The sequence below is a fragment of the Gossypium hirsutum genome, chromosome D01 (assembly GCF_007990345.1).
Source record: "Gossypium hirsutum isolate 1008001.06 chromosome D01, Gossypium_hirsutum_v2.1, whole genome shotgun sequence".
Lineage (NCBI taxonomy): Eukaryota > Viridiplantae > Streptophyta > Magnoliopsida > Malvales > Malvaceae > Gossypium > Gossypium hirsutum.
Window position 1 is genome coordinate 52,625,887 of NC_053437.1, and position 72,089 is coordinate 52,697,975.

Sequence of the window (72,089 nt, forward strand, 5' to 3'; positions counted from 1 at the left end):
ATGGAAAGTGAGGGAGGAATAATACAGGGTGTTTCCATAAGATTAGGGTGATGAAAGGTGGTGGTTTAGAAGAGGGGAAAATCATGTGGTTGCATGTGCATTGAGTTGGAGAACATGCCCAAAGCAACAAGCAAACACCTCTTTAGGTATACACTTGGCTATTTCTTATTCATTCATCCCATTCCCTTGGAGACCTTCCATGAAATTATGCATTTGTCCCCACCATTTTTAGCTGTCATTAAACTATTTGAGCTTATCCTTATTGCCCATTTAAAAGCTCTCATTCCTGCTGGTTCTGTTGTACAAGGGATCCTTTTGCATTGGCAACAAAAGGGCTTCAAAGGAATCATGGGAATTTCTCCACTTCCCCTCCTTTCATTAGATTGCAATGACCAAATGTCTGAGTCCAAGAGAAGGTTGAAAGTTAAGAAGCAGAGAGTCTGGGGGAAAACTGTAAAGCGCCATTGGAGGTGCAGAAGAAGGTCCAGAAGCATGTTGATGAAGAGAATACCAGAAGGTTGTACAAGGACTTTGAACCCTTTCCAAAAGAAGGTTAAAACCCTGAAGAAGCTGATTCCCAACAAGGAATCCATGGGTTTAGGTGGTCTTTTCAGGGACACAGCTGAATATATTATGTGTTTGCAAATGAGAGTTAAAGTGATGCAGATTATGGTCAAAGTTTTGACAGGTTCTAATGAGTGAATATAGATGATATTCATTTGTAAAGATTGATATTCATATTCTTTTTTCTCTTTTCTATGTTGTTTCATAGCCATAAGAGTTTGTTTCATTATAAATCTAGGTATATGGCTTTATGTTGTTAAGATTTAATTGTAACTTTGATCATTCTATGCGAAAATGAAGCTTGGATCGGATTGAGTATGTTTTAGACATATATGTTATAATTAAATGTAAATGATAGTAATTTCACAATATTGTTTTTCAAGACCAATCATATAAATTACTGACATCCCACCCTAATATAATGGTTGACACACCTTCCATTTGTTCTAAACTATTCTGCATAGAGATCAAGGGAGTCTATAGGATGACATTGGAAAAAGGATTCAATAAATTATCCTTCATAATATATATACAGAGAGAGAATGAAAAGCCTTGATATAACCACCATATAATAAAATACTTGGTGTAATGCTCTAAATTTTTGGTACAATAAAATGTATTGCTCCGAGATCCGATACAACAAAACTTGTGAAAAAGATCTAAATGGAAGTTTAATAAGTGAAGTCCTAAAAAATTGTTTTGACTTGTAAAAAATCAATTTTGAGAGAATAACTGTAAATAAGAGATTTTGGCATAAAAGAGTCAAATTATAAATTTTAAAATGGTGAAAGAATAAAATGTAATTTGATTAAATTGAGGAAATACGAGTCAATAATGATTGTTGAAGATAAGGATGATTTAGAGGTTAATTTATTGAAATATGTTGAAAAAAAACACAATTGAGAAAGTATACTAAAAATTTTATAATTTACCACTTTACATTATTTTTGGAGAGAGAAAGGAAAACGCGTCTTACAGTGCATGTTTTCACTGCCATATAAGTGAAAACGCACCCTGTAAGACGTGTTTTCACTTTGGAAAAAAAAATTCTTTTCCTTTTTTGTGCAGTTGGAAATTAAAAGTTTCGAGATTTATTTTTGTCCATATTTGAGATAGACATAGTTATAGTTTTAAGGACTGTTTGAATTTACAGTGGTGCCATGGAGTTGGGTGACCTACAAATTTCATCTGTCATTTGAGTATGGTGCCATCACCCAGGAAGCTAGATCACGTTGCAACTCAAGATCTTAGTTGACAGTGATTGTACAGTCTGGGGTTGAAGTGTAATTAAGACTTTAAGTTTACAAAGGTTATGTTGTCAAAGGATGGAGCATAAATAGGGCCCCATTGGCAGTAGTCATGCGGCACGACAACCAATTTTTTCTCGTTAGAGGAGGATGTTTTATAAAAACCAAATAGATGTGCGAAGAAGAAAAATGTAGTGGCCTTTTAGTATAATCCAGTATTTCGTTTTATCCATGTCCACCAAAGGCGATGACCCCGTTATTAAAACCTGTGACATAATTGGGGTGTAATAGGTTTTACTAACAGGGTCACTGCCTTTGGTGGACATAAGCAACATTAATTACTTGATTATACTAGAAGACCCCTACGTTTTTCTTCCTTGCACTTTCCTATGGGTTTCATAAAGTATGCTCCTCCGATGAGGAGAAACTAGTTGTCGTGCTCGCGTAATCACCGTCAACTAGGGCCCTAGTTATGCTCCATCCTTTGACAACATAACCTTTGTAACCTTGAAGCCCTAGTTACACTTCAACCCTAGATGGTATAATCACCACCAACTTGGACCTCGAGTTGTAAAGTGATCTTGATTTTTAAAGTGATGGTGCCATACTCATACAGAAGGTGAAATTGGTAGGTTTCCGAGCTCTATGACATTATTGTGAACCAAAATACAACTTAAAACGATGATTATGTCCCCCTCAAAGTGAGAGAGAAATAAATCTTTAAAATAAAAAATTTCAAAATGCAAGAAAAAAGAAAAATAATAATTTAGGATACTGAATTAGGAGGATGGGAATGTGCATTTATATAGGGGATGAAGCAGGGTAACAAGGAAATATTTTATCCCGGGAATCCCGGGTTGCAGGGGCTTAAAGGTAGAAGCAATCGAGTTGGCTGGAAGGTTGAAATGGCTAGAGAGAAAATGCTCCCTACAAGAGGTGTTTTCATCTGACATGTCAATGAAAAAACTTCGTACAATAAGCGTTTTCTTGCCATATGTAAATTGAAAATGCGTTCTTCAAGAAATGCTTTCACTGCCGTGTCAGATAAAAATTCCTCCTATAAGGAGCATTTTCTCTTTAGTCATTTCAACCTCCCAACCGACTCGATTGCTTTTGCCTCTGAGCCCCTACAACCCAAGATAAAAAAATTTCCCTTTTCCCCGCCCCATACCTCTGCGAGGGAGCGTTTTCTCCCACACAAAAAGAGCTTTATATAAAGAACTCAATATAGGCCTTTGATTTTTCATACCGACCTTTGAAGTAGATTGTTGATCTGAAGGATACTTGGCACTAGGAGTAATTGTCATTGTCATGAAAACTTGAATTCCATTCCTATGCTATTGTTAAAGAAAAGGTAATTCGTTAAATTATGTGTAGGTCTAGGGTGTTAGGTGATAAGTACTATATATTTTCTTTTTACTATTTTCTCAGTTTTAAACATGTGGAACAGACTATTTGGTTGAAGATGAGAAGACAAGTCAAAGCTCTTATCCATTACAATGGTCAAATTTGTGAGACTAAAATTGGCCTTATTTTTTTATCAGCATAATTTGAAGATCTGACATTCAACCGAACCATAACGTTAAAATAGCTTCGGACAAGGATTAGGCACAAAGTGGGGATTCAGAGAAGAATTTTGAGCCTCAAATGTAGATATTTTTCGTCATTGAAACCCGCTGGATATGCCATTTTTCATATCAATAGGGATAACGATCTGGAGCAGGTGATCAAATCTCATTACTCTAGTGGGAATGTTGTACTAGAGTTGTATGCCAACTTCGTTGAGGAGGATGAAGGTGGCCCGAGCTCAATTACACTATGTCCACCAAATTTCAAACTAGATCAAGAAGCTGAAAGTCCCACCATACAGTTGTGCGATGGATTCACATTATTGTTGCAAAGCTCATTCCAAAACCTGCCGGAATCATCATCAATGGTGAGGCATTCATCGATTTCGCCCCTCGATTACTAGAGTAGGGGACAATCAGGGGTATTTTGTCACCAAGCCTATGACACACTCGTACAACATTCTGTCAATGCCTTTGATTTTAACTTTCACACGTCGATGTTCAACACCAGTAACACTTAGACGGGATAGGACTAATCAAGAAGTTGTGGTGAGCCCAGATTCTAAAAAATGGCTTGAGGCCATGAGATCTAATATGGATTCCATGTCAGAAAACCAAGTATGAATCTTGGTTGACCTACCTGAAAGGGTTAAACCCATAGGGTGTAAGTGGGTTTTCAAAAAGAAAATTGATATAAATGGTAACGTACAAACATACAAAAGGTGATTAATCGCTAAAGGTTTTCGATGAGTTCATGGTGTCAACTATGATGAAACCTTTTCTCCTATTGCTATGTTTAAATCCATTCAGATTTTACTTGAAATAGTTGCATTTCATGATTATGAAATTTGACAGATGGACGTCAAAATAACTTTCCTTAATGGGAAACTGGAAGAGGATGTGTACATGACACAACCTGAAGGTTTTGTCAATCCAAAAGATTCTGGAAAGATATGCAAGCTACAAAGATCCATTTATGGATTGAAGCAAGCTTCTCAAAGTTGGAATCTTCGTTTTAATGATGCGATCAAAGAGTTTAGTTTTATCACAAATAAATATGAGCCTTGTGTTTACAAGAAATTTAGTGGAAGCACTATTGTATTCTTGGTACTGTTTGTACATTACATAATTATCATTAGAAATGACATACCTACCCTACAGTCTGTTAAAACTTGGTTAGGAAGTTGTTTTTCTGTGAAGGACTTGGGCGATGCTACATACATATTAGGAGTCAAAATCTATAGAGATAGATTAAGATGACTCCTAGGTCTAAACCAAAGTACATACATAGATAAAGTACTAAAAAGGTTCAACATGGAAGAATCTAAGAGAGGATTCTTATCTATGAGACATGATATTTCATTCTCAATGAAAATGTATCCTTCAACTCCACAAGAGAGAGAACGTATCAGTAAGATTACATATGCTTCGGCTATTAGGTCTATCATGTATGCCATACTATGTACTCGTCTAGATGTATCATATGCTTTAAGCATGACTAGTTGGTACCAAGTAAATCCTAGTGAAGGTTATTACGTTGCAGTTAAAAATATCCTTAAGTACTTAAGAAGGACTAATGATACATTCCTTATAAATGGAGGTGAGGAAGAGCTAAGTGCAAAAGGTTACACTGATGCTAGGTTCCAAATCGACAAGGATGATTCACGATAGCAATCGAGTTTTGTGTTTTGCTTTAATGTTGCTGCTATGAGCTGAAAAATTTCAAAGCAAGATAAAGTAGTTGATTCTACAATTGAGGCCGAGTACAATGCAGCTAGTGAGGATACAAAAGATGTTGTTTCGATCTAGAAGTTCATATCATAACTAGGGGTTGTGCCTAGCATATCAAATGCTATAGAACTTTACTATGGCAACAATAAATCATTGATCCAAACATATACTTAGGCGTTTTCATCTCTTTCAAGAAATCATTGATCAAGGAGATGTGGAAACATGCAGAGTACCAATAGATGACAACATCAATGATCCACTGACGAAACCTCTGACATAATAGAAGCATGATCATCACACTAAGCCACTTGGTATTAGATATATGATTGATTGGTCTTAGTACTAGTGGGAGATTGTTAGAATATGCCCAAAGACCATACATGAGATCATTGTAATCACATAATTGTTTTACCTTGTTTGTTAATATAAATCATTGTCATTGTTATTTCAGTTTCTTTTTTTGTGTGTATAAATAAACTGGTTAATAATAAAGTCTTGAGAATAATATGATTATTCTTAAAAGGTCATTAGTTGTCTTGTGTGAAATGATATGTGAATTGTGCAAGTATACACGTTGGATCAAGTAATAAAGTGATGAGTAAGATCATTCCCACGAGGATTGGATTAAGGCACAAAAGTGGTCAAGTTATTACAATAAAACGCAATTAATGCTATGGTAAAGCTATGGTAAGTATGCAGTGGCAAGTAAAGGAATAGTGATATATGCAATATGTGGAATTAATGAATACTTGGAAATGCTATGACAAAACAAGAGTAGAAATATAATGGAAATTATGAGAATTACTGCGAGAATATTATGTAAATGAAGAAATAAATAATTAATAATGATGTGGCAAAGAATAAAGGATATACGATGTTGATTGAGAAGGTCGGTATTACTAAGAATCTACCCTTACTGCCAATAATGCCTCAGCAGAATCATACTCAATTTACTGCTCAGAAGAGTTCTAAAATGATTTGCTTCTTTCGTGAGCAAAAACCTCAAGTTACCTTGCCCGTGTCTATAGGCCTTAATATGGTACCCTGCATTGTTTTCCTTCTGTATGAACGCTGCTTTATGTCTAAATTCTACTGCAAGTATCGGTCGTGTACTTGCTCATATCATTCAATATCGATCCAACTAATCCAACCTTTTCAAAATTAGATTTAATTTATGGGCATGTCGAATAGTCATCTATGCCTAAAGATTGCACGCATACAATTTAGAAATGAAAACAATTAAATGAAATAGTAAATTGATTCGGATCTATGCTTCAACCATTAAAGAAAATAAAAGGTTCATCATGTAATCTTAACTCGATGAGATTTAGCTCATGGGTTGGCACATGAAATTCAAAACCAAAATAACATCCAACATCATTTTCACCATTCAATTCACAGAAGAAAAAAGTAAGAAATATGGAAGACTTCGGGAAGACAGCTTTTGTGTGTCCAGTTCACACTCTAGCAACACAGTGTCCTGCAGTGGCTGAGAGGGACTGCTTTTGTCTTCCTCTTTCTATCTCTACTTAGCCCCTACCCTTTATTTTTGCCTAAGGCTTTCCACTCTTGTTCGTCCTTTAGGGTTTCCTCCTTTGGGTTTTTATAAGCTTTTTCCCTAGGGTAAATCCAACAACCCAAGTTTATCTTTTCACTTTTATAAAATTCTTTTTTCAACATTCCAAAATTATCTTCTTTTTAAATTATTTTTTCTAGGATAAAAACCAATAGCCCAAGATTATCTTCTCCTCTTTTTAGGTAAAATTTTCTGGTACAAGTACAGTTGGGCTGAAACTAGTATGCGTTGAGTGTTGACTCGGTCTTCCAAGAATTGCCACAATATACGAGCTGACAAAATGTCCAACCTTTTGCCCTGGCAAACCTTCACTCCTTTATTTCTCATTCCTCAACCTGCACCTGTAAAACCGCCAAACACAGCCCCACCACAAGCAATTAAAAGTAACATATAATAACATTTAAGCACAATCCAATCTTCTTAATGTAATGCAATGAAAATTGCGAATGGAATGTCCTAAAATGCAACTAAATTTACTTAAGTACAAACAATTAGCTAGGTCTAAAGGCATGAAATATAACTCTTTTCAAGAGTTATCATTAGTCAAGTATTATTGTGGGCTTGGACAATGATAATCCATTAAGACTAATATGTAGTCGATTGAGGATAAAGTGTTGTCATTGATATAAGGATGTCAAAATCGATATATGAGTATCTGTTAAAGAACAACTTACTAGACTGACTCGCTATGAGTATGTTTCTTGGATTCTTATGTAATAGCCACAACATTACTCATAGTGATAACTATGTATATGATTCTCAGACTTGAGATCATCATTATCCCAATATCGTGAGTCGTATATTTTGACACAGTCAAACATCTACCACAACAGGTTATACTATAAAGACTAATGTTGGGTATGTCACAATCTATGTAGTGGGATATGATTGATCAAGATAGGATTTGTCCCTTCTACATAATGGGAGCAATATCTTAGGCCTTTTGATGGAATGAGACTAGAATTGCATGGTCATACTCGAATAAGTTGATATGAGATATCACACTTATTTGTTTATTGTAGTCTACTCAAAATATCAAGAAATCTGAGATTGGACTATACAAGTGTGACTATTCCATGACTTGTGTCCAATCTAGATATTAAGGATAAAATGATATAATATAGAAAAAAAATTATCACAAAAAGGTTATGTTGAATCATGACTTCTTGTAACTTGGGTAGCAATGATGCATTGCTAGATGTCACTCATTGCTTGTAATATTAGAAACGTTCTAGTATTACTACTAACGTTACAAGAGCCTACAAGGTCACACCCTATAGTTGAAGCGAATAGAATCCAAATACATTTGGTATTCTATTCAGCTGTCACATGAATTAAATTAATTATTGAATTAATTTAATTTGATAGTTAAATATTAAACATATTATATGTACAAACTTGTTGTATACAAATAGATAACATATATAAAATTAATATATGAATTTGATTCATACAAAATATTAATTGTATATAGTTTACCAAAATTATTAATTTAAACTGTTATGGTAATTTCGGTCAACATATAAAATGACATGGAAATTGATATTCTTTTGGAAAGAATTGTAATACCCCTAACTCGTATTCGTCGCCAAAATAGGGTTACAAAATATTACCAGAATTTACAAATCAAGTAAACAGATATTTCACCTCATACAATATTCATAACAAAAAAAATCATAAAGTCCCTTATATGAACCCTCGAGGTCTAAAATACACATTCGAAACAAATCAGAACTAAATTGGGTACTCAAAAAAATTTTCGCAAAATTTCAAAAAATTTCCAAGGTGCAACGAACACACGCCCGTGTGGTCAGGCCGTGTGGCTCACACGGCCCAGAGACATGTCCGTGTCTTAGGCCGTGTAGGCATTCGAAATAGAGGCACATGGCCTTGTCCAGCCCGTGTCCATACCTGTGCAACTCTCTAACTTGGGTCACACAGCCAAGTCACACGCCCGTGTGTAAGGGTCACACGACCAAGTCACACGTCCGTGTGCCATGACACACGGCTGAGACACACGCCCGTGTGTCTACCCGTATGGACAAAATAAGGCCATTTCTAAGCCTTATTTCTCACCCAAACTTGTCTTCTACCTGCATTAACACTTAAACACATTTCGAATCCAATATAAAACATTTGAATCAAGCCAAAACCAAGTCTTATGCTTATCATATCATCTTATATAATCAAGTATCTATGTTTAACAATTTGATCACTTACATATATATATTCATATCTATACCAACTATACCAACTTAAGCCATGTTACAATTTGCCTATTGATTAACCATCAATCAATTATAGCAAAACACATATCAACCATGATAAGGCCATATACTTATATATATCAAAATGTATCAAATATAAGCCATTGAAATGGCTAATCACAACAAAATATTTACATTCCATCAATGACAAAATTAACCTATACATGCCATTATAACAAAGTTGATTTAATAAATATACCGAAAAGGGAGATTGATAATGTGATGTGGCTCCGACCAACTTCCAACCTTAACGAGCTTTCGGGTTACTATAAAACAGAAGAAATAAAATAAAGTAACCATTTAATGCTTAGTAAGTTCGTATAACAAGAAATTAACTTACCATTTAATTCACATTTAAGGTAAGCTAACTAAACATGCTCAAACCAATTTGGCCAATTGCCTAAACACATATCCTCATCAAGCATTTTAGTCATGTAATTCATATGAATATCAAGAAATATATATGAGCTCATCAATAATAAATTTTCATATACTTATACCTTTCACATCAAGTATTCATGAAACATGTACAAATCATATCATTGTATTTCAAGTATATACTCATAAAAATTCATCTCAGATTCATATTATTCCATGTCAACACTTTTCCTGTAGAATCATTTAAAATATAGATGGATACACAGGTAGCACACTCAAAGTATACAAAACTGTAATCTGTCAATTCATATTCGGGAGTGCTCATTAGAGCACATAATCGAGAAGCTCTCACTAGAGCCATATAACGGGAAGCTCATATGAGCCATGTATGGGAAGCTTATCTGGGCTGTATAACAGGAAGCTCATAAGAGCCATATTTAGGAAGCTCATGCGAGCCAATAACGGGTAGCTCCGAAGAGCCATTAATCAGGAAGCTCTGAATAGCCATATATAGAGAATTTCAAGCGAGCCATATCGGGAAACTCCGGAGAGCCATTAATCAGGAAGCTTACAAAGAGCCTTTAATCGGGAAGCTCTGAAGAGCCAGATATCGGGATGCTTATAAGAGCTGCAGTGTGTCCACAACACATGTAGGATCACAATCGATCGGGATGCTCCAAAGATCTATTAACGAGAAGCTCGCAAGAACCATATAATGGGTAGCTTGAGAGGGCTAATAATGGGATGCTCTTTCGAGCTGTGGTGTGTCTGCAACATATGCAGGGTCGCAACATATCCAATCGAATTTCATTTGTTCAAACAAGACTTAATACTAGTTAGGCATTGTCGGATATGTGAATGATTTTCATATATGACATTTATACAATTCACATATACAAATTTCAATACAAACATATAAATATACACAATTTAGTTACACGAACTTACCTCGATAAGTGTTCGTGTATTTGTAATCTACTAATCCGACACTTTTTCTTTTCCTCAATCCAATTTCGTATTTGGTCTATCTGGATTTATATGAATGAATTTAACATCAATTTAAGTTCATTTCAATTCAATTCACATATTTGGAAAAATTACCATTTTACCCCTATTCTTTTGATTAATTACAATTTCATCCCTAGGCTCGGAAAATGAAATTCATGCAATTTAATCCTTATTCCAAGCCTAGAAGATTTTTACATATAACATCAACAACCCATGTATTTCATAAAAATCAAAATTTTTCCATGAATTTTACATCTTTTCAATTTAGTCCCAAAATCATGATTTCATCAAAATTCCCTTTACAAAAGTTGTTTATCTATCAACAACCTTTTAATTTCTACCATAAAACTTCACAATTCAACTATATTCATCCATGTCAAAACCCTATAACTTTGATAACTTTACAAATTAATCCCCGAGATAATTAGATTAAGCTATTTCGATCTTAGAAACATAAAAATCATAAAAAACGGGACTTGAATACTCACCTAATTGAGCAATATAAGCTTGTATACTCTTCAAGCTTCAAACTAGGGTTTCCATTTATTTTTATTTGGGAAAGATGATGGAAAAGATGATATTTTGTTATTTAATCATTTATCATCTTTTATTATTTCCACTTTCCAATTTAGTCCTTTTCTTTATCAAATTTTCCATTGATGAGTAATCATAATTATCTACTAAATCTTCTTAATGATCTATTTTCCATATATGGACCTCAATTTTTGAATTCCATAGCTATTTGATACTTTTAGCTACTAGAACTCAACTTTTGCATTTCATGCATTTGGTCCTTTTTATCAATTAAACATGTAATCGGTAAATTTTTTCTTAATGAAATTTTTATACGATATTCCTATCATATGGTAGACCATAAAATAATTTTAAAATAAATTTTATTCTAAGGGTTTGTGGTCCCAAAACCACTATTTCGATTTCACTAAAAACGGTCTGTTACAATAATATAATATTTTATCTGACTTTCCATTTGCTTCTCTAAAAATAAGGGAATAATCCTCTTTTTCTTTTCTGATGTGTGATATCAAAGAAAAATAAAAGGAATATGAATCCTTGATTGTGTGAGTGTTACCAAGAAAAAAAATCAAATGGTCTAGTAGCCTTTTTTAAAAATTCTCTCTGAAAAAAGTTCAAGAGAGTTTTGTCATTCGTTCTTTGACTGAGTAGATTACGTAGAGGGCGAAACGTTATTGCTGTGGCTTGGGATTAACATAGTTCAAAGGGATCCTATCAACAACATTTTTCCTCGCTTTTTCAATTTCAAAAAGGTATATTTTTACCCTTGTTTTAACCCAGTTCATTTTTTTTAAAAAAAAGATTTTTTAAAGGGAAAAGTTTACTAAAATTATTAAAAAAAGTTGTAAAAAAACCCATTAATCTAAAATTGTCTAAGGAAGAGGAGGTATTGAAATTACCACTTGTATGCTGAAATCTTAATATTGTTGAAAACATAGGAGTCAATTCTGTACTATTACCACTTGCATTGGTCGGAATGTCTCATTTCGGTAGTAAACCAGAACACCAAAGTTCAAATTCTATTCCACTATAAATTTAAGTAGGAACTAATCATACAAGTAGATTTCGTCCATACTATTTGAAGTAAGATGTGCAAGATGAAATAGATAAAAAAAGTTTTTATTGTAAATAATTCATAAGTGTCCACTCTGATAACCCTAAACAATTATGTGGATGACCTTTCAATTCCTAACACACATGAAATTTTATGGTGTTTTAATTTTCTTATTTATGCATTTGTAACCTATGGTGGTTGAAATCCTATAAATAGAGGGTATGTATAAACTCATGGCCCCAAAGTTAAAAGAAAATATTACCATCCCATCTTTTGTCTTATATTCTCTCATATTTTTTTCTTTCTATTCTCTTATATTTGTTTTTACTACAATCTATCTCTTAGTTTTATTACACGTTATTAGCATGAGCTTACTCTATAGTTTCAATGTTCCATTGGATGACAAGTATTCTAGATTTGCAACATTCTTTTTGAAACAACAATCCTAACGTTTGTGATTTTATATATTTACTTGAAAGTTTTTCAAATTTCAATTTTCTTAGTAGAAAAGGTTGAATAAGATATTGTTAGATGTTTAAAAATAATGCTCATTTTTTTTTTCATTTTTAAGTACGAATTTATGTTTTAAATATCTTGTGATATGTTGATTTATGATCTAAGCTTTTTTTTAATAAGAGTAAAGTACCAACAAATTGTATATCTTTGCTTAAATATGTATATCTTCCATAATATATGTCATTGATATGATTAAAAATAAGAATAGTCATGTTTTTTATTTGGTAACTTTTACCAAACATGCTATGTTACCTATCAGATTATTTCTAATCAAGTCGCACATGATTAACAAGTATGAAAGAATTTGACTATGCATTTGTAATATTTCATATTTTAATCATTGTTGTTTTATAATAGTTTGGATAATGTTAAATCTTGGTGAACTCATATTTGAGACCTTTGTTATCTTTATCTCAAGGAAAAATGATTTATAATGGGAATTAGATGCCAAATGCTAAAGGTTTAGGAAATATGAATTTAGCAAATTAAGAGGCATCTAATCAACACAAGGTAAAAGAAATTATTGTCATCTGTCATCATTTACATGGCACATTAAAAGCAGAATTTCTAAATTTGAAAGATGCTCTTGAACTGTGGTATTCTTTGAAGAATGATTTGACCATAAAAAAATGATAATAATCCCTAAAGCCTTATATGATTGGAACATCTAATGTGTTCCTACAGCGACAATAACGTGAAAAAGATCTTAACAAGTATTCCAAACTGATCTTGTGTCTTCTAGTGGTTGAGCAAAATAATGGGCTATTGATGGAAACCATGGAACTTGCCCCACTGGTTCTTCCCTATCCCCTTAAGTGAATGTAGTAAAAAATAATAATTATAAAAATTGAAATATAAAGGTCATAGGCACGACCATAATTGTGACCATAATTGTGGACGTGGTTAAGGACGTACTAATAATAGCGGTACTTCTAACTACCATAAGAAAATAATGAAGGATAAAACAAGGGTGGTCAAAATAATCCTTCAAAGTTTTTTAAAAATTTATGTTACCAAGTGGTTTGAAGAGGCTTGGTCACATACCTGTCGTACGTCTAAGCATTTAGTAAAACTTTGTCAAGCATTCATTAAAAAGAAGGGAAAGAATATTGAAACTAATTTTGCAATCCAAAATGATGAAATGAAAGTTAATTTCTAAAAAAAAAGATGAATATTTTCACTATGATGCTAACCATGCCTACAATGATGATGGTTTTAATAGCCTTAATGATATAACTTACCTAAATGTGTTAAAAACAATTGTTATTACCTCAAATTTTTGTTATTATTATTTTTATGTATTAAACATGTTTTTATGAAATAATATTTTTATATATTCTCTTATGATTATTTGCAATAGTTATTAAGATGTGTTTTTTGTAACACCCTCACTCGACACGATCTTCGGATTTAGGTGCGGACGTTACTACTGAATCAACTATTCCTCATACTAAGACCTCACTACGTTTAAACATTTTTTATTATCTATTTATAAAACTTACAACTAAGTTTAAATCTCTACACAAAGTTTATTGTCCTAACTATAGACTCTAAGGAATCTAAATAATTACAACATAAATGCCTTATTGGCGAAGTTACTAAAGATGACCATTATTCTATGTGGATGACATTTTCCTTTGAAGCCCTTTGACTTATCACGATTTGGCTTGGTTCCTTATCGAGTCTCTCCTCCCATATCTCCTACATTCACAGAACAACCCTTGTAAGTTTAAACGAACTTAGTGAGTTTCTATATTACACAAACATACCCCACCTTGTCGGGGTTTTAGTAATTGATTATAATAAATTCAATAAACTCCTTGTTCACTGAGAACATTTCTCTTAAGTTGTCCTGGAAAACCACCTTCTTCGTCGTTGATTCATTCTAACCACTTTTCTAAATGCCTCGTCATTCACACGGATTCTATCCTTTATTTATCTAATTTCTTATTTCCACTTATCTCTATCATGGGTTCCTTCTTCCTACCATTTTGTTGTATTAAGGTGACCCTCTAACTTACCCTCTTAAAGGCTCTTGGGGAGTACTCTCTATCTATTTAGTCCGTGGTGGACTCTTTTCTTATGTTAATTCCGTATGCCTTGCTTATGTTCATTCGTTAGTAAGGCTAACAAGATCTCACACCATTTCGACGGACCCAATTCTGTTTGGTCTAAATAATGGTTGGATTATTTCTTGATAATTCGCTTAAATCATATTTCCAAACCTTAAGCGTAACACAAACTTCTTCTATAGACCAATATGGCATACCATACTCAATCACTGATGCTGAGTGATCATTTGGTCCCGAAAATTATTTTTCTTACAGTATTTTTACCTGACTAGCCTTTTTGCCTGACACTACCTCACTAATTCCCTCCTTAAGAGGAATAGTCTTGACAGACACTTTTGTCATCCCGTGAATCTTCCTTTGTTAATGGGTTCTAACCACCCCTCCCTTCCTATATGATATACCACTAGTCTATATGGTTTCCCTAAGCGCCCTCAACGTTCCTTAATGGCAAATCCTTATCCATGATCCTTAGTTAAACCATTTCTTGTTCGCCTGAACATTAGGCACCACTGGTATGCCAACTTCCATGACTACTTCCTAATTAACATCCTTATGCTCTGGTGGTTTACACGACTATTACTCTTGCAGTCTTTTCTCCTTTTCATTATATTCCAATTTATTGGCGGATTCCTTCGACCTCTTGCTCAACTGTTGTAAATCCATACTTCCATTTTCCATCCAACCCCTTTTTCCTTGTTTGTGGGTTGTCCCATGATTACTTATTGTCTAAGCAGACCATCTTGTTCTGCCATAGTTGAGCCATGGTCTTACATTATATGATTACACACTAGTCATCCTGACAAACTCCATTGGTTTCCCTAGTCGTACTATGGTCTTACCTCTCATTCCTTGTATTTACCGTCCCATCAGACTACCTCATTTTCAACATCCTTTCGGACTAGCCCGTGTTTAACATCCTATCAGACTAACCCGTGTTTAACGTCTCATTGAGCTATCCCGTGTTTAATGTCCTGTGAGACTACTTTTGATGTCACAGCGTCTTTCAGCTATGGTCTTACTGTTTCTAACGTCAGTTTATCTTTTGATGCAATAACGTCTTTCAGCTATGGTTTTACACAATATCGTCCGTGTTTATTGTCCTGGCGGACTATCTGTAATGCCATAGTGTCTTTCAACCATGGTTTTACTCATTTTTTCGTCAACTCCTTACTTGATGTCATAGCATCTCTTAGCCATGGTCTTACTCAATATAACCCAGTGTTTTCTATCCTGGAGGAATGTCAAATGATGCCATGGCGTCTTTTAACTATGGTCTCAGTCCTATTTACTATGATGCCATGGCATCTTTCAGCCATGGTCTTACTCATTTTCATCATGATGCTATAACGTCTTTTAGCTATGATCTTACTCATTTTAGGAGTATAGCCTCTGATCAATTCCATGGCCTCGTCATGATCTTTACTCTTCCTATTTTATTCCATTCATTCTCGCATTTTACCATCATATACCTTAATGTTCAAACACTACAGTGTTCCTTCCGGAATGCTCGGAGCTTCACACATCACAGTTTCCAGTTAGTAAAACTGTATGGCGGTATTTAACAGAATCATCCCATACTCCCATTCCTAACTTCTTCTATTCCCTTTCATGATTTCCCTGATCATGCATATTAAACTAAAATCGTGGATACCCTTAAATTCATAAAAGCTTGCATCATACTTTTACAGTTCTAGGGTTGAGTATAGAACCTCATCTGATGCCCTTTCGCCTTGTCCACTTAGCTTTCTTGAACGCAAGAGCTTCCATTCTTCTAGAAACTAAGCAAGACAACCAAATCATGAGTTAAACCCAGTGTCTTCACTTTAAGCCTAAATTTTATAAAAACATGTAGAATCCTTAAAAATGGTTTCTGAAAACTCTTAAATTTGTTATCTAAGTCTTATGTATACTGAAGGGCTTAAAACCTTACCAGTTTACTGGTTCCCTTACTTTTCCAACTTAAACCTCTCGATCGTTGCTCCATGTAGAGCTTTTCATGACCATCGCTTCCCCGAAGCAACCATAGAGGTTGAAGAAGAGGAGAGAACGAAACAGCTTGAGAGGAATTTTTCTGAGGTAGCTATTTATAATCCTTCATACGCAGTTTCCAACTGCATATCAATCATTCATCTGTAATCATTTTGTCTCCCACTAAGAGACTGACTGGTTCTAATCCAATTGCACTAGACTTGATTCTCAACCATGCTCTATTATGTTTCTAACTTTTATTGGTTTTTTAATAAAGACTGTCAACTTACAGTTTCTTTCAATTTAACCCCTAATTGTTCTAAATTTTTGGGTTAAAAGGATTTCGGGTGTAACATTTTTGTTAATGAAAAGTATGGATTTCCTTTATTCTTTGGTTAAACCCAAGAATGAAGAAACACGTATTGTAGATTCTAGTACAACATATCCTATCTTTAAAGATATAGATTTTTTTCTCATTTGATATCATATCAAGTAGTGTAAAATTAATTGCATGCTTTCAAAAAGCTATTGTAACAACCCATTTTTAGTGAAATTAGAATAGTGATTTTGAGACCACAAATTCAAAGTGGAAAAATTTATTTTAATATTATTTTGTGATCTACGAGATGATAGTATTATAGTAAAAAAATTGTTAAGAAACTTTACCGTTTACATGCTCAATTTGATGAAAATGACTAAATCGTGTGAAGCGCGAAAGCTGTGTTCTATTAGCTAAAGGTGTTAAATAGCTATAGAACTTTAAACTGGAGGTCCTTATATGGTAATTATACCATTAAAGGTGATAGTGGACGTGCATGGCTTGGTAATTATGAAATTTTTAAAGTTAAGTAAGGATAATTTAGTAATTAGCCAATTAATGATAAAAATAAAATAAAACCAAATGACCATCATCTTCACACATGCATGAACCGATTTTTATAGCATGAAACACCATTGGAAAGGCTTGAAAATTTTGCAAAGAAAGTCCCTTGCATGAAAGTGTTATCTTATCTCGTTTTTGTTTATTTTTATTTTTTCGAGATCGTTGTAGCTTAATCTAGCTAAATAGAGGACTAATTTTCAATATGGTTGAAGGTCTAGGGTTTTTCCATGAGAAAATTTTAGTTGTTCTTGAAGTTTAATGGAAGAAAATAAATCCTTGTTGTTAATTAAACAACTTTTGTTAAGTGATTTTGAATGAAATTGTTTATGTGTTAAATATGTGAAATTGTGAAATGTATGGGCTGATATAGGCTTATAAGATATTTTTCTAGGCTTGGGTGTGGTGAAATTACATGAATTTCATTTTTACGAGCCTAAAGACTAAATGGTAAAGAAGTCAAAAGTATATCAGTAAAATAGTAATTTTGCAATAACATGAATTTTGGTTAATTTGAATAGAATGATGCTTAAATTAGTTAAATTTGATTATATAGATCAAGAAAAGAAACATTCGAAATTAAATGGGGGAAAGGATAAAGTCACGGACTAAACAATAGTATTTCTTTCGTACGAGTTCGAGGTAAGTTTGTGCAATTAAATTGCTTATTTATATGCTTTAATTGAATTATATGTATGCGAATGGTTTAATTATTATGTATAATTATCAAGCGTATAACCAACGATGTACGAAGAATACTGAGTCCCGTTTGAACCTTAGGAATTCGTAGGATACATATGACATGTCATTAGGGTTACCGATTTGGTTGTGGTCCTGCATGTGTTGTGGAGACACCACAGCTCGTATGAGCTTACCAATTTCAGCTCGTGAGAGCTGACCGATTCACAGCTCGTATGAGCTTACCGTTATTCAGCTTAGAAGAGCTTAATTTTTATCGCTCGTATGAGCATACATGTATAAGAATTGACGAATTATAGTTTAGTACACCTCGTGTGTACTACCCGTGTATCTAACGATATTCTAAGTGGTTCAACGGGCATAGTGTTATTATGAGATTATACAAGTTCAATACGAACTAGTACAAGTATTTACATAGAGATGATTGATATATATGGTATACGAATATACGGTAGAGATGTTTCATGTATATGGAATTGGAATAATTGTTGAATTCATGCATGATTCTCAGTTTTTATGTCTATACATGGCTAACTTGGTGAATGGATATGTGATAGGCTTTGGCCAAGTTGAATTGAGTTATGCTTTGAGTTACTTACCTAAATTTGTGGTTATATGGTAAGTTTAATTCCATGTTTTACGAACTTACTAAGGTTAATTGCTTCTCCATTTATTTTTCCGTGTTCTATAGTGTCTCAGAAGCTCATTCGGATTAGAAGTCATCAAGGACCGCAACACACTATCAAACAATATTTTGGTACTTTTGACATATATATTTTGGTTAAATGGCATGTATAGGACTTTTGGCTATTGGAAGCCCAGATGTTTTGTTGTGTTGTAACCATTTAATTTGGCATGAACCTGGTTATGTATATAGGCAAATAGCCTTATAGTATATGATGTATGGAAGTTATGTGAATGTCTTTATTTTGAATTGGTATTTTGGGTATCAACTGTTTGAGATTTATAAGTGGCATACATGCTATTTTTAGGCACAAAGATTTCATATATGTGTTTGACCAATTAGGTTAATTTGGATACATAGTTTGCATGATTATGAGTGGCCGTTTGAGGTTTCTATATGTATCATGATGATATGTGATATTATTACATGTTATAAACTTGACATTGGTTGGTTTTGAATGCCTATTTATGCCATGGTTGTATGCATATTGATGTATGTAGGTTGGTACCAATTTGGGTGAGAAATATGGCTTGGAAAATGACCTATTTTTGTCCACACGGGTGTGTGTCTCATTCGTGCGTGACACATGGCCAGGTGACAAGACCGTGTGTCCCTTGTAACTTCCTTAGAAATTAAGTAAGTAGCTTCACAGGGCCTAGCACAGGAGCGTGTGGCTTGGCCGTGTGGGAAAAGTCGGTATACCCTCTAGTTTACACATGGCCTGGCATACGGGTGTGTGAAGCCATTTCGAAGGGTACACGGCCTGACACATGGGCGTGTGGTCATGCCATGTGATACAAGACAGTATGCTCACTAGTTTGGACACGGGCTAGGACATAGGCAAGGACACGGGCTTGTGGCCCCATTTCGAATGTCGACACGGCTTGAGACACGACCATTTCTCTTGACCGTGTGAGACACATGGCTTGGCCACACGGTTGTGTGTCCCCTATACCTTTGAAAATTTTCCATGTTTTCTGAAAAACTCATTGAGTACTCAGTTTAGTCTCGAACTATTTTTAATGTTTATTTTGGGCCTCGAAGGCTCGTATTAGGGACTATATGAATCAATTTGAATGGTTATCAATTTGAATGTGCAATGTACATGAGATGCTTGTTTAATTGAGTTATAAGTCCGATAATGCTCTATAACCCTGTTCTAGCGTCGATTCTCGGACTACAGTTTAGTCGATTCTTAAACTAACATAGTGTGTGTGAGTCTAGCTATACATGTCATTTTATAACCTGTGATAGTGCGATGTCTCTTTATAGTTTAAATTATGTTTTGATATAGTAATGGATTCCAATCGAGCAGACTCTGATGATGTTGAAAGTAATGTACCGGTCTTCGTTAGCAGAGCAACTTCTTCAAGATCGAGACCTGTATCTGAGGGTCATGAAGGAGAGCTTAAGGAAGCCTTCTTCCATATGATGAACGAGTGGTTCACTTAGTTTGTCTGAACTAATCCGGTTGCTCAGTAACCTCAACCCTCGCCTTTTCTCAAACCGGTCCCCTTAGCTTTTAAAGTTTTGGAACCTGTACGCATGAGCAAACCGCTTATTCATAAAATCTGCAAATATGAGGCCGAAGAGTTTAGGGCTACTGTTGATGGCAATCTAGAGAGAGCCAAATTTTAGCTAGAGAATACGATCAGGGTTTTTGATGAACTGTCTTGTATGCCAACAGAATTTGTTAAATGCGCTTTATCTCTTTTGAAAGATTCAACATATCAATAGTGGAACACATTAATTTTTGTAGTACCGAAAGAACGGATCACATGGGAATTCTTTCAAATAGAGTTCAAAAAGAAATATATAAGTCAACTGTTCCTTGATTAAAAGCATAAAGAATTTTTAGAGCTGAAATAGGGTCGTATGACATATCTGAATATAACAGAGAATTTGTTAGACTGAGCAAGTATGCCCATGAGTGCATTCCAACCGAGGTGGTTATGTGTAAAAGGTTTGAAGATGGGTTGAATGAAGACATTAAACTTTTAGTTGGAATACTTGAACTGAAAGAATTTGTTGTATTAGTTGACAGAGCACACAAAGCCGAAGTACTTAGTAAAGAAAAGAGAAAAGTCGAATTTGAAGTGAGAGATTCAAGAAAGAGATTTACAGGAAAGTCACATCAATCAGCATCGAAGAAATCTAAAGAACATCACTATTGCCCTATTGTTTCTGCGGGGCATTCTAATAGAGATAGAGATGCGAGACACTCCAGTCCTAAACCCCAAGCTACATCTGTAGCGAGTGTGGGTAGTGTTAGAAATGCTAGACCCGGGTGTAAACACTATAACATGCCACATTATGGTGAGTTTCAAGTGAAAAGGAGAGCATGTTTCAAATATGATTCCTTCGACCACTACCTTAGAGATTTTCCTAAGAAGTTTGAGAAAGAAAAAGCTCAAATCGCGAGGATGAGCAACACAAGTGCTAGAGGGAGACCACCCCAAATACTGGAAATATTAGTGGTAGTCGAGGTGCAACGAGAGATTTTGCAGTGGGATCCGAGGCAAGGGCGCCAGCCAAAGCTTATGCTATTCACGCTCACGAAGATGCATCGGCACCAGATATTATCATTGGTACTTTTTGTCTTTATAACACTGATGTAACTGCTTTGATTGATCCTGGATCAACCCGTTCCTATTTATGTACGAATTTAGTGTCTAGTAAGAGTTTGTCGGTTGAGTCCACTGAATTCGTGGTTAAAGTGTCAAACCTCTTAGGTAAATATGTCATAATTGATAAAGTCTGCAAGAATTGTCTTTTGATGACTTGGGGTTAGAGTTTTCTAGCCGATTTGATGCTTTTACCATTTGATGAATTCGATTTGATTTTGGGCATGGATTGGCTGAATCTACATGATGCTGTTGTAAACTGTAGATGAAAGCTTATTGTCAGAACGGTAAGACTCTTCGTTTTGAATCCGATGATTTGAGTGGGTTGCCTATTGTGATATCGGCTTTGTTAGCATAGAAGTATGTGAGAAAAGGTTGCGATGCTTACGTTGCATATGTACTGGATACAAAGGTGTCTGAATTAAAGATTGAATTAGTGCCAGTGGTTTGTGAATATTCAGATGTGTTTCCAGAAAAGTTACCCGGGTTGCCACCGATCAGAGAGTTGAGTTTGCTATTGAGTTAGTACCGGGAATGTCACCGATATCGATAGCTCCGTACAAAATGGCTCTTACAGAGTTGAAAGAGTTGAAAGCTCAGTTGCAAGAGTTAACAGATAGAGGTTTTGTAGGACTGAGTTTCTCGCTGTGGGGTGCACCATTTTTGTTTGCAAAGAAGAAAGATGGTTCATTGAGATTGTGCATTGAATATCATCAGCTCAACAAAGTTACGATCAAGAATAAGTACCCATTTCAACGAATCGATGATTTATTTGATCAGTTGAAAGCTGCAATGATATTTTCAAAGATTTATTTGCTATCTGGTTATTATCAGTTACGGGTCAAAGATTTGGATGTGCCAAAAACTACGTTCAGAACCAGGTACGGACATTATGAATTTCTTGTTATGCCGTTTAGGTTAACTAACGCTCCTGCAGTCTTTATGGATTTGATTAATAGAATTTTCAAACCATATTTAGACAGATTTGTAGTTGTATTCATTGATGATATTTTAATATATTCCCATGATGAGTCTGAACACACCGAGCATTTGAGAATTGTATTTCAAACTTTAAGAGATAAACAATTATTTGCTAAATTTTCAAGTACGAGTTTTGGCTCCGTGAAGTTTGATTTTTAGGACACATTGTTTTGGCAGAACGCATCAGAGTTGATCCGAGCAAGATTTCAGCAGTTGTTGATTAGAAAACACCAAGAAACATATCCAAGTTTAGAAGCTTTCTGGGATTAGCGAGCTATTATCGGAGATTTGTAAAAGGGTTCTCAATGATTGCTACACTGATGACTCAATTATTACAGAAAGACGTGAAGTTTGAATGGTCTGATAAATACCAAGAGAGTTTCAATCAATTGAAAGCACTGTTAACTGAAGCACCAGTTTTGGTTCAACCTGAGTCGAGTAAAGAATTTGTGATTTTCAGTGATGTGTCATTGAACGGCTTGGGATGTGTTTTAATGCAAGAAGGCAAAGTGATAGTGTATGCTTCCAGACAATTAAAGACGCACGAGAAGAATTATCCGACACATGACTTGGAGTTGGCTGCGATCGTGTTTGCATTAACAATTTGGCGACACCATTTGTTCGGTGAGAAATTCCACATATTTACCGATCACAAGCATTTGAAGTATCTGATATCACAAAAAGATCTAAATTTGAGACAGCGAAGGTGGCTCGAACTATTGAAAGATTATGAATTAATTATTGGTTATCATACGGGTAAAGCGAATATAGTCGCGAATGCTTTGAGTAGAAAATCCTTGTTTGCCTTGAAAGCGATGAATACGCAATTGACTTTGTTAGATGATGGATCGATACTAGCTAAGTGAAAAGTTAAACCGATGTTTCTTCAGCAAATCTATGAGGCTCAAAAATATGATAATGAATTGCAAGCTAAAAGAGTACAGTGTGAGTTGACTACTGATTCAGAGTTTCAGATTGGATTCGATGATTGTTTGCTATTCTGAGGTAGAGTTTGTGTGCCGAAAAATATAAAATTTATACAGAAAATTCTACACAAGCTCATAGTGGCAGCTTATCAGTTCACCTTGGGAGTAACAAAATGTACAATGATTTGAGACAGTTGTACTGGTGGTCGGGTATGAACGCGACATTTCTGACTTTGTGTCTAGATGTTTGATTTGTCAACAAGTCAAAGCTGAACATCAAGTGCCTTCAGGACTATTACAGCCAGTGATGATACCGAAGTGGAAATAGGATAGAGTTACGATGGATTTCGTATTGGGATTACCTCTATATCCGAAAAAGAAAGATGTTATCTGGGTCATTGTTGATTGTTTGAAAAATTCCACACATTTTATTCCAGTGCATAAAAACTTCTCACTTGATAGGTTGGCTGAGTTTTATATTTTCGAAATCGTTAGATTACACAGAGTGCTAGTCTCTATTATTTTGGATAGGGATCCGCGATTTACATCATGATTTTGGAAGAAGTTACAAGAAGCTTTGGGTACACAGTTGCATTTTAGCACCGCATTTCATCCTCAAACTGATGGTTTGTCTGAGAGAGTGATTCAAATTCTTGAAGATATGCTTTAATGCTGTGGTTTAGATTTCGAAGGTAATTCGGAAAAATATTTGACGTTGGTTGAATTCGTGTATAATAATAATTTTCAATGAGCATAGAGATGGCACCGTATGAAGCTTTATATGGTCATAAATGTCGAACTCCATTATACTGGACCAAGCATAGTGAGAAAAAAATACACGAGGTTGATTTGATCCAAGAGACTGAAGAGAAAGTGAAAGAAAATCGTGACAGTTTGAAAGCATCTTCAGATCGACAGAAATCGTATGCGGATTTGAAAGGTAAAGATATTGAATTTCAAATTGGCAACAGACTGTTTTTGAAATTATCGTTTTTGAAAAGAATTCTCTGTTTTGGTCGCAAAGGAAAATTAAGTTCGTGATTTATTAGACTGTACGAGATAATTGAGAGAATAGGGCTAGTGGCATATCGACTTGATTTACCATTAGAACTTGAGAAGATTCATAATGTATTCCATTTATCTATGTTATGACAGTATCGATTGGACCCTTAACATATAATTTCTCTGAACAAGGTTGAGATTTAGCCCAACATGTCGTATAACGAAGAACCTATCAGAATTTTGGCACGAGAGATCAAAGAATTTATAAACAAAAGTATAGCCTTAGTAAAGGTTCTTTGGTAACGTCACGGGGTTGAAGTGGCTATTTGGGAACCCAATTAAGCTATGAGAAAAAAATACCCTAACCTATTTTCTAGTAAGATTTTCGAGGACGAAAATTCCTAAGGGGGAGAGTTGAAACAACTCGTTTTTAGTGAAATCAGAATAGTGGTTTTGAGACCACAAATTCAAAGTCAAAAAATTTATTTTAATATTATTTTGTGATCCATAACATGATAGTATTATAGTATAAAAATTTCATTAAGAAAATTTACTATTTACATGCTCAATTTGATGAAAATGACTAAATTGCGTAAAGTGCAAAAGTTGTGTTCTATTAGCTAAGTTGTTAAATAGCTATAGAACTTTAAACTGGAGGTCCTTATATGGTAATTAGACCATTAAAGATGATAGTGGATGTGCATGGCTTGGTAATTATGAAATTTTTAAAGTTAGGTAAGGGTAACTTAGTAATTAGCCAATTAATGATAAAAATAAAATAAAATAAAATGGCCATCATCTTCACACATGCATGAACCAATTTTTACAGTAAGGAACACATTGTAAAAGCTTGAAAATTTTTCAAAGAAAGTCCCTTGCATGTAAGTGTTATCTTGCCCCGTTTTTGTTTATTTTTTGTTTTCGGGATCTTTGTAGCTTAATCTAGCTAAATAGAGGACTAATTTGCAATATGGTTGATGGTCTAGCATTTTTTCATGAGAACATTTTAGTTGTTCTTGAAGTTTAATGGAAGAAAATGAATCATTGTTGTTAATTAAACAACTTTTGTCAAGTGATTTTTAAATGAAATTGTCAAATAGGGATTAAATTGAGAAATATGAAAATTATGAGTTAAATATGTGGAATTATGAAATGTATGGGATGCTATAGGCTTATAAGATATTCAACTAGGCTTGGGTGTGGTGAAATTACATGAATTTCATTTTTACGAGCCTAGGGACTAAATTGTAAAGAACCCAAAAGTATAGGGGCAAAATAGTAAGTTTGACATAACATAAATTTTGATTAATTTGAATATAATGAGGCTTAAATTAGTTAAATTTTATTATATAGATCAAGAAAAGCAACATTTGGAATTAAATCGGGGAAAGGATAAAGTCGTGGAGAAAACGGTCGTATTTTTATCGTACGAGTTCGAGGTAAGTTCGTGTAATTAAATTGTGTATTTATATGTTGTAATTGAATTATATGTATGTAAATGGTTTAATTATAATGTATTATTATCTAGAGCATAACCTACGATGTACGAAGAATACCGAGTCCCGTTTGAACTTTAGGAATTTGTAGGATACAAATGACATGTCATTAGAGTTATCGATTTGGTTGTGGTCCTGAATGTGTTGCGGAGACACCACAGCTCGTATGAGCTTACCGATTTCAGCTCGCTCATGAGAGCTTACCGATTCATAGCTCATATAAGCTTACCGTTATTTAGCTCGGAGGAGTTTACTGTTTATCGCTCGTACAAGCATACATGTACAAGAATTGATGGATTACAGTTCAGTACACCTCGTGTGTACTACCCGCGTATCTAACGATATTCTAAGTGGTTCAACTGGCATAGTGTTATTACGAGATTATACAAGTTCAATACGAACTAGTACAGGTATTTACATGGAGATGGTTGATATATATGATATACGAATATACGGTCGAGATGTTACATGTATATGGAATTGGAATAATTGTTGAATTCATACATGATTCTCAATTTTTATGTCTATACATGGCTAACTTGGTGAATGGATATGTGATAGGCTTTGGCCAAGTTGAATTGAGTTGTGCTTTGAGTTTCTTACCTAAATTTGTGGTTATATGAGAAGTTTAATTTCATATTTTACGAACTTACTAAGCTTAATTGCTTTCTCTATTTATTTTTCCATGTTCTATAGTGTCTCAGATGCTCTTTCGAACTGGAAGTCGTCAAGGATCGCATCACACTATCAAAAAATATTTTGGTTAAATGGCATGTATAGGTCTTTTGGCTATTGGAAGCCCATATGTCTTGTTGTGTTGTAGCCATTTAATTTGGCACGAATCTAGTTATGTATATAGGTAAGCCTTATAGTATATGATGTATGGAGGTTATGTGAATGTCTTTATTTTGAATTGGTATTTTGGGAATCAAATGGTTGAGATTTATAAGTGGCATACATACTAAGTTTTAGGCACAAAGATTTCATATATGTGTTTGACCAATTAGGTAAATTTGGATACATAGTTTGCATGATTATGAGTGGCCATTTGAGGTGTCTATATGTATCATGATGATATGTGATATTATTACATGTTATAAACTTGACATTGGTTGGTTTTCAATGTCTATTTATGCCATGGTTGTATGCATATTGATGTGTGTAGGTTGGTACCAATTTGGGTGAGAAATATGGCTTAGAAACTGACCTATTTTTGGCCAGACGAGTGTGTCTCAACCATGTGTGACACATGGCCAGGTGACACAGCCTGTGTCCCTTGTAACTTCCTTAGAAATTAAGTTAGGAGCTTCACACAGCCTAGCACACGGGTGTGTAGCTTGGCCTTGTGGCACAAGTCAGTATACCCTTCAGTTTATGCACGACCTAGCACACGGCCTGGCACACGGGCGTGTGAGGTCATTTCAAAGGGTATATGGCCTGGCACACGGGTGTGTGGTCTGGCCATGTGACCCAAGTCAGTATGCTCACTAGTTTGGACACGGGCTAGGACATGGGCAAGGACACTGGCTTGTGGCCCCATTTTGAATGTCCACATGACTTGAGACACAACTGCGTCTCTTGTCTCACACGGCCTAGCCACACGGTTGTGTTTCCCATGTACCTTTGAAAATTTTCCATGTTTTTCGAAAAATTCCTTGAGTACTTGGTTTAGTCCTGAACCATTTTTAATGTTTATCTTGGGCCTGGAAGGCTCGTATTAGGGACTATATGAATTAATTTGAATAGTTATTTATTTTAATGTGAAATGTACATGAGATGTTTGTTTAATCAAGCTATAAGTCTGGTAATGCTTTGTAACCCTGTTCTAGCGTCGGATACGGGTTAGGGGTGTTACAGCTATGATAGTATTATTCCAAGGGTAAAATTTACTATAGATGTGCATTTTTTTCATCTAAGTTTCAAAGATATTTATTAAGCTTCATAGATATTCACTTAAATGAATATTGTATCGATACTACAAATGAGAAAAAAAAAGAATATTGAATTTCTACTAATATAACAATCTATCAAAAAAGAAATGTGGTTTGAAAAAAATTACATGCCTTGCCTTTTGACGTGTACTATACAATTATTAGTACAATTGAAACAAATGTTAAAGTAAAGCAAAAGTTTCTAATGTAAATAAATTTACTACTTGGCATGATTGGTTAGATTATTTTGGATCATTTATAAAGTGAAAAGTAATTGAAAATTCATATTGTTGTTTATGGAAATTGATTATTAGAAACTCCCCAAATAAAGTTGAGACTATATGTCTTGCATTTTTAAAATGAATATCGGCCCATTTTTCTACAATGTGGATGATTTTGATATTATATAATTTTTGTAGATACATTTACAAGATAATTGCGTGTGTTATCAACTTGCAACCTTTCATATGCGATATTGCTTGTTCAAATAATTAAATTTTTAGATTGTGCTGATGAGTTTATATTCTAAGCTTTTGATGATTTTTGTATAAAAGTTTGAACAACTTTTGCAAATCATGTTATTTATAGGCACAATGGTTTAGAGAAATTATTGATTGGACGCATCCAGTTAATATCTAAATAATGACTTATGAGAACAAAGCTTCCCGTTTCAATATGAGATTATGTTGATTTACATGCTACAACACTTGCATGCTTCAAGCCAATAAGTTATAATAAATGCTCCCCATTACAATTGAATTTTGGTTAAAAGCCAAATATTTTCCATCTTTGAATTTTCGGATGTGTGGTATATATTTCAATTGTTGCATTACAATGCAAAAAGATGGATCCTCAAAGGAGGTTGGGAATATACCTTGGTATGAGTACCATTATATTATTAAATATTTTTGAGCTATTAATTAGAGATTTAGTTATGAAACAATTTGTCAATAATTTTGAGATAGTTTTCCCTACATTAGAAGGAAAGAAAAAAAAACTAGATAAATAAATTACTTGAATGAATAATGAATTATCATTATCTAGATCCTCAAACAAAATTATATGAACAAAAAGTTCAAAAGATAATTTATTTTAATTCAAATCAATTGTTAGATGTATTTATAGACCTAATGAAAGTAACCAAGTCTATAACCCTCTAAACTTGGCCTAGACGTTATGGCCGAATCTCGAAGATCACATTGGTCATGTTGTTGGCGTAGAAATTCATTTAACTATTTTCTGTTAATAGTTGTCATTATTTTAAAACATCATTTTGATTTACTTTAAGAAAAGCCAAGTATTGTCGAAATTGTTTATTTTTTAGAAAAACTCAAGTATTGATGGTTTACAGAAAACATCATAGTTCAAGTAAATGTTGTAGCGGAAAATAACACTCTTTTTTCATTTTGAAAATGTATTTTTGATATAAATTCCCTAACCCGTATCCATCGTCGAAATAAGGTTACAGAGCATTACTCGAAACATTCAATTTCAACCATTTTATAAATCTTGGCATAATTCAGTCAAACTCATGCATAATGTCCCTTATTCGAGCCATCGAGGCCCTAAAAACAGTTTAGAAATGATTTGAGACTAAATTAGAAACATTTAGAACTTCATGGAAAAAGATAGAGTTTTTCACACTATAGGGGTCACACGGTTGTGTGGCTAGGTCGTGTGACTCACACGGCTGAGACACACGCTCGTGTAACTCTCTGACTTGGGTCACACGGCCAAGCCACACGACCGTGTGTCAAGCCGTGTAACTCTTGAAATGGCCTCACACGCTTGTGTGCCAGGCCGTGTGCTAGGCCGTGTAACTGCCTAACTTGCAACCCTTTAAAACCACACCCGTGTCGCATGGTCGTGTGTCACACACAACTGAGACACATGCCGTGTGGTCAGGAAATAGGCCATTTTCAAGTCATTTCTTTCACCCAAACCATGCTTACTCATACAAGCCATTTGTACATAATTTCAAGCTACAAAATAAACCTAAAACATGCATAATAAAGCTAGTTCAGTATGGTATCTATTCATACGACCAATATGCCAAAAGACACCTCAATCACATAGAATCAAATCATCCTAAACTTAAACATAATTTAGCCATTCATCAACCAAACATTTGTAACCTAATTCCATACCAAAACTTACCTCAATGGCCACATACCAAAATCGCATTCAAGCATACCAAAAGAGCCATTCAAAACATAACTTCACTTAACCATTTCGACACCAACCATCAAAGCATTAAACTACCAAAAGTCCATCAACCAAAACACCACATTTACAAGCCAAATATAATGACCATTTCATCAAACATAATTCACCTATACATGTCATTATAACCATGACTCAAAACATCAAAATCTACTAATAAAGTTTTTGGTTAGTGTAATAGGTCTCCGGCAAGCTTCTAAATCGGTAGAGCTTTCGATAATCTATAAAACATAGAAAAGAAACACAACGTAAGCATATAATGCTTAGTAAGTTCGTAAATAATGAACAATGCTTACCATTTCAATGCATAAGCTTAAAAACAAACATGAATCAATCCAACATAACTTGGCACAAGCCTAAGCATCAACAACAACACAAATTAGTAAGTAAACTCATAAATTAACAATACCATCACATGGTAAGTAAATTTTCATGAACATAATACATATGAACTCATACTTTTTATATCATGGCTATACAAAATTGATCATCAATACTTCATACCTTTCCATAATTTTCATAGTGAAATCAATCGAAACCCTTACCAGTTCATCCCTTTTCATGCCCGTTGAACCACTTAGAATAATATTGAATACACGGGAAATTTTACACAAAATGTGCTAAACAATGGTCGAAACCATTCCCTTTCCTTTTCATTTTACTTTTCATAGATGCTCATACGAACCATTAATGGGCCTGCTCAAACATGCTGACGGTCTGAACGTAGCTACTCGATGACACTCACAAGTTGACGAGTATCCGCAGCAAATGCCAAAACTCAGCCATCGGTAAGACGTTTAGGACTAGCATCCAAAACATGGTAACCTAATGACATGTCATTTGTATCCTCTATATTCCTAAGGTTCAAATTGGGCTCGATAGTAGTCGAAACGTCGTTGGATTTTTCGTCGTGACATGATATAAAAATAATATAATAGCATTTAATTGAAGACATTAAAATGATATTTAAACGTACAAACTTACCTCGATCGCAAAACAATAAATTAGGATCGACTAGTCCCGCACTTTTTCTTTCCCTCGATCTAAATTCGTACGATGCTTAACTTGATATGCAAGGATAAGACATAGTAGAACCTTCAAGCTTCTTTAATGGAGTTCTTAGGTCTATTTTTGGTGGAAGAATAACAAAACAAGATGATAACTTTTTTTTATTCTTTGTTTTACTTAAATTAATTATTAAATTACATTTTTAACCTTTCTTTAATACTTAAAAATTCACCCATTTAATTTCCACTATATAAAGTTTTAGTCTAATTAAAAAATGAATCCCTCAACCAATTAATAGCATAGCCATTAGACCACTTTAGCTTATAGAACTCTAATTTAGCTCATTTTTTATTTAGTCATTTTTATCGAATTAAGAATGCAAACGATAAAATTTCTTAACGAAATTTTTACGTGATACTACTAACATACTGTAGACATTAAAATAATAATAAAATAAATATTCTCACATCAGATTTGTGGTCCTGAAACTACTGTTTCGATTTCACTGAAAACGGGCTGTTACATTTGATGCAACGGCCTGAATAATTTATTCTATTTCTATAAATCCTGACATAAATGTGTATCTGTTTCAGTTGTTAGGTGTTCTGGGTGTGTCTTAGAGGTCTTGGGTTCAAGTTTCAATCTTTGGAAATTTCTGTTATTTTTTACCCAAGCCTTAACCCTGTTGGGTGGGCTTATGTAAAACTGTCTGTTAATACATATCAGAAGGATTCTGCTGGTTCAAGTGGTAAGGAGTTAGATTCCTGGAGGTCTTGTGTTCAAATCCTTGCATGAGCAATGGTGATAATTTTTACTTCGGGTGTCTGATAGAGGTTTGGAGGAACCAAAATTCTGAAGGAGTTGAGAGTTTGTGAGTTAGTGGGATTTAGTGGTTAGGGGGAGATTAGGATAGATATTATTGGATTTTATTTTAATTTAATTTATTTTTTAAATTTTTTCTCTCTCTTCCAAAAAGAAACTAACGTCAATTTGTTCTTCCCTTTCTTTGCACTTTTATTCTTTTTTCCTTCTTTTTACTACCTTCTCCTTTTTCGTTCAAACTATCGTCAATCTCTACGTTTTGGTTCGGTGTTTCCTACCCGGGTTGTGATTGGTAAGTGCTCTTGAAGTTTTGTGCGATTGTAGGTCATTTTCGGTTGTGTTATTGATGTGCATTTTGGTGTTAAGTGCTAATCAAGGGGAACGAAATTCTTCGTCTATCGCGTAGAGTGTTAGGGCTATCGTAACTTTCTGGTTAGTGATTGAACTTTTCATTCTATATTACGTTCAAGTATGTCGATTGGGGTTTTGGTAATCGGTGTTTCAGTACTTAGTATTAATCATTGGAATTCGACTTTTATGTGCTGATGGTCTCGAGAGTGGTTTCACATCAAAACTGTACCAGGTGTGTAATCCTAACACGAAAATCAAGTTTCGGTGAAAGCCAAAAATAGAGTTTATCAACGCCACATAGGCGTGTGGCTGGCTGTGTGACTGATGAAGGTGTAGCCGTGCGCAAGACACGATCGTGTGATAGTGTGAGTGTGGCCATGTGGACCACATGAGCTAGGCTAAGTTAGGCGTGTAGGCCTACACGAGCGTCTGGATTTTGGGCCAAGCCGTGTGGGACACACGGGCAAGGTCAATTTGGGTGTGTGGGCTGCACAGGCATGTAGGTCCACATGGGCAAGCCACACGGACATGTGGACCCAAAATTCTAAACTCTTCCTAGGGTCGTACGAGTCATTCTGATCGACTATGGGCCTACCGTAGGATCTGTAAGGGCTAACCAAACCCTAAATTATTTAATTTAATATTCAGATAGTTTGCTCTGAGTAGGACACTGATATGTATGTCTGACTGTTCTTTTTTAGTGTATATGTTATCTATATACGAGCATGTTAAGCATGATATTGCTATATTTGTATTCTGTATCTATCGAAATTGTATTTATGGAGGAAGTGATCTGTTTGACGACTCTTCGCCTATATTCTGGCAGCTTGTCTGCATATTATTTGTTATGTGTCGCATCAACACTATATGGTGTGTAGGGATGGGTGGGTGTTCTTAACCCCACATGGTGTGATGGGATAGATGGAGATGGTGTGTAGAGGATGGGGGTAGGATTCTGTTATATGTTCTATACATTTGATTCTGATATCTGTTTTTGTTATAGAATTTGGTCTAGATCTACGTCTGACTGGATATAAAACTCTGTATATGTTACATGTCTATCTCTGATGGGTTACACACTGAGTTTAAGTAAACAGATTTAAATTTTTGATTCTGATATCTGTTTTCGACTGTTTGGTTTAAATTTTTGGTTTGGCTGAGTTATGATTTCTAAAACTATGACAACTTGACAAAACCCTGATTTCACACAAACAAATGTTAAATTTTGAAAATATAAGAATGGCTTGTTTTAGACGGGTTTAACAACTTTTGTTGCTAAATGATTTGGTTAACCTTAAAGGATAAAATGTGATGGTTTCAATAGTAATTATATAAATGAATATGTTTTAAACTTGGGTATTTTATCAAAATATCATCGGCTTCAAAATCCTTCTTCGTAACACTTTCAGATTCGACCATAACGTCTAGGTCGAGTTCGAGGTATTACATTTAGTGGTATCAGAGCCAGGTTGCAAAACTTGGGTTGTGAATTTTGGGTTTCAAAATTATTTTTTGAAAAAAAACTGGTTTTCAAATGATTTGGATAATTTTGAGTAAGTATGTGGTACACCTAGTCTTCGGCGCTAATCCTGTAAGTATTTCTAAACTTAGATAGAAATTTTTGAAAACATTATAGTTAGTATTTCCTGAAACTGTACTGAGTTAGTTAAAGACTAAAACTTCTGAATACTTTTTAACTTCTGATAGCTTGACCATAGAATATTTGTTAATAAACACTGAAACTGATGTATAAAATTTTATAATGTAGATAAAACTAAAAATACGATGAGTGCTCGTGGAACTCGTAGTTGTGGTATTCGGGGGCGTGGTGGGCGCCGTAGGGAGGCTCGAGCTAAGTTTTCTTCCTTGGGCAGTATGCCAAATTTGGATACGAGTGAGACACCAGTTTCACCTGCTACTGAGATTGGGTCTCAAAGCCGCTCCGCTGGAGATGATGCACTGTCCCAAGCCATGTTAAGAGTTTTGGAGAGGGCCGCTGGACCCTATTCTGAATCTGAGGGCCGTAGGTCAGTAACTAAACGACTCTGATCCAATGGAACTGAGTAGTTTAGGGGTGTCACTAGAGTCACCCATACTATGGCCAAGTATTGGTTGGAAGCCATCAAGAGGATTATGAACGACATCGACTGCACTCCTAAGAAAAAATTGAAGGGTGCAGTTTCTTTGCTTTGCGATGAGGCATATCAGTAGTGGTTGTTGGTTGAGGAGGGTACCCAACTGGATCGTCTGAATTGGGATTACTTTAAGACTAATTCCCAAAGAAAATATGTAGGCGCGAGTTATGTTGATGCTCGTAGGCGTGAGTTCATGAATCTCACGTAAGGTGATAAGTCTGTGGCTGAGTATGAGGCTGAGTTTCTGAGATTGAACCGCTACGCTCAAGGCATGGTGGCATCCAAGTATGAGAAGTGTGTCTGTTTTGAGGATGGTTTGAGAGATTGTCTGAGGATTCTGATTGCTCTGCAGAGGGAGCGTGAGTTTGTTGTTCTGGTGGATAAGGCGAAGATCACCGAAAAGGTTAAGGGCATGGAGCGCCAGAATAGAGACCTAGAGAGAGGTAAGAATAAGAGGGATTTAGAACCCTCTAGTTCTATTTAAAGGCCTAAGAAACAGGCCAGACCTGATGAGCCTGTTAAAGTTGGGGTTCTTGGTTCTCGTACTGGGATTCAACCTTGTGGTGACTGTGGTAGGCGCCATCCAGGTGAGTGTTGGAGGAGATTAGGGGCTTTTCTGTGGTGTGGGTCTTTGGATCATCAGATTGGTGAGTGTCCACATCCTGCTGATCAGATGCAAGCTTCAAGACCAAGTTTTGTTCAGCCTCAGAGGGCAGTACAGCAGCCACCTAGGGGTCGTGGATCGGTTAAGGGTGGTAATGGTATGGGCCGAGGACAGAGTGCACCAAGCAGAGGTGCTAATTAGACTAAGGTGAGGCAGCCTGCATTATTTTATGCTACACTACGCCGAAAGGATAGAGACACCCCTGATGTGATCACAGGTACATTTCTAATATTTGATGCTCTATTTACTACTTTGATAGACATAGGTTCCACACACTCCTATATAGCTAATTATGTTTTCGAGAACTTGGGGATTTTTGCTGAGTGTACTTCTGGTGAGATTACTGTACTGAATCTGTTGGGACAGTGTGTTCAGGTAGACTTTATAGGATTGTTCCGTTGGAAGTACAAGGGACTGTGTTTCCAGAAAATTTGATGGAGCTACCGTTTGGTGAGTTTGACTTAATTCTGGGTATGGAGCTATTGTTTGGTTAGTTGAGCAGTGAGTTAGCTTGGATTGCACGACTAAGATGGTCGTTCTGAGGACTGGGGATGACAAGGAGGTGGTTATGATTGGCAAGCGTCGAGATTACCTGTATAATGTAATCTCCGCGGTTGAAAAATTGGTTCAAAAAGGGTGTGAGGCATATTTGGCTTACGTCAGTGTTTTAGTTTCTAGGGACTCTTCTATTGGGGATATCAGAACAGTGAAGGGATTTTTAGATGTTTTTCCTATGGATTTATCGAGTTTACCTCTAAATCGGGAAGTTTATTTCAGCATTGAGCTTCTTTCGAGTACAGCTCTGGTGTCTATCGCTCCATACCATATGGCACCGAATGAGCTTACAGAGCTTAAGGCTTAACTTCAGAAGCTTATGGATCATGGTTTTATCATTCCTAGTGTGTCTCTGTGGAGGGCACTGGTTCTGTTTGTGAAGAAAAAGGATGGTACCATGAGGATGTGCATTGACTACCGGTAGTTGAATAAACTAACTGTAAAGAATAAGTACCCACTTCAGAGGATCGACGATCTATTAGACCAGTTTCGTGGGGTGCAATATTCTCGAAAATAGATCTCCATTCTGGATATCATTAGCTCGGGGTTTAGGAAGCTGATATTCATAGGACGACATTTAAGACTCGTTATGGGCACTACGAGTTTTTCAACCGTATCTGGATCAATTCTTCATGGTCTTTATTGACGATATCCTGGTCTACTCTAAGACTGAGGATGAGCATGATGAGCACCTTAGAGTAGTGCTTCAAATAATCTGAGAGAAACAGCTCTACGCTAAGTTGAGCAAGTGTGAGTTCTAGTTGCGAGAGGTAACTTTTCTTGGGCATGTGGTGTCTGATGAGGGGATCCGAGTTGATCCTAGAAAGATTGAGGTTGTGCCTGATTGGAAACAGCCTAAAAACATTTTTGAGATTCGTAATTTTTTGGGTCTTGTGGGTTATTATCAGTTTTTTGTTGAGGGGTTTTCAATAATTGCAGCTCCACTGACTAAACTTCTACGCAAGAATGTTCCTCTTGTCTGGACCGATGTGTAGCAGTCGAGCTTTGAGAAACTCAAGTCTGTTCTGACTCAGGCTCCAGTTCCGATACAACCTGAATCTAGTAGGGAGTTTGTGGTGTATAGTGATACGTCGCACGTCAGGTTGGGATGTGTACTAATGCAAGATAGTAAGGTTGTGGCTTATGCATCCCGTCAGCTTCAGTCACACGAGGGGAATTACCCGACGCATGATCTCGAGTTAGATGTTGTGGTATTTGTGTTAAAGATTTGGAGGAACTATCTGTATGGTTACAGGTGTATCATCTACACCGATCACAAGAGCCTCAAGTACTTCCTTACTCAGAATGAGTTGAATCTTAGGCAACATCGATGGATTAAGTTGCTCAAAAATTATGACTGCACGATAGAGTATCATCCTGGTAAGGCCAATGTGGTGGCCAATGCTCTTAGTCGAAAAGCAATGACTGATTTGAGAGTGATGTTCGCTTGTCTTAGTCTGTTCGATGATAGGGGTTTGTTTGCCGAGTTACAAGTTAAGCTGACTTGGATTGGGCAGATTCGAGAAAAGTATTTAGGGGATGGGTCTCTGGGTTTACAGTTTCGTCAAGTTGAGAGTGGCAGTACTTTTGATTTTGGACTGAATAAGGATGGAGTTCTGTGTTTCCAAGGACGGCTTTGTGTACCGAATAATTCTGATTTGAGGTAGTTGATTGTGAGGGAGACGCATAGTATCCCTTATACTATGCATCCCGGTGGTAATAAGATGTATTGAGATCTCCGTGAACTGTACTGGTGGCCGAGATTGAAACTTGAGGTAATGGATTTTTTTGCTCGTTGTTTGACGTGCCAGCAAGTTAAGGCTGAGCACCAGTTGCCTTCGAGTTTGCTTCAACCTGTTAAGAATCCCTTATGGAAATGGGAATGAGTGACGATAGACTTTGTTAGTGGGTTACCCTTGACACCCACTGAGAAGGGTTCTTTTTGCATCATCGTGGATCGATTGACGAAGTCTACCCATTTTATTTCGATTTGAATGGACTACTCTTTGTAGAAGTTAGCGAAGCTCTATATTTTTGAGATTGTGAGACTGCATGAGGTTCTAGTTTCGATAATCTCTGATAGGGATCCTCGTTTCACTTCTCAGTTCTAGAAGAAATTGCATGAAGCTCTGGGTTCGAGATTGGACTTCAATACTACGTTCTATCCTCAGACCGATGGTCAATCTAAGAGGGTGATTCAGACGCTGGAGGTAGTTGTGTGATTGATTTCTGAAGTAGTTGGAAGGATTTTCTACCGTTAGCTGAGTTCGCCTACAACAACAGTTTCAAACCTAGCATCCAGATGACAGCTTACGAGGCTTTGTATGATCGTATGTGTCGTACTCTACTATGTTCGACTGAGTTGAGTGAGCAATGGGTTTTGGGTCCTGAGTTAGTTTCCAAGACTAAAGATAAGGTTAGACTAATTCAGAATCCTCTGAAGCCAGCTTCTGATAGAAAGAAGTCCTATGAAGATTTGGAAATGAGAGATATTGATACGAGTCATAAAGGCCCGATCCAAGTTCAAGAACGTGATGGGCTCAAATTGCCACAAGGCCCAATAACGAGATCAAAGGCCCGACAAATGCGGTCTAAACTAAATGGGACCATTCAAGAGCTTGTTAGCAAGGCCTTAGATGCATACACGAGAGAACAAGAAAATCAAGATTCACTTTCTTGTTTTCAAGAAAATCAAGAAATCGAATCTTGGCCCAATTTTGCTGTTCGAAGAGATTTCAAGAATCAAGAAAATCAAAATTTCAAATCTTGGAAATCTTGGTCCAAGAAACCAAATCTTGCAGCCAAAACGCATTGGATCTCCATTACGAGCATCAACGACCCAATTTTGGTAGGAGATGGATCACGAGCCCAAATTCTTGAAGGCGAGGCCCAATAACCAAAATCCAGCCCAATCAAGAAATTTCTTCATACTTAGTTGAAAATCAGGCCAAAATGTCAAAGGGCCCAATTTGTAAACATCTTACTTGTTTAATTTAATTTTTTAATCTTTAGGAGCATTACATGTAAAATTCGGCCCAAAACAGCCCATATAAGTGCATGGCCGAATTTACCTTGTTATTTTATTAATTAGGTTTAATTTTTTTAGTTACTTGTGAGATTAGGATTTGTTGGAGGCCTATATAAGCATTGGCCAGCCACCCTTTGTGAAAACATCTTATTATTATTTTTTTCTATCAAATTTCAGATTTGTTGAGTGCAGAATTTTCTTTGGGGTTTTCTCCAAGAATTCTCTCTTGAGTTTTCTTTAGAAGTTGTTTTAACAATCTTTTGATTGTGGGAGCCATCTTCAACCTTCTTCTTGCCATCAATATTCTTTGGAGGGGAGATTAGAGCCGTTTGAAGGAATTTGTGAATTCTTTCGGGAATTCAAGGGTTCTTAGGACTTTTCTTTATTTCTTGCTGTTTCGATTTGTTTCTTTATTCCTACTTGTGCCGATTCATCATCTAATATTTTGCTGTTCTTGTTTGTGTTTCAGCCTTGATTCAAACTCCAAGAACTCTTCATTTAATCGGTTCTTTTATTGGCCACATATAATCGACTCAAAATTCCCCAAAATTTAGGGTTCTTGCCGTTTTCTATTTCTTCTTGTTGGGTGAAATTCGGCTGCTGAAATTTGGGCAATTCATATTGGGTGTTCAATTGGACCGAATCGCAACTTAAATTCACTTCTTGAACTGTTCAATTTCACCTATTTCTTTCTTTTCTTTTTTTTTGCCGCCCAAATCCCTAATCTTCCAATTAAAAATCTGATTGTTTCAATCTACTTACTGTTTTGGTGTTCTTGGCAGATTCGGCTTGTGGGAGTTCATTCTTGGGAATCAATTTCGTGTTCTTGGTTTCAAGAAACCTCTTTCATAAGTGTTTCGTCTTGATTAGATCTTGCTGATTTTTAGGGTTCTTATTCCAGATTTTAATTTTTTCCAGATTTAATCTCGTTCTTTGTTTGATTTCAGATCTGTTCGTTTAGAGCTTTCGTAGGAGTTTCTCGTGACTTGGCAACTCGATCTTGGTCCGCGCGCATTCCTCTATCAGATATTGAGTACTCAGTGGGTGACTTCGTATTTCTTAAGGTTTCTCCATGAAAGAAAGTTCTGAGGTTTGGTTGTAAGGGATACTTGAGCCCTAGGTTTATTAGGTTGTATCAAATTCTAAAGCATGTGGGGTCAGTCGCTTATCATTTAGAGTTACCTCTAAAATTGGACCGTATCCATGATGTGTTTCACGTCTCGATGTTGAGGCGGTACCAGTCTAATCCATCTCACGTTGTCTCTATTGAGGAGATCGAGGTTAGACCGAATTTGACTTTTAAGGAAGAGTCGGTTCAGATTTTGGATGAGATATTAAGGTTCTAAGGAGGAAGTCCATACCGTTAGTGAAGGTTTTATGGTGGAATCTTGGCACCGAGGAAGTCACGTGGGAACTTGAGGACTCGATGCGTCAACAGTATCCTCATCTGTTCGGAATAGGTAAATTTTGAGGTTAAAATTTCTTTTAGGGGTAGAGTTGTAACACCCTGAATAATTTATTTTTGTTTCTGTAAATCTTGACATAAATGTGTATTTATTTCAATGGTTGAGTGTTATGGGTGTGTTTTAGGGGTCTTGGGTGCAAGTCTCAATCTCTATCTTGGAAACTCGATCTTGGTCCGCGCGCATTCCTCTATCATTTGGTATCAGATTTTGGGCGTTTTGGGCGTTCTTGGGTGATTTCTAAACTGATCTCTATTTTTAAAGCATAAACAGTAGTTTTACCCAGAAAAATTGTTAAAAAAATTCATTTGAGTGGGTAAACGTTATCCGATTGATCTGAAATTTTACATACATGTTTTTGGCACTGTGATTGAATATAAAAAAATTATTCCCGCAAAAAAATCAGTCAAAAAAGTCAAAAAAATCAAAAAAGACGAAATTCAATAAAAATTTAAAAAAAAGGTGCAGCGGGTTGAATTTGGTGCCCAAAATTTCCAGATCAAAAATTCAATATATAAGGACACTCCAGATTTAATTTCGTGATTTTTGGAGATCGGGAACACCTCCAAACGAAGTTGTCAAGTTACTCCGCAATTTTTCGGGTTTTCTGTTTTCAACAATTTTTTATTGATTCTTAGCTGTAGGTTTTCATTTGTTTACCTTTATTCTTTCTTTACGTTATCTAACACCTTCTTGTTTCTTGTGTTAGTAGGATTTAAACTTGTGCACAACTTCTTCCTCAGTGCAACACGAATCAATTGGTGTCTCGTCAGTTTTTGGCATCCTAGTGCAAATTAGGATTCTTTGGTAGTTTGGTTCACACTCTCTAATTGGTTGATATAAACTCTGATAAAGAACTCACAAGATTGAATTCGACCTCATTGAGAATTTGATTTTTTCTTTTTGAGTGATTAACGGTGAGGTTTGATAACTTTTATTTTTGAGTGTTGAGTGTTTATTTTTGCAGCTTTTTTGGAAAATGTCTAAAGATGACCATAATGATACACTTATGGAAGTCCAACAACAGTTAGAAGGACACGCTGCTGCAATCACACAAATAAATGCTACCCTTCAAGCATTGAATACTACTTTGAATGAGGTACGAATGAATCAAGAACTTCAATATCGAGATCCAATCAGGGAAGATAGGAATAACCAGCCCCATAGGCGCGGCCCTCGACGTGTCCCTAGAATGGATGATGATTTTCATGATCGTGGACAACCTTCTTTGGCAAAACCGAAATTCACAATTCCCCAATTTCGTGGTAAGAATGATCCTGACGCTTATTGTGAATGGGAATCTAAGATTGAACTCATGTTTCGGTATTATAAATGTCCGGATGATGAAAAGGTAGCGTTAGCAACACTAGAATTTTCTGATTATGCATTAAGTTGGTGGACTCAACTTGGGGTAAACCGCCATCGGAATTATGAAGGTGAGATTTCGACATGGGATGAGTTGAAACAGATTATGCGTAAAAGGTTTATTCCACCTCACTACTATAGAGAAATTAAAACAAAGTTGAGAAGACTTATCCAAGGTAGTAGGACGGTGGATGAATATTTTAAAGAGATGGAGATGCTCATTCAGAGAGCTAATGTGGAGGAAGATGAAGAAACAACTATGGTTCGATTCATTGATGGTTTGAACAGGCTGATATCTAATACATTGAGGCTACAAACTTACATTGATTTGGAAGAAGCAGTTTACAAAGCCATTGAGATCGAGCAACAATTAAAGGAACAAAGGTTTGGGTCCTTCTCTACTTCACAATATTATCGAGGTAACAATTCCAATTCTGATTTTAAGAGTTCAAAACCACCTTTTGTTACTAACAAGTCTTCTTTGAGTAATGGAAGTAAACAATCAGATTGGAAAAAAGGGGCTCCTGCAAAAACGCAAACACCGTCTAAGCAGCCCAATTTAGGTGATTCGAGTGCGAAGAGGACTCGTGAGATTGAATGCTTTAAGTGCAAAGGGCGTGGTCATTATAGTAGAGAATGCCCTAACACGAGATTACTTCTTCTAAAAGATAACGGTGAGTACACTTCCGACTCTGATAATACAGATCCAGATATGCCAGAACTTGTGGATGACAGTGATAATGGCGACGAGTTGGTCGAACCACCAAAAGAAGGGGACTTTGCTAATTTTCAATGCCTTGTAGTTCGTCGAACCCTTAACATTCAGATGAAAGATGATGAGAGCCAAAGGACCAATATTTTCCAGTCTCGGTGTTTTATTAAAGGTAACTTATGTTCACTCATTATTGATAGGGGGAGTTGCTCGAATGTAGTGAGTAGTTATTTGGTGGATTCTTTAAAGTTGCCTTGTACCAAACACCCTAAGCCATATCACCTTCAGTGGCTTAATGAATGTTCCGAAGTTAAAGTTACGAAACAGTCCTTGGTCACTTTTAAACTCGGCAATTATGAGGATGACATATGGTGTGATATAGTCCCCATGCATGCGGCACACTTGCTCCTTGGACGACCTTGGCAATTTGATCGCGATGTTACACACCAAGGTAAACTTAATCGATACTCCCTTGTATTTAAAGGCAAGAAATTCACTTTTGCTCCTTTAAATCCTACTGATGTATATAAAGATCAATTGAGGATGATAAAATTTTGTGAGGGGGTAAGGGAGAAAGAGCAAGTACAAAAGACAGAGAGAAAAGAGGCTAATAGTAGTGGAAAAAGTCAAAATTTAAAAAGCCCAAAGGTGAGTGAATCCTCTAGTGGTAAAATGAGCGGAAAAAATCTTTTGGCAACAGAAAAAGATGTGAAGAGAGCCCTACTTAATAAACAGCCTTGTATCCTTGTGAGGTTTAGGCAAAATTATTTATCTTTATCTAACATTAACGAAAATTTGCCTAGTGTGTTTCAATCTCTTTTGCAGGATTATGAGGATGTTTTTAGTGAGGCCCCTAAAGGTTTACCACCTTTACGAGGGATAGAACATCAAATTGACTTAGTACCCGGAGCTTCAATCCCAAATCGACCAGCCTATAGATGCAATCCCGAGGAGACAAAGGAATTGCAAAGGCAAGTGGAGGAATTACTAGACAAAGGGTACATTCGTGAGAGCCTAAGTCCTTGTGCTGTTCCTGTCTTATTGGTGCCAAAGAAAGATGGTACGTTTCGTATGTGTGTTGATTGTCACCCAATCAACAAGATAACGGTAAAGTATCGACACCCAATCCCTAGACTTGATGATATGCTTGATGAATTACATGGTTCAATAATATTTACAAAAAATTGATTTAAAAAGCGGTTATCATCAAATTCGAATGAGGGAAGGGGATGAATGGAAAACAGCCTTTAAAACAAAATTTGGATTGTATGAATGGTTAGTTATGCCTTTCGGCCTTACTAATGCATCTAGTACATTTATGAGATTAATGAATCATGTTTTGAGGCTACATTTGGGTAAATTTGTAGTAGTTTACTTTGATGATATTTTAATTTACTCAAAGTCATTAGATGATCATGTTTTCCATGTTCGAACCGTTTTGGATATTCTACGAACTGAAAGATTATTTGCCAACCTTGACAAATGCACATTCTGTTGTGATAAACTAATATTCTTAGGTTTCATAGTTAGTGCTCAAGGTATTCATGTCGACAAGGACAAAGTTAAGGCAATTAAGGAGTGGCCGACTCCTAAATCGGTAACTGAGGTGAGATCTTTCCATGGTTTAGCCAGTTTTTATAGACGATTTGTGAAAGATTTCTCTACTATTGCTGCCCCATTGACTGAAGTTATAAAGAAATCAGTGGGTTTCAAATGGGGTGAAACCCAAGAAAAAGCTTTTCAAACTCTAAAAGCTAAGTTATGTTCTGCTCCTTTGCTTAAATTACCTGATTTTGCTAACACTTTTGAACTTGAGTGTGATGCTTCAGGAATTGGAATCGGCGCCGTTTTAATGCAAGATAAGCAACCTATTGCTTATTTTAGTGAGAAATTGAACGGTGCACAGTTAAATTACACGACTTATGACAAAGAACTATTGGCATTAGTTCGTGCACTTCAAGTATGGCAACATTATTTGCTGCCTAATGAGTTTGTCATACATACAGATCATGAGTCTCTTAAATGGTTAAAGGGACAAGGTAAGTTGAGTAAAAGACATGCCCGATGGGTAGAATTCATTGAAACATTCCCTTATGTGATTCAATATAAAACAGGTAAAGATAATGTAGTCGCAGATGCTTTGTCTAGACGATATACTTTAATAACTACATTGAATGCTAAAGTCTTAGGGTTTGAACATATTAAAGAGTTATATGATGATGATACTGATTTCAGCCATATCTATAAGAATTGTGGACATACTACTTTTGAAAAAATTTATCTTGTAGATGGCTTTCTTTTTCGTTTAAACAGGTTATGCATACCAAAGTGTTCCATGAGAGAATTGTTGATTCATGAAGCCCATAGTGGGGGACTAATGGGACATTTTGGAGTGGCCAAAACACTAGACATATTGCAAGAACACTTCCATTGGCCACATATGAAGAAGGATGTGGAAAAGGTATGTTCCAAGTGCATTACATGCAAACAAGCCAAATCTAAGGTAATGCCTCATGGCCTTTACACTCCTCTACCGATTCCTACTTCACCTTGGGTAGATTTATCCATGGATTTTATTTTAGGTTTGCCTCGAACAAAAAAGGAAGAGATAGTATATTTGTTGTTGTTGACAGGTTTTCAAAGATGTCACATTTTATTCCTTGTCACAAAACAGATGATGCTACACATGTGGCAGACTTATTCTTTAAAGAAGTGGTAAGACTTCATGGCATCCCTAAAACAATTGTTTCTGATAGAGATGTCAAATTCCTTAGCCACTTTTAGAAGGTATTGTGGGGTAAGCTTGGTACTAAATTGCTTTATTCTACTACATGTCACCCCCAAACTGATGGTCAAACTGAAGTAGTTAATCGAATCTTAGGGACTCTATTACGAGCTGTTGTAGGAAAGAACATTAGAAATTGGGAAGAATGCCTACCATTCATTGAATTTGCATATAATAGATCTATTCATTCTACAACTGGTTATTCCCCATTTGAACTTGTTTATGGTTTTAACCCACTAACAGTACTTGATCTTGCGCCATTACCTCTTGAACACGTTATGAATTTAGATGGCGAACAGAAAGCTGAGTTGGTGAAATCCTTACATGAGAAGGCTAGACAGCGAATAGCCAAAACAAATGATGCCAACACCAACAAAGCAAACAAGGGGCGCAAACGGGTTGTACTAGAACCCGGAGATTGGGTTTGGGTCCATTTGAGGAAAGAACGATTTCCTACAAAAAGGAAGACTAAGTTGGACCCAAGGGGCGATGGGCCTTTCCAAGTACTCGAGCGGATCAACGATAATGCCTATAAAATTGATCTACCTGGTGAGTACAATGTAAGTTCTACTTTTAATGTGGCTGACTTGTCCCCATTTGATTTTTCAGATTCGAGGTCGAATCTTTTTGAGGAATGGGGGAATGATACGAGTCATAAAGGCCCAATCCAAGTTCAAGAACGTGATGGGCTCAAATTGCCACAAGGCCCAATAACGAGATCAAAGGCTCGACAAATACGGTCCAAACTAAATGGGACCATTCAAGAGCTTGTTAGCAAGGCCTTAGATGCATACACGAGAGAACAAGAAAATCAAGATTCACTTTCTTGTTTTCAAGAAAATCAAGAAATCGAATCTTGGCCCAATTTTGCTGTTCGAAGAGATTTCAAGAATCAAGAAAATCAAGATTTCAAATCTTGGAAATCTTGGTCCAAGAAACCAAATCTTGCAGCCAAAACGCATTGGATCTCCATTACGAGCATCAACGACCCAATTTTGGTAGGAGATGGATCACGAGCCCAAATTCTTGAAGGCGAGGCCCAATAACCAAAATCCAGCCCAATCAAGAAATTTCTTCATACTTAGTTGAAAATCAGGCCAAAATGTCAAAGGGCCCAATTTGTAAACATCTTACTTGTTTAATTTAATTTTTTAATCTTTAGGAGCATTACATGTAAAATTCGGCCTAAAACAGCCCATATAAGTGCATGGCCGAATTTACCTTGTTATTTTATTAATTAGGTTTAATTTTTTTAGTTACTTGTGAGATTAGGATTTGTTGGAGGCCTATATAAGCATTGGCCAGCCACCCTTTGTGAAAACATCTTATTATTATTTTTTTCTATCAAATTTCAGATTTGTTGAGTGCAGAATTTTCTTTGGGGTTTTCTCCAAGAATTCTCTCTTGAGTTTTCTTTAGAAGTTGTTTTAACAATCTTTTGATTGTGGGAGCCATCTTCAACCTTCTTCTTGCCATCAATATTCTTTGGAGGGGAGATTAGAGCCGTTTGAAGGAATTTGTGAATTCTTTCGGGAATTCAAGGGTTCTTAGGACTTTTCTTTATTTCTTGCTGTTTCGATTTGTTTCTTTATTCCTACTTGTGCCGATTCATCATCTAATATTTTGCTGTTCTTGTTTGTGTTTCAGCCTTGATTCAAACTCCAAGAACTCTTCATTTAATCGGTTCTTTTATTGGCCACATATAATCGACTCAAAATTCCCCAAAATTTAGGGTTCTTGCCGTTTTCTATTTCTTCTTGTTGGGTGAAATTCGGCTGCTGAAATTTGGGCAATTCATATTGGGTGTTCAATTGGACCGAATCGCAACTTAAATTCACTTCTTGAACTGTTCAATTTCACCTATTTCTTTCTTTTCTTTTTTTTTGCCGCCCAAATCCCTAATCTTCCAATTAAAAATCTGATTGTTTCAATCTACTTACTGTTTTGGTGTTCTTGGCAGATTCGGCTTGTGGGAGTTCATTCTTGGGAATCAATTTCATGTTCTTGGTTTCAAGAAACCTCTTTCATAAGTGTTTCGTTCCTTGATTAGATCTTGCTGATTTTTAGGGTTCTTATTCCAGATTTTAATTTTTTCCAGATTTAATCTCGTTCTTTGTTTGATTTTAGATCTGTTCGTTTAGAGCTTTCGTAGGAGTTTCTCGTGACTTGACAACTCGATCTTGGTCCGCGCGCATTCCTCTATCAGATATTGAGTACTCAGTGGGTGACTTCGTATTTCTTAAGGTTTCTCCATGAAAGAAAGTTCTGAGGTTCGGTTGTAAGGGATACTTGAGCCCTAGGTTTATTAGGTTGTATCAAATTCTAAAGCATGTGGGGTCAGTCGCTTATCATTTAGAGTTACCTCTAAAATTGGACCGTATCCATGATGTGTTTCACGTCTCGATGTTGAGGCGGTACCAGTCTAATCCATCTCACGTTGTCTCTATTGAGGAGATCGAGGTTAGACCGAATTTGACTTTTAAGGAAGAGTCGGTTCAGATTTTGGATGAGATATTAAGGTTCTAAGGAGGAAGTCCATACCGTTAGTGAAGGTTTTATGGTGGAATCTTGGCACCGAGGAAGTCACATGGGAACTTGAGGACTCGATGCGTCAACAGTATCCTCATCTGTTCGGAATAGGTAAATTTTGAGGTTAAAATTTCTTTTAGGGGGTAGAGTTGTAACACCCTGAATAATTTATTTTTGTTTCTGTAAATCTTGACATAAATGTGTATTTATTTCAATGGTTGAGTGTTATGGGTGTGTTTTAGGGGTCTTGGGTGCAAGTCTCAATCTCTGGAAATTTCTGTTATTTTTTACCCAAGCATTATCCCTGTTGGGTGGGCTTATATAAAATTGTCTATTAATCCATATCAGAATGAGCCAGCTAGTTCAAGTAGTAAGGAGTTAGATTGCTAGAGGTCTTGTGTTCGAATCCTTGCGTGAGCGAGGGTGACAATTTTTGCTTCGGGTGTCTGATAGAGGTTTGGAGGAACTGAAATTCTGAATGATTTGAGAGTTAGTGGGTTAGTGGGATTTAGTGGTTAGGGGCAGATTAGGATAAATATTATTGGATTTTAATTTGTTTTCAAAATTTGTTCTCTCTCTTCCAAACAGAAACTGACGTCAGTTTGTTCTTCCCTTTTTTTTGCACTTTCGTTTCTTTTCCTTCTTTTTGGTACCTTCTCCTTTTTCGTTCAAACTGTCATCAATCTCTGTATTTTGGTTCGATGTTTTCGGTTGTAGGTCATTTTCTTGAAGTTTTGTTCGATAGTAGGTCATTTTCGGTTATGTTATTGATGTGTATTCTGGGGTTAGGTGCTAATCAAGGGGAACAAAATTCTTCGTCTATCGCGTAGAGCGTTTGGGCTGTCGTAACTATTCTAGTTAGTGATTGAACTTTTCTTTGTGTATTATGTTCAAGTATGTCGATTGGGATTTTGGTAATCGGTGTTTCGGTACTTAGTATTGATCGTTGGAATTCTATTTTCAGGTACTGGTGGTCTCGAGAGTGGTTTCGTTTCGCATCAAAATCGTACCAGGTGTGTACTCCTAACACAAAAAATCGAGTTTCAGCAAAAGCCAAAAATAGAGTCTATCGGCACCACACGGGCGTGTGGTCGGCCGTGTGTGAGTGGAATGACGAAAATGTGCAAGTGTACACAATCGCAACAAGTAAAAAAGTGACAAGTAAATGTCAAGTTATCATACCCACAGGGACTGGGAAAAGAATTATTTATGAATGGTATTTAATACACTTTGGTGAAGAAAAATATTTTGTTTGAAGAGGGTGATTAAAAACTAAGATTTTAAACTAAGTGAACTAAATAAATAAATCTCAAATGCACGATTTTAAAATACAATTTTAATGAAAATGACATGATTGTGTTAGATTAATTACATTTCTTAACTTAGAATTATTAAACTTATGTTGATATTGTTACGAATAAGTTCACGGAAACTCGGTAATTTGCTAACTTATGAACATACTCACCTACCAAAATCCATTTATCTCTTGACTATATCCCTATGTCAATTCAAACAATTAACTCAATTTAATAAGCACATAAAATACTATGTGAGGTAACAAAGTATCCTTACCTTGAAACAGTTTAATCACAATAATCTTGCAAGTTATGCAAGGCAAATGTATCATCAGATACCATTGCTAATCTAACCCTCAGCTACCTTTGATAATTACAATTTCAATCCATTTAAATAATTAATTCATTAGTTACCTAACAATTGTAATGCAAGAATAACTTAGTCATGATTTTACTTAATCAAGCATCTTACTGAGGCCTATAACAACATACACAATTTTAATAATTTTAACAAACGAAATGCAATCAACCTAACAAGAATTAAATTCAATCTAAATTGATTAAATTAACCATTACAAAAACATAAATATTCATAGATAAGTTCAGCATAACAACAATGAAAATTAAAAAGATTGGAAACAAGAATCAAATCCGGTGTTTTTCTGTGGCTTGACTAGTTGCTCCGTTCTTCCTTCTCCATTTTCCTCGTCGACATAGGCTGCTATGAACACTTAATTGCTGCTCCAAATAGCTGATGAATGCCCCTTTTCCAATAGGAGAAATTGGCAAGAGAGCAAGGGAATTTTGGAATGGAAAAGAAGAGAGAAAGTGGAGAGAAGAGAGGAAAGATGTGAATGCTTGAGATGTTTTTTAAAATGACTAGCCTAAGGGGGTTTTTATAGCCAAAGAGCCTTCCCTTGGCCGGCTACACATGTGGCAAGGTTGATAGTTTCAACTTTGCTAATTAAGGCTTGGGGCTATCTATAAAGCCACCAATTGTAGAGGGGTTTGAATGCAACTTGAACAAGTCTTTAAGGGCCTCTTTGCAAGCTTAAATAATCAGCTAATAAGCTAATTTGGGTAAGCTCTTGTGACGGTTTTTGGGCTGTCCATTTCTTGGCCAGTTCGGTTCACTCGGTCCAGTTCAACTGGACCACTTTTTCATAATTAATTAATAATAATTTATTGACCCAAATTAAATTGGATATAAATTAAAATTAATTATATTATGAATTAATACATATAATTTCGGGCCGTCTTAGGCTGAAATTTAGTTTGCCTCAACACTTCCAAATGCTTCTCGGTTTTGCGCTTCTAGTAGTGTCTGCCGAGCCATTTTTCGCCCTTTGTGCAAATTTGTCGAAAATAACCAAATTTCATCAAAATTAATTATAAAATTAACTAAAATTCAACATGTTCATATTGTAAGTGCACTTTAATTATTTTGTAAAAATTAATTATTTTTTTGACAAGAATTTTATCGAAACTTTATGATTTAAAGTTAAAAAGGGTATGTAAAAATGTGTAAATTTCTGTGTTTCTAGCGAGACACGACTGTGTGACTGACGAAGGTGTGGTTGTGTGCAAGAAACAGTTGTGTGATGATGTGAGTGTGGTCGTGTGGGCCACATGGGCTAAGCCAAGTAGGCCAACTCAGAGTGTAACGCAAGACACGACTTGGAATTCTCTTTTTTATCGGATTTTATCGATTCGTATGAATACTTAACGTATTCGCCCATTTTCACTTTTCATAAATTTTACTAAAAAATCATTTAATCCTTTCATATTATAGTTTTGCAAAAAGAAAAAGAAAAAAATGAAGTTTTAAGATATAAGCTTCGACCTGTAATATAAGATTTTTCGCATAATCCTAACATCGCTTATGAGAGATATAATATTATCCTGTGGTGAATGTAATCAACTTTAGATATCTTATTAAATTGGTAGTTTATCAAAATTTTATGTGTGTCTAATGGATGTTGGTACAAATTATTTGTACAACTCAATCGCTAGTGAAATTTAAATGTAAACCCTTCCAGATTGTTTGATCAAATTAAAGCAATCCTTATATAGATTAAAACAATCTAGACAGATGTGGTATAATCGTCTTAGTGAATATTGATTTCATGTTTTCTTTTAAAATTAGCATTTTGGTTCAAACATCAATCTTTGAATATTATCTTGGTAAATTAAGATTGTAACACCCCTAACCCGTCTCTGTCACCGGATTAGGGTTACGAAACATTACCGTACAATCGAAAACATTTAACATCATAACATAAAATAAATGAAATTCATTATAAACCGTTCATTCATATGCAATATGTCCCTAAATCGAGCCTTCAAGGCCCTAAAAATAGCTTAGAATCAATTCAGGACTAATTTGAAACAAAACAAAGTTTTAAGAAAAAGTTGGAAAATTTGGAAAACAGGGGTCACACAGCCATGTGGCATAGCCCAGGTAGTGTAACATTCGAAAAAGGGACACACGACTGTGCCCCAGCCCGTGTCCTCACCCGTGTAAATCACTAAGATGCCACACACGCCAGTATGTCAGGCCGTGTAACTCACTGACTTGAAACACTAAGAAATTCTCAAATGGCACGCGGTCGTGTCACTAGGCCATGTGTGTCACATGGTCGTGTGACAACCCATGTCCCAAGCCGTGTGAACCCAAAATTTACCTAAAATCAAGTCATTTCAAAACTAAAATCATACCTAACCTTTCAAACCATTTGGGCATACATTCAGGGGATTCAAACACCATCCAAACACACATAAAGATGCCATTTGAAAGACCTTAATTCAACTAACCAATATTCCATTTAATGGCACCACAATTATATCAAAACATCAACTATCAAAACATGTCAATATTGTCTAATTTCATGCATGATAACTTAGTTCAAATATGTACCAAAACATACCCCAAATAACCATTTTCATACCATTCTCAACATACCAAGATGAACCTTATTTACAAGCACTTACAAGTGGCCAAAATGACATAACTTGGTAAAACATTGAAATTTCTTTAAACCAAATTTAATATCAAAACTTAAACACACCAACACATACATTACACATCTGGAAATATCATTACAAAGAACCTATACATTCCATTATTAACCTTGGCCAAAATACACAAAAACTACCGAATTTATTGCTTGATAGTGTGATAGGTCTCTGACGAGCTTCCAGCCGATCGAGCTTCTGATAATCTATAAGACAAGGGAAAGTAATTACGTAAGCAACGAGTGCTTAGTAAGCTTGTATAAACATAAACATAACTTACCATGTCATTTATACAATTCATCGATTTAAGTATAAACCATTAGCAATGCCATGAGCTTAGCATAAGCATATTCAAGCACCACCAATCTCACATGTTAGTAGGTTCGTCAACATTACACATAAGATCATTTGTATCATAAGTAGATTTCACAAGATACATTACATATGCATCAACCTTTTCATAAGGTCATAAACATTTCCATTAAATTACTTACCCTACCATTCCTTTTCTTACCCATTGAACCATCTAGAATTCCATCGTATATTCGAGAAAGCTCACACATAGTGTGCCTTTACATATAACTGTAACCTTTCTTTTACATCAATGCTGACACGAGCTGTGAAATGGGTCTGATCACACGAGCTGTGGGTCAGAATGTAAGCTACACGACGCTGCTGACTCAAGCTGTGGAGAATCTGCAACAAATGTAGCACCTCAGCCATCGGTAGGACATTCAAGACCAGCACCTAAAACATGAAACCCCTAATGACATGTCATTTGTATCCTAAGAATTCTTAAGGTTTAACTAGGACTCATTATCTGTCAATTCTTCATAGCATAAATACATTTATACTCAATTTCATTTATATGACAACAACATAATAAACATTCAAATTTAGCTAACATTAAAACGATCACAATTCATATGAACTTACCTCGATAACTAGGGTATAGAGTAGAGTTCAAACTAATCTGAAGCTTTACCTTTTCCTTGATTTAAGTCTCATTATGGTTTATCTTGATCTAAATAAATAATTTCATTCAGTTAAGCACTTCTAGAATTCAATTTAATCCATAATTCATATTTATGCAAAATTGCAAAATTACCCCTAATATTTTAACTTTTCACAATTTGGTCCCTGAGCTGATAACTTGACATCTAACCATTTTAACCTATACCCATATTAACCAAAGTTACAAAAGACCTTGTAAAAACTCATTATTATCAACAATTCACAATAAAACTCATGAATTTACACTTTTAACAAATTAATCCCTATTTTTAAAATTCATCAAAAACCACTTAACAAAACATGTTTATTTTACAACCAATATTCATAATCTACCAATTAACATCAAAACACATTCAAAAACACCCATGGAAAGTCCCTTAACCTTTAATATTTTTTCAATTTAACCTCTGGGCTAGCTAGATTAAGCTAAAATAAACTCAAAAACATTAAAACATTAAAAATGGGACACAAAATAATACCATGCAAGGGAACTAGCCTTGGCTGAATTCTCCTCCTTCTTTAATGGCTAAAATCAGTTTTAGAATGAAGAATGAAGGAAGATAATACTTTGTTTTAGGTTATCTTTATCAATTATTTATTAAATTACTAAATTAACCTTTAAAAATCATTTAAACTATCATAAAACCTATCCATCACAATCCACTATCTTAGTATATGTTTTAATTATCATCTAAGTCCATTTGATTAATATTTCACATCTATTTGATCCTTTTAATTAATAGAAATCTACTTTAGCACTCTTTACAAATTAGTCCTTTTACCTAATTAAGCATTTAAATTTAAAAAAATTTAACAAAATTTTAATACGACCTTAATATAATCCCATAGACATTAAATAAACATTAAAATAATAATTTACTCATCCGAATTGTGGTCCCAAAATCACTATTTTCAACACTACTGAAAACGGGATGTTAAAAAGATTATTGAATTTCAAGTTATTTCATTATTTCAGTATATTTCATTATTTCATATTTATGAGTTGTTTGAATTCTAAATTGAAATGTCTTTTAGCAATTACTATTTATGAATAAAAATATTGAAAAAATGTGAATAAGAATTTGTGATGATGATTGTTTATGTTAAAGCATTAGACATTATTGGAACTTTCGAAGAACTTCAAAATCCAATAAATTTTTTAAAGAATGAATTTGAAATGAAAGATCTTGCAAAATTGAACTTCTGTCTCAACCTACAGATCGAACATTTAAATGATGAAATCCTGTTCATCGGTTAATTTATACAGAAACAGATCTTGAAGAAATTTTGCATGGATAAAATACATCCATTGAGTAATCTGCTGGTTGTAAGATTTTTAGATGTAAATAAAAGACCCTTTCATCGTTATGAGAATGATGAAAAGCTTTTTGGTTTTGAAGTAACATATCTTAGTGCCACAGGGCATTAATGTATATTGCAAACAACACACGACCTGGTGTAGCAATTGTTGTAAGCTTACTAGCAAGATTTAGATCTTCTCCAACATATAGATATTGGAATGAAATTAATATATATTAGAGGAACCATTTGTATAGAGTCATTTTATTTAAGTGATTCAACTCTATTAGTTAGCTATGTTGATTTTGGATATTTATCGAATGCACATAAAGGTCGATCTCAAACACAATATTTATTTCCATGTGGTAGTATTATCATATCATAGCATTCAACAAAACAAACATTAGTTGCTGTCTCTTCAAATCATGCAGGAATAATTACAATGCCTTGGGACAACCCAAGAGTGTATTTGGCTATTGACCTAACATATCTAAAAGATATGTGATTTACCACTACTGGAAAAGATATCAACTATCTTATACAAAGATAATGAAACATGTATAACTTAATTGAAGGGCATCGCCAACTGCAATATTTGAAAGACTAGTATATAAAATTGGAATCCATTGACTCAAAATTGTAATATGTTGCTATCGTTATGAGGAATTTAAAATAACATTGTACTCTTATCCTTTAACCAAATTTTTGTCCTACTGAGTTTTCCTGTTAAAGTTTTTTAAGGCAGCTTGTAGTGAGAAATTATGTACTCTTTTTCTTTCATTAGGTTTTTATCCCATACAGTTTTTCCTAATATGATTTTAACAAGACACGTTTTCAATGATGAACATCCAATGGGGAGTACTATAAATATTTCATAAGTGGATGCCTTTTCAACTATCATAACCCCTAAAAATTATGTGGATGACCTTTCAATTATTAAAACTCTCATGGAATTTGTGAGACCTTAAATTTTTTGTTTATTTATTTGTAACCTATGATGATTAAAGTCATATAAATAAAGAATAAAATTCAATTCCATGGGATAATGGATCATGTTCTTGATATAACATTTTCAACTAAATTCCTCGCAAATCAATATATTTTGTTAGTAATCTTATGCCTACATATATTTACATACTTGTAATATTATTTTGGTATTTTGATCTCCATTCCAAATTTAACATCAATAATTTCTTTTAATTGTTCTATCTTATGATGTATCAAATTTAAAATTTTAAAATAATTTAATTTATATATAAATTCAAAACTAAAAAAAAATAAAAGATAATTGTCGAAACTTGTTTTTTGTTAAAAAAACAAAAATTGGGAGTCGCCACCAATCTTTTATTAAGGTGTGATTGGATCACCTAAAAACGACATTGGTCTACGAATTTTAGAAAAACGGGTTCGAGAGTCAGTTACGTACGAGGAAGGATTACCACCCTTGTAACGCCCAAAAATTGGTACCACGTAGATTAATAAATGTCTTAATGTTGAGAGTTGAAAAATATGATCCTTAATCAAATTAAATTATTTCTTAAGTCTCTCTCATTTTGAAACAGAAAACATCACACCCAATGCGTTAGGGCACGATATTTTATTTCTTCAAGATGAGTTTATCAAAAAGATTTGTGTGATAAAATTTAAAAGAATATTCAATTGTTTAAGATTTATGACGAAGCTGTAGCCCAATACGTTAGGGCACAATTTCTCAACATCCCAAACATTGAATATTTCCTCTATTAATATATATATATATTTTTTAAAATCTTTGTCTTGAGAAATCAATATATCACATCCAATGCGTTAGGACACAACATATTAAATTCCCAACAACAAGCTTTTTCATTTTATTTTTGATCAAAGCGCAATTCTCAATTGTTAGGTTTAACAAAGAAAATCGGAACCCAATACGTTAGGACTCAATTTTCTTGAAAATCCCAAATATTGAATATCGCATTATCTTGAAAGCCTTTGAACAAAAATGATTTTAATGCTTTGATAAAACCAAGTATATTTTCTTTAAAAGTATGATAAAATGTTAATGTATAACACAAAACAAATACTTTGATATGAATTATATATGTATATGTACAATATGTATATATAATAATGGAATATATAGAACAATAAAAATGTTTATAATAAAAAAATGTATATATATATACTATAGAAAATGAATGTATATTTTAAATTATAAAATATGGGAAACATATGTATATTCTAAAATGTGTATGTATATTTGTGTATATATATATTTGTAAAAAAAATATGAAAAATAATACATAAAATACATATGTGGAAATACACGTACATACATATTTACAAAAGTAAAAAAGGATGAAAAAAATTTGAAACTAAAATATAAAAGTATATATATATTAAAATATGTTTGTATGTAGAAAATATATGCATGTATTTATAAAAGTTTAAAAATATATATGTTATAAAAATACATATATATTATGAAATGCATATAAATATAGAAATAATAATAAATGATAATAAATAATATAATAATAATGATAAAAATAAAAATTTAAAAAACCGAATAAGAAAAACACAAAATAACCAATAAATGAAATTAAGATAAAATGGAGGACCAATTTGCCATGCGCGCATTATATGAGGGGGCCAAAATGGAAATAATCTGCCTCCCCAAAACGATGCACAGCGATGTGGGCTGAAGTGAACAAAGGTAGAAACATACGGGCAAAATTAAAAAAAAAAGAAATGGATTTAATTAAAACGCGTTGCAAAAAGGAGGGCCTAAATGTGCAAATTCCCATTCAGGGCCAGAACGCGCAGACCCTGCTTGCGAGTCGGGTCGATGCGCGGGTATGGCCCTTTCAAAACGGCACTGTTTTGTCTTTCTTTAAATTAAACAAAGCTGAAAAAAAATATTACAATCATTCTATTCCTTTTTTTAAAAAATACAGTGGCTCTACTAGGGTTTCTTTCAACCGTTCTCTGCGTCGCCATTCAACCATGCGCCAAGGTTCCGAATGCGACAAAGATGGCACTGATTCGACAACTCCGGTGAAAGAGGTAAGTTTCCCTTCTCCTTTTTTTTATATTTCAAACGAAAAATAAATAAAAAAGAAAATGAAAAAAAAAGAAAAAAAATGACAAAACGAAACTAAGAATGATGAACACTGAGTAAATAAAATGGAAAATCACCTTTTGTATTCAAAAAGTTTATATCACTTTTCTCTCAGTATTTTTTTTTGTATCTTTTTTTTTTCCTTTACAGTATTTTTGAGTGTGCTTTTATAGCAAACAATGAAACAAAAAAAATGAAAGGAAGATCCATTCATATCTGCTTGATTCGCGATCTTCTTGATTTTCTTGCCATATTCGTTGCCTATACTGCCTAGTTTCTTTTTCCTTGCTGTGCAGGTAAAGATACGCGCGTGGGGGGCAGCGGCTCATGCAGATCTTGGCTGCGACGGCTGAAGATTAGAAACCCTAGGGTTTCTGATGATTTTGGGCCATTGCAATTTGGGCCTTTGTTTTATTTCATTTTGGGCCATATAAGCCCGTTTGTAATTTGGGCTCTTTTGACCCGGGCGAAAATAGGGTATTATAATAATCATATGACAATAATGACATACGGCAAAGATATAAAATATTTTTATTTTTCAATATTATTAATTGAAGTCTTGTAAATAAATCCAATATATAAAAAAATAATTTATGTTCACATTATTATAATTTAATATTTATGAAAACTTCACTTTAACTACATAGCAAATTATCAAAAGATTTTAGGCATAGTTAATAGCTATATAACAAAAATCTTGGCCTAACTCTTTGGAATTTTCACATCTTATGATGAAATTAAAGATGAATACTCTAATATATTGAGGAAAAGCTCACTAAAAATCACGATTTCTCATAAATATGTACAATTATATATACATGAAGCATTGAATCATGTAAGCAAAGAATACTTTTAACTAGAATTTTTTGAAATCAACTGTAATACTCGAAGATTAGTTATTCAATGCTTTCAAATAAGTCATAGATTCTTAACACCCCTTGCAAGTTGGTGCATAGATGTCTCCCATACCCAACTTGCAAAGAAGATTATGATAAGTCTTACAACTAAGCCCATTAGTAAAAACACCAGCCAACTGTTTTTCGAATGCTAGATAAGATAGAATTAAGACACCACTGGCTAATTTTTCCTTGATAGAATGATGATCTATTTTGATGTGCTTGGTCCTATCGTGTTGCACTGGATTTTGAGCTATTCTGATGGCGACTTTGTTGTCACAGTATAAGGACGATCCGTTTTGGTTCAACAACTTTAGCTCTTCCAATACCTTTTACAACCATAAAAGCTCACAAACACCTTGAGCCATAGCCCTATATTTAGCCTGTGTACTTGATCGAGCAACAACACTTTGTTTCTTACTCCTTCAAGTGACTAAGTTTCCTCCCACAAGGGAACAATAACCCGTTGTATATCTTCTGCCATCAAGAGAGCCATCCCAATTTGCATCTGTAAATACTTCTATCTTAAGATGACCTTTTTGGAGAAGAGAATATCTTTGCCCGATATAAACTTCAAATAGCACAAAATTCACAATACTGCTTGCATATGGGCTTCACGAGGGCCATGCATAAACTGGCTTACCAAACTAACTGCATAGTCTATATCAGGTCGAGTATGAGAGAGATAAATCAATCATCTGACGAGTCTTTGATATCTCCCTTTATCTACCATTTCATCGATCTTGCTTGTAACTTGTGATTGCTCTCAATAGGTGATTTTGCTGGTTTGCAACCCAACATGTCAGTCCCTGTCAAAAAATCTATGACATTCTTTCTTTGGAAAATAAACATTCCCTTTTTCGATCTAGCCACTTCTATTCCGATGAAATATTGTAACTTTCCCAAGCCTTTGATTTCGAATTCTTGAGCCATTTTTTTCTTAAGTCAAGTCATTTCTTCCTTTTCATCTCTTGTTATAATTATGTCAGCAACATAAACTATAAGAAGAGTAATCTTACCATTATGATGTTTTATAAAGAGTGTATGATCAACATTACTTTTTTTTATAGCCAAACAACATCATGACCTTATTAAATCTATCAAACCAGGCTTTGGGAGATTGCTTTAGTCCATATAGGGCCTTTTTAGTCTACACACCTTTCCTTGAGTATCTTTATCCTTGAATCATGGAAGAAATTTCATATACAATTGTTGTAAGTCTCAGTTGAGATTTGTTGCACATGATAAAAGGATCGTAATCATGTTCAATTTAGAAATCAGAGCAAATGTCTATTGATAATCCACTCCATATGTATGATTGAACCCTTATGTTACTAATCTGCCTTTGAGCTTTTCAATTGAACCATCAGCCTTAAACTTGATAGTAAACACCCATTTGCAGCCAACAATTTTTTGCCCCTCAAAAGGATTAACTAGTTCTCATGTCTCATTTTTTACTATAGCCCGCATTTCTTCACTCATAGCCTTCTTCCATCTTGAATCAGTAATAGCTTCTCTCCAATCCTATAGAGCAAACATAGAGAACAAGGACAAAGAAAAAGCTTTATAGGATGGGGATAAGAAATCATAAGAGACAAAGTCAGAGATAGGATGTAAAGTGCAGTTCTAACACCTTTTCATTGGGCTATTGGTAATTCTAAATCAGTAGCAAATTTTGGTAAAGAAGACTCACTTAGCAATAAAGTGTCAGGGCACAGAGTAGATTATATGATGGCATCTTCTTTCTGGCCTTTTCTAGTGTATGTCTTTAAATCAAGTCTATCCAACAACCATCCACTAGTCTTCTCTTGAACCAAAGTCTCTACTAGAACTAAATTCTCCCTTAGAAGAGTAAAAAAGCAAGGTTTCATCTCTTAATTTTCAATAACCTCCCCCTGAAAAGATGATTATGATGACGAAAAGTAGGATTCATCCTCAAAAACGTTACATCCATACTTACATAATACTTTCTAGATGTCGGATGATAACATTTTTAACCTTTCTGTGTGAAAGGGTATCCAATGAAAACACATTTGAATACTCGAGGATCCAGTTTGCTCTCATGTCAAATATGAACAAAGAAAACACAACTAAATACATTCAGTGAAACTGAGTAATCCGTCTTGCCCTGTAAGATTTCTATGGGACTTTTAGACTCAAGGACTTGAAGAGGCGTCCAATTAATGATATAAGCATTCACCAAAATCGCATCCCCCCAGTAAGGCATTGGAAGGTTCATAGTGAACATAAGTGATCTAGTAACCTCCAAAAGATGCCAATTTTTCCTTTTAACAACACCATTCTGAGCACTTGTACCGAGACAACTAGTCTAATGTAGAATCCCATATGATTCTAAGTAACCAGTCCGCAAAATCTTAACATTAGCATCAAACTAAGTAGTAATCAATTTATGAAAAGAATGGAAACACAAGAAAACATCACTTTTGGACTTCAATAGAAAACCCAAGTCATCCGAGTGCAATAGTCAATAAATGTAACAAACTAACAATCACCAGATAAAGAATTAACGCGAGTAGGGCCCCAAACATTAGAGTGAATAATCTCAAAAGAACAATACTTCTATTATTATGTAAAGGATAATTAATTCTTGTATGCCTAGCAAACTCACATGCATCACAAACTAAAGAATCCAATTGAGTTCTTGAAAACAAAGTAGGAAACATCTTGATAAGAATAGTAAATGATGGATGTCCTAACCACCTATGCCACTGAATTATCTCTCGATTGACATACTAGACGATCTATCTAGAAGATATAAGCCATAACACAATTAACCACTTCCAATTGTCTTTAATGATAGTACTAACTTATAAAAGGTTAACAAAAAATTTAGGGCTTTAGTTGATAGTACTAACATATAAAAGGTTAACCAAAAATTTGAGGACATAGAGGATGGAAGATAAAGTGATATTGAGAGTACAAACAATAGAACATGTTTCAAAAATGGAGATAAGGGATCCATGGGCTATTTGCAGACTATCTTTAAAAGGACAAATAGTATAGTTAAATAAGCTTTTGTTTGACCCTGCCATATATCTATTCGCACTGGAATCAATAATCCATGATTCAGAAGGAGATGGAGCATTTAAAATAGTACTTGATTTTGCATGATTAGACTTAGCACCCAAGGTAAAGTCTAATTGAGACAAGAGACATTGGAGATGTTGAATCTTGTTTGAGGTAAAACTCCTAGTAAAAGTGGACTTGTCCCTGTTGTCTCAAAGTCTAAAATATTTTCCTAAAAGCGAGAATTACCCCCTCACTTTCCAGCACGACCTCAAGTGGGGCAATCATATAACTTCTAGCAAGAATCTTTAGTCTACTGAGGCTTTCCACAATAGTCACACGTCAAGTGACCCTTGTTAGACTTTCCACCCGATGGACCATCCTAGTTAGCAATAAGGCCAGATTTCTCAATAGGTGGATTATAGAGCAAAACAGCACGCCAACTCTCCTCTTGTTGCACATAAGAGTATGCCTCATGGAAAGAAGGGAACAGAGTTTTTCCAAGAACTTGAACCTAAATCTGATCATACTCGGTATTCAACCTATCCAAGAAATCAAAACCTTTCTCTTTCTCCATCATCTTCTGAAATTTCCCGGCATCACTGGTACAAGTCACCTAAAAATCTTGATAATAATCAAGTTCCTGCCACAAGTCACTTAATTCAGAAAAATATTGAGAAATTGTTAACTCCCCCTCTTTCGTACCATCGACTTTATAACGAATCTAAAAAATTTGCGCATCATTCCTAATATGAGAGTAGGTGAGAGCAACAACATTTCAAATCTTTTCTGCAAAATGAAGCAGCAAATAAGTTTTAGAAATATGGGGTTGCATGGAGTTGATAAGCCATGCCATAACAAGAGAGTTCTATGAATCCCACTAACTAAAAGTTGAATCAGCGAGTTCAAGTTTTGTCGTGGTACCGATGATGTATCCTTGCAATCCATGATCCTTTATAAACAACAAGTAGGACCTTGACCAAGCAAGGTAATTATGTACGTTAAGCTTCATAGGACTAATTTCAATGAGAGGTTATCGGTTGGAATCATGGGCTTTTCGTCTTTTGACACAAAGGGCTAGAATGGAAAGTACCAATTTAGTGTTTCTAAGGTTTTTAGTACAAAACTTTGAAAACAAAAAAAATATATATCCCAAAAAACATATAAAAAAAATATGATACTATGATGAAATTAGAGATGAACACTCTAATATATTGAGGAAAAACTCACTCAAAATCCCAATAGCATATCGATGATGACTAAATCGATGGATTGAGCATTTTGGCAAGACTGAAGAGACGTAAAAATTTCAAAAGGATAGAAGAGTAAAAGAAGATGAAAACTAGTGAAAGATAATGAGGAAAAGTCTGTGATTTTGTTCGGTTTTTTTTTTTTGTAAAAGAAACTTAGAACTTTCATGCCACTATGTATCACAAAAAGTTAATCAATTTTATCCTCTTTTCACACAACTTTAATTTCTTTTTTCAATTATCTTAATCTTAATTATTTTTAAATTATTTTAATTTTTACTAATTTAAATTTTAATAAATTCTAAAAATAAAAGATAAAATAATAAATACATATTTATTTTAAAATTATTTTATTTAATTTTATATTTAATTTTTAAAAAATATATATCATATTTTATCAATTAAAAAGTAAAATGAAATAAATTGTACAAAAAAAATATTAATTATCGATCCATCAATTTGTACCATCACTAAATATTTTTTTTAACTTTTTAATTTTAAACCTTATATTAATTTAATATTATTATATAAACACAAATTTTAAATATTAAATAAAATTGAAATAGTTTAAATTTTAACTTAGCTTAAATTTTATTATCTAAAATTTAAATTTTAAACTTATTATCTAAATTTTAAATTAGTTTCAAAATTATTATTGATTAACTAAATTTTAAAGTTTAAATTTTAAAGAATTTAAAATTTATTATCTACACATGTATTAACTCCTATAAATAGTCCTCTTTTCCTTAATTCTTCGACACTCAAAAAAATCATCTTTTGCTTAGTTCTTCCATCAAAACAAATGATCATCCTTTTGATTAGTTCTTCCACTCAAAAGAAAAAAAAATCAAATGTTAAAAAACTTTCAAGGCTTTTGGCAAAAAGAAGAGACGAGTGAATGATTTTTCTTTCATAGATCACTCTCAAGAAATTGATGATGGTGTTGAAGTGCCTAAATATAAAGAGCCCTCTAACAATGACGAGCATGATATTGAAAACATTGATATGGATGATACAAAGATTGGTGCTACCACAACTTGTCAATCTAGTGCCACAAAGTAGATGAACTTGACTTGCTAGCCTTTGCTAGATAAAGTTAGCGTGAAATGTATTCTAAGGTTAAAAAATCTAGGAGGTGCAAAAGTTTGGCAGTGTAAGAATTGCAATAATAATTTTACTGTAACGATTCGATTTTAATTGGTGTTGGAAAATGTGATTCTGAAACCTCATTTTTGTAATGTAAGATTATAATAAGAGGACTTACAAAGTTAGTATGAAAATATATCAGTAATAATCGAGAAATCATTAATTAGAGTTTAAGGACTAAATTCTAAAAGTCCAATAGTTATGAAATTTTAAATCAGAAAATGCAAAAGGATCCAATTAGCAGTTAGTCAAAGGACCAAATGGTTAATGAACCATTAATGAGTATGGAGTTAGTGGATGTTGATGTTCATCCACTTACTTTTCGTTAAGAAAGATTAATTACTAGATTAATTACATTTTAAAGGTTAAAAATTAATCTTGGTATAAATAATAAAGTCAGTGAAAAGATGAAACACATTCATCATTTCTCCCCATTTGAGCAGTCCCCACCCTTGAGAGGAAGAACATTTCCTTCATTTTCCTTTGTTCATTTTGGTCCAAAATTGACCATGGTAAGCATATGATTTCTTAAAGAATTTTATGTATTTTTAATCCTTAGAACTTAAGCTAGAAGACCTATATATTAAATTGTCAAATTATCAAATGTGAAATATATAACCATGAGAAAATTTTCTTAAATTCAAGCTTTTAAATGTTGAATATGTAATTTTTAAGATCGGATTTAGTTAAAATTGTATTAGAAGATAGTGAAATTAGTTTAGAATTGAAAATTTAATTAATTTTGACATTAGGGACTAAATTGAATAAATTGAACACTGTTAAGAAATTATGTTATAGATTAAAAGTAGAAGGTCCCTAATAAATAGATATGAATTTAGATTTTGATTCGACATTAAAAATAAAAAAATTTTAACATTTTATATATAAATACTAAAATGAATAATATGACAAATATGTTTGTGTAACACCCTATACTCGGTCCGGTCGCCATCTCGAGCTATAAGGTATTATGGCTATAAAAATTTAACATTATTCATAATTTGGTCAAACATAACCAAAATATTTCATATGCAATCGTTTCCATGTTATTCAATCAAATTATGACCTAAATCGATCTTACGGAACATTTAAAACAAACCAGGAACAATTTTGGATCAAAATGAAACTTTTACAAAATTTTGAGTAAAAAGTGAAAACAGAGGTCACACTGTCGTGTGACAGAGCTCAAGCCATGTGGCTCAAGAACATGGCCATGTGGCCAAACCATGTAACAACGGGTGCCCGTGTAACTCAGGGTCACACGGCTGTGTGGAAAACCTGTACCAAAAAAATCAAAAGATCACATGGTCGTGTCATGCAACTGTGTGGGGCAAACAGCCATGTGAAAGACTGTGTCACAGGTTATATGTGCCCAAAAACACCTTTAAATACAAACCATCTCACACACTAAAACTTAGGCTCCAAGCTATGCTTTAACCAACATTGAAACCTATTAAAAATGTGCAAAAACATGAAAAAACATACCAATTCACAATCAACCTATGTGCCTAACCAATATTCTCTAATTGGAACCACAATTTAAACATAAACAACAACTATCCAAAGTAAAATAAACTCAACATGTCAAACTCATTCAGTCATCAAAAAATTCACAAATAACATATGTCATAATTAACCATTTATACCAAACCTTTCAATGACAATATATCCCAACCATCCATTCCATGAACTCAATACCAAATTAAACAAATTACACCATTGTTCATATTGCTAGCATATTACCAACTAAATTTTACCAAGTTACCAAGACAATTTATACCATAACAACCATCCAAAATGCATTTGGATACCAAATCATGAATTTACAATCACACACCACAACCAACCAAAATACCAATTAGAATTATATCAATATACATATTATATACTTCAAGTGGCATAAAAAATTACTAAGATACCTATTAATATAAACATGCCAAAACCCTATTTACATGCTAGTTATAACCGAGTTAAAATAAACGAATAGCTATCGAAAGAGTTGTCGGATAATGTGATCTCTAACGATGTTCCAATTGATACCAAATAGAGTAATCTTACGTAAAACTTAGTATGTTCGCAAAACAAAACATCATATACCTATCAATTTTATTTGCAAATCATATTTATATATAGATTTAACAAACATTTCTCTTGTTTCATCATTCCAACTATACTAAATGATTAAACCTGAATCATTCACATCACCAATACATAACATGTTAAGATTTGCGTACTAAGATATAATCGACCAAATTTAATTCAACATATCATCTCATTTCATTTCCATTTCAATAGTTAACTATTTTGTTTGGAGAACAATAGTAAATTGACTTCAAATAAGTGGGAGGGTAATGCTTACACAAGTTGGTAATAGGACATTAACTGATACACAGTGTTGCTCACATAAGCTTCAGAGAATCCGCAACACATGCAGGATCTCAAGTCATCAGTATGGTATCCATCACCGGTACATAGTACCTTCTAAATATAACACCAGCACAAAGTGTTTGATACTGCAACACCAGTACAAAATACCTTCTTCTGAAATCACCAGCACCTAGTGCCTACTAAATATAATACCGACATAAAGTGTCTGCTACGCCCTAATGGCATGTCATTTGTGTCCTAGCTATTCACTAACTTCACACGGACTTATCCTATTTTTCTGAGATCATTCCATGCTCAAACTTTATCTTTCAAAACATAAACTTTCCATTTGATTACCATTCAATAACAGCATTTAAAATCATATAATCAAAAACATGATAAATTAATTCATTAACAAACATAATAAACATAATACGAACTTACCAAAACGCAATAGTTACCAACACTTCAACGACGGCTATTCAACGACTTTTTATTTCCCTCGATTATCAACCGATTGATCTGTTTCTTGATCAAAATATAATATTTTTCATTCAATTAACACATTAAAATATCATAAAACACTTAAATTTACATATTTGACACTTAATCATAATTTTATACTTTTATCCTAAACTTTTACCTTTTATACAATTTAGTCCCTAGACTCAAAACTTTCAATTCAATTACAAATTAACCCAAAAAAGGCTAGCCAAATTTTATATAAATTCCAAACTTCCTATACTCATCATATATTTACAATAATTTCATATAACTTTACTATTTTAGTGATTTAGTCCTTTAACTTTAAAATTAACCAAAATCATTTTACAAAATAGTCCTACTTGTAACAGCCCATTTTTCAGTGGTGTCAAAAATAGTAGTTTCAGGGCCACCAAATCTGACAAGTAAGTTTTTAAATATTATATTTAATATTTACGAGTTAATTTTTATTTTAAAAAGGTTTTTGATATAGTGCTTTTTGTTGTATAAATGATTTATTAAGTTCAAGTGATTTTAGAAAATAAGGTATCGAGACCTCGTTTCTATAAAATGTGTTGTAAATACTTTTATAAATATTTAAAGAGTGTAATTAAGGTGGTATTAAGGTTTTTTTGGAAAATTTTATCGTTTCGATAGTTAATTAAGCAAAAAGAACTAAATCGCGTAAAGTGCAAAAGTTGTGTTCTATAAGCTAAAGGTATTAAATAGTTATAGAAATTTAAAGTGGATGTATCTATATTGTAATTAGACCATTAATGTGTTAGTGGATGATATTGGTTTGGCAATGTTGTAATTTTTAAATATTATACTGGTTAATAAAGTAAATTAGTTATTAAATGAATAAATAAAGAAAACATAAAACTTTCAACTTTATTTTTCTTCCTCAACTGAAATTTCAAGCAAGAAAGAAGCCATGGATGCTGGAAAATTTCAACTAGTCAAATTCCTTGCATGTAATCCCCTAAACTATCAGTTTCTTATAATTTTTATGTTTTTGAGATCGTTGCAACTAGGTCCAGCTAACATGTACATTCGATGTTGAAACAATTAAAGATTTTGAATGTTTTCATTGATGAATCTTGTAATTTTTTATGTTAGATGATAAATTTTAAATGTTGATTTTTATTTAAAAGTATTTTGTTAAGTGATTTTGATGAATTTTTTCGATTAGGGACTAATTTATTAAATTAATAAAAGTAAAAGGATTTAATATGAAATTTTTGCATAAATGGGCTGTGCTGGATACCATGAACATTCTAATAAGCTCAATTATGGGTAAAAATGGCTAATTTGTATGTTTTGAGCTCAGGGACTAAATTGAGAAAAAGTAAAACTATAGCAACAATTTATAAAAATGTCAAAAATGAAAACATTGTATAAAATGAATTGTTTTATTGCTAAATCAATATATTGAATGAAATTATTAATTTAGATCAAGATCAAGTAAAAAATCGAGGAAAACAGAAAATTACCAAAGTGCCCCTAAACTTTGGTATTTCTAAAATTTAGCCAAATAAGTTCGTATGAACTATACTATGTATATTGTTGATTAAATTGAATGTTATTATATGAATTTTATTGAAAATGAATGATATATATATTTTATTATACAATTTAACTTATAATGAAACGAGAAAAATTCAACAATGCATAAAGAATACTAAGCCCCATTTGAACCTTAGGAATTTGTAAGATACAAATGAAATGTCGCTAGGGTTACCGATTCCAGCTCTTATGAGCTTACCGATACTCAGTTCGTATGAGCTTACCGTTATTCAGCTCGGAGGAGCTTACCATTTATAGCTCGTATGAGCATACATGTACAAGAATTAACGGATTACAATTCAGTACACCTCGTGTGTACTACCCGCGTATCTAAAAATATTCTAAGTGGTTCAACGGGCACAATTCTGTTACGAGACGATATGAATTTTATACGAACTCATACAGGTATATACATGAAATACATGGAAATGATGGTACATGAAATATTGAAATGGATGATATATGTATATGATGAAACGGTAAGATAATGATATGTATCATGACATGTACATATATGAATATCTTTGATATGTTGATACATGGTAATTATGTAAGTTGAAACGAGTAATGAACTCAAGTGTGACATGTTGAGAAAATAAGGTTATCAATGTTGAATTTATATGAAATATGTTCAAGTATGCTAACATGTGTTGCTATTTGATGCTTAGGCAAGTGTCAAGCTGTTGGTTGAATGGTATTATGTTTACTTATAAGTAGTATTGAAATGGTAAGTGCTCAAATGAAAATATACTTATACTCCTTAAAAAGTGGTAAGGTTTAAATTATGCAAATTATTATGAAATGGTTATTATACGGGCATGTGAGGTTATTTCAAAGGGTACACAGTTTGGCACAAAGGCATTTCGTTTGGCCGTATGACCAAAGTCAATGAGTTACACGGGCACGAACATGGGTTGGGACACGATCGTGTGTCCCTCTTTCAAATGCCTACACGGCCTAAGACACGACGTGTCTCTTGGCCGTGTGACCCCTACAGCTTGTAAATTTTCATCTTTTCCTTGAAATTTTTTTATGTTTCTGATTTAGTCCTGATTTGTTTCTAATGTGTTTTTAGGGACTCGATGGCTCGTATAAGGGACAATATGTATGTTATTGATTGGTTGTGTTGTGATTGATAATATGAATTAAATGTTTTAATTTTTTTTGATAGTTCTGAAATGTAAACTCTGGTAATGCTCCGTAACCCTATTCTGACGATGGATACGGGTTAGGGGTGTTACACTATTTAACTATCAAGCTTATAAATCTATCATCAAACTTCAAAACATCATAAATTCATCAATATCATGATTTAAAACATTTAACAGTTTTACAAATTAGTCTCCGAGTTAGCTAGATTAAGTTACAAGGATTTCAAGTACATAAAATGAATGAAAATTACACTTACATGCTTATACATAAACAAGGCCAAACCTTCAAGCTTGTTCAACATGGAAGTTCGGTGGAAATGTAACACCCTAGACCCGGCCTAGACTTTATGGCCGAATCTGAAGATGTCACAAAGAAGGATTTTGAAAACTGAGTCGTTACGATAAATCATTCTAGTTTTATAACTCATATTCGTTTATATAAGTTACTGAAAATGTTATTTAATTAATTTATTTGCCAAACCGTAATTTACAACGGAAGTCATAGACAATGTTATTTTTGGAAAACCCATTCGTATATTTTGGAAAGCCTTTGTTTTAGCAAAAACCATGTTTTCATATATCCATCGCAAATAAAATGTTTAAACGAAAATTCAAATACCAAAATTGAACAAAACAATCCAAAGAGTCCAATTATTACAAAACTCCCAGAAATAAACCTTAAATTAAAACAAAAACCATAATCATAACAGTTTACGAACTCGTGGTCACCATGAGGCTCCATCACACTGATCCGCCTTAGTCCGTGGATTACCTGAATAGAACAGACAGACAAAAGTGAGTTTTCGTAAACTCAGTGTGTAACCCAACAGAAATAGACATGCTATTATTACAGAAATCACATATACAGTTGGATCCAGATTCAGACCTAAGTCCTTTACAGATATAGATAACAGAATCAGATATGTAGAACAGATATACAAAATCCTACACTCATCCTTTACACACCAACTCCGACCTTCCCATCACTCCATGTGGGGTTTAAAACACTCAGTCATCCCTACACACCATATTGTGTCATTACTACACACCTTATTGTGTCATTATGACACATATCAGATAATATGCAGCCAAGCTGCCAGAATATAGGCGAAGGTCGCTATACAGAACACTTTCTCTACAAATACAATTCCCTCCCCAAACATAATTACAGATTACAGATAGAAAAATATCATGCTAAACATGCTCGCATACAGATATCAAACATATATACATAGCAGAATAATCAAACATGCGTACAGTGTCCTACTCAGAGCAGGCTATTAGAATATCAGATCACATAATCTAAGGTTTGGTTAGCCCCTACCGACCCTACAGTAGGCCCACAATCAATTGGAACGACCCGTGAGACCCTAGGGAACATTTCAAAATTTTGGGCCCACATGCCCGTGTGGCCCACACGCCCAGATTGGCCTCACCCGTGTGGCCCACACGGCCTGGCCCAAAACCCACACGCCCGTATGGCATGCCTGTGTGGGCCCATACACCCAACTTGGCCTAGCTCGTGTGGCCCACACAGCCACATTAACACCACCACATGGTCGTGTCTTGTGCACGGCCATGCCTTCGTCAAACACATGGCCTTGTTTCACATGGCCAACCACACGGCCAAGCACACGCCCGTGTGGCGTCGATACTATGGTTTTTTGGCTTTTGCTGAAACTCGATTTTCTGTGTTTTGGGAACACACCTAGTACGATTTCGATGCAAAAACACTCCCGAGACCACCAGTACAAAAAAATAGAATCCCAAAGCCCTATTAATAAATTATTTATGAAATCAACAAAACTAAACCGAGTAATGTTCCACACTTATCACCGCAAAAATGACTACACATAGAAGTTAAACAGTTGAAACGAAAACCACAAATTCACCGCTTTCACCTAAACAACCGTTCACAGAATTCAGATTCCCTACAACAATCATTACGCTACTACAAAGAAAAAGATTTGAGAGGCTTACAGAAACCGAACGAAGAACAGTAAGAGTGAACAAAAATTGAAGGGAATGAAAGAAGAAAGATTAAGCTAAAAAGAGGAGGAACAAAAGATGAAAATTGATAGAAAAGTGGAGAGGAAGCAGAAACCGACGTCAAATTTTTGGAAGAAGAGAAAAATTAATTAAAATTTGAAAAAGAAAAAGAAAAAAGAAATATATGCCAACATAATCCCCTATTTTTCTCCCACTAACCCAGTAACTCATAACTCCCTCAGAATTTTAGCTCTACCGAAACTCTATCAGACAATCGAGCAAAATAACATCCACGCTTGCGTAGGGATCAAACACAAGACCTCCAACACATTAACTCCCTTACCACTCAAACCAGCAGGCTCATTCTAATATAGGTTATCAGACAATTTTGCATAAGCCACTCAACAAGGGTAAGGCTAGGATTAGAAAAAAAAACAAAATTTGGCAAAAGTAGAACTTGAACCCAAGACCTCTCACACACACCCAGAACACTTAACCACTGAAGCAGACATATATTTGTGTCAGATATTTACAGAAACAGAAATGAATTATTCAGGGCGTTACAGGAACAAAGGCCAAATGATGAAGATGATAAATGTTTCCTTTTTGTTTTATTATTTTATCTTTTGTTTAATTCAATAATATTATTATAAAACATATAATTTTTAATTCATTTCTTCCACTAACCGTACATACTTTATCATTATGGTTTAATTACCATATAGGTCCTCCCCCATTAACTAAATAAGTCATTTAATCAATAAAAATCAATAGCCAGTAAATTTTGCAACTTTTACAATTTAGTCATTTTTCTTTAATTAACTAGCTAAACTTCAAAATTTAAGGGCCAAACTTCAATACACCTATTTAAGTATCTGTCATTATAAGCTTGTACATCGTAAATATATCTGATATCTATTAGTACTGCAATTGCATCTGGGATTAGATTTGATATATGGAGGAAGTGTGGGTACTATAGTAACCTGTCGTATTTGGTTACTCAACCACATATATATATGTTTCTGTAAACGGAAATGAACTGCCTAATACACTGGCAACTAGCTACAAGTATTTTGAAAAGTGTCATAACGACACCAAGCGGCATGTAAGGTTGGATGGGTATATAATACCCCATGAGATG

General features: G+C 34.5%; 2 protein-coding genes across 2 annotated transcripts; both read left to right on the forward strand.

Annotated features, from left to right (window-relative positions):
* Nucleotides 1–309: 309 nt before the first annotated feature.
* Nucleotides 310–884, forward strand: LOC121213944 (transcription factor UPBEAT1). Its single transcript, XM_041087394.1, has one exon. It carries the CDS (start codon nt 349–351, stop codon nt 700–702), a length of 354 nt encoding a protein of 117 aa, XP_040943328.1. The 5' UTR covers nt 310–348; the 3' UTR covers nt 703–884.
* Nucleotides 885–35,439: 34,555 nt separating this feature from the next.
* Nucleotides 35,440–37,132, forward strand: LOC107921574 (uncharacterized). The gene is made up of 3 exons (XM_016851409.1): nt 35,440–35,715; nt 35,811–35,870; nt 36,461–37,132. Exons 1-3 carry the CDS (start codon nt 35,440–35,442, stop codon nt 37,130–37,132), a joined length of 1,008 nt encoding a protein of 335 aa, XP_016706898.1.
* The last annotated feature ends 34,957 nt before the right edge of the window (nt 37,133–72,089 follow it).

What these genes read in the sequence shown, in the direction of transcription:
- LOC121213944 (XM_041087394.1), top strand. Translation starts at nt 349, where the DNA reads ATGGGAATTTCTCCACTTCCCCTCCTTTCATTAGATTGCAATGACCAA.
- LOC107921574 (XM_016851409.1), top strand. Translation starts at nt 35,440, where the DNA reads ATGGTCGTTCTGAGGACTGGGGATGACAAGGAGGTGGTTATGATTGGC. An exon ending in TTCTTTCGAGTACAGCTCTG is followed by an intron (nt 35,716 to 35,810) that starts GTGTCTATCGCT and finishes TATCATTCCTAG; the next exon opens with TGTGTCTCTGTGGAGGGCAC. An exon ending in AAGGATGGTACCATGAGGAT is followed by an intron (nt 35,871 to 36,460) that starts GTGCATTGACTA and finishes ACCGATGTGTAG; the next exon opens with CAGTCGAGCTTTGAGAAACT.